The sequence below is a fragment of the Nicotiana tabacum genome, chromosome 15, assembly GCF_000715075.1.
Source record: "Nicotiana tabacum cultivar K326 chromosome 15, ASM71507v2, whole genome shotgun sequence".
In the NCBI taxonomy this organism is placed as follows: Eukaryota; Viridiplantae; Streptophyta; class Magnoliopsida; order Solanales; family Solanaceae; genus Nicotiana; species Nicotiana tabacum.
In genome coordinates, this window is record NC_134094.1 from 111,108,997 (window position 1) to 111,181,085 (window position 72,089).

Consider the following 72,089-nt stretch of genomic DNA (forward strand, 5'->3'; position numbering starts at 1 on the left):
TTTAGTTTATAGTATTTGTTGTAAATGTATCATAAAGACGCCTTGGCATTTGTTTTATAAGTGTTACAGAATAATTAGTGAGATGTAAATAGATTACTTTCCATTATTAGGTGACTCAATTATAGGAGTTGATCCTTAGGATATTTTTCTTTATTTTGTTTGATTTAGTTTTCTTTGATAGAGTCATGTGTAAGTGTATAAATCTCTTGTATTCATGAATGAATAGAAATACAACTAAGTTATTCTCTCTTATTACAATAAGAAAATGTACCATACAGTAGTACTCCAAAGACTTCTAAGGATATAGTCATAAACCTGTTTCTTTATCCTAGCATTTGAGTTATGTCTCGATTTTGGACAGAGATGGAGAGGGTAACAGTATGTAACCATAAACGTTCACTTGCTATTGGATGGCCTAAATTTTCATCTAAACATGGTCTGAATCTGGACGATTTCTTGGTTTTCTACTATGTTGAGGGTCAGCACTTCATTGTTCAAATATTTGGAAATATGTGCATCATGTAGCTGGGGATATACTTTTTCTATTGGATTTAGATTAATTGTTGTTTAGATATCAGAATGTGGGGTTTGATTGGAACAATTTAGTTGAGTTTTGTTATGGAAATTAATTGTTGTTTAGATATCAGAATGTGGGGTTTGATTGGAACAATTTAGTTGAGTTTTGTTATGGAAATTAGTACCAAAGTTAGGGTATCACTGGTTGGTTAGAGGATAGGAAAGAGGAGAGAGAAAAGGAAAAAATTGTAACTGAATCCCTCAATTTAAAATACTAATAATGGATTGTATATAAATTGTATGGCAGGTAATATACAAAACTAGAACAATTTTGATAAATAAATTTTAAATATTGTATAGGTACGAAAATCCCTATACCTTTTACTAATAATTGACAAGCCCAATGTATGAACTGTAGTAGCTAATGCGGAGTTTATTTTGTGACATTATAATAATATTACCTTTTATTAATAATTTAACAAACAATGTTGATCGATATCCAACTAAAGGCCCGTTATTAAGTAAGGTGGAAGCCAATGCAAAACTAATAAGCTTTTTAAACGGAATTTTGATACTGTTTGACCAAAAAATATAATTTCCGGCTAAATTATTAAATTTATATAATGAGGAGTTAGATCTAGTTAAGAATAATAACTCTAGATGTTAAGTACAAAGATGTATATTAGATGTGACAGATTTCGTATGTCGTTGGCGACAATAAATATTAAATTCTCTTAAAGCAAGAACATTAAGGGAGATATTGCCAACAATAAATATCAATAAATGGTATTTAAGTAAATAAGAGAACGATTCACCCAATAATAGATGAGTTGGACGAATATTTTGCCTGACAATGATAAATGACATATAGATCCAAGATTCACATGAACGGTCCTCGGATCTGATGGAAAGTGGGGAACAATATGAACAAGAATCTTTGTAAAAAGGTAATCTTTGTGTTTTTGTCAGAGGGAAAGTCCTCTTCTCGAAAGTGTTCTTATCAGAATCAATATTACATGCCTCTATCGTTGTCCCCTCTTTCTATATATATGAGGCCTTTTTCCTAGGAAATCCTAATAGTACAAATGCAGGGAATATTCACTAAAATATTTTCTTTTAATACCCTATCTTGACAAATTAGCCGTTACAAGTCTTATCATCAGTAGTTGATCTCGACCTCGACCCTTGTTGATATATTGATTACGATAACTTTTGATATCTTGACCACGGCTCATGTTGGCACCTCGGTCATTGACCTCACAACGTCTTGGGCGAGCTCGACCGATAACTTTCTTTAATGCCATATTACGCTAAATATTTCGAGGACGGATTTTGGCCTATACAGTTACTCCCTCCGCTTATTAAGGCCGAGCTCAGACGGCCTTAATGAGCATACTCTCTATGTCGCAGTTGACGAAATGAGGCGAGCAAGATGGGTAGCGGCGCTTTAGGCGAGGTAGCGACATGACTTTTCGGGAGGTGCAAACTTTGGGGATGCGTTATTTTAAAATGACATCATGACATCATACGTCACTGTGTCGCGCCTTCCCGATGCCCTGCATCATTTTCCGTACCTCTGCAGTTTCGATAACTGTGCTGGGTAATAATGGCTTGATTTCTAGGTCTTGGTGCCTGAAATCTTATAAATATGGACCCGAGGTCCCTCGTGTTTGTTTTACATACTTACATTATCGAATCCTTGTGTCCCTTTCTTTATTCTCCATATCAAACCCTTGTCTCATTTTTGCTTCGTCACTACGTATCCGTTCCCTCAATTCCAGTGATTTCAGTTGTTCTCGACTCTTCTGTGCGCAAGATATCCTCTCAAGAATATGGTTAACGCACCCTCTGGTTCTAGTATGGCGCTTAACCCTACCCCTTTGGTGGTGCGCATGCCTCCTCATGGCGACGGTGTTTCCGTTGCCCCTGAAGATGAGGGGTTCCCTACAGTGGAGGAAATAATTTCTCGCAGTGAAAAGATTAGATCTGACTTTTCGAAGTTGCCCGAAGACGAACCCTGAGGTCTTGGAGTCGACGATAAACGAGGTTGACCTCGCTGCGTTTAGGAAAAAGTTCAAAATTTTGGCTTACATTAATCCGGTTCTGGCGGGGCACGATGTTGTATAGATACATCGCCCAGGATATTATGCGTTCTATGTGTATCCGTTCTACATGGGCTATTCTTTTCCTCTTCTCCCGTTGGCGGAGGAATTTTGCCGCTACTACGGCATCTGCCCGGCCCAGCTCTCCCCCTATATCTACAAGCTTATCCGTATGCTGATGAAATATGCGGAGTTGGCTGGCCGTGGGGTCTCACTTCGCCACCTAATGCATCTCTTCGCCCCTAGTTTCTATAGCGGGACGATGATACACCTTTGCCACAGAGGAAGTAAAAGTTTGGTGGTGAAGATGGACGATAAGGCGAATCGTCAGTTCTGGCTCAACTATTTTTTCGTCAAGACCGAGGACGTGGTGTCCAATGCAAGCGGGTTCCCCGAGGCTTGGAATTACGCTCGTAAGTATCTTTTTATTGAGCATTCATTTTGCATGTTTTAGTTGCAGTCTAACATTTTGTCCCTTCTTCGTGCAGTTGAGACTTCGCCCCCTCCCTTGATCGGGGACATTCATGTCTGGGGCAGCCAGGTCTTGCCTAACACAGTGGGTATTTATGAATGGCCGGCCTTTTATCAAAAAATCTGGGCTTGCGCCTTCTGCGACCGGTGAGTTCGTCTATACGCACTTATTTTTGCATGCATAATTATCTCGTCTATACTGTTTCGACCTCGTGGTTGTTTGCTCGTTGCGGTTTTATGCGGGAAGTGATGGTCTTCTGATTTTTCTTATTCATCCCGAGGACCTTCGAGAAGGCAGAAGGCTCTTGCTCTGGCATTCCGTAAGAGGAAGGTCTCTTTTGTTCCTTCTGTTGTGGTGAGGTCTGCTCGGTCATCGACTACTACTACAGCAGGGCTTTCGACTTCCCCTTTGCGTCATTTAGTAGACAAGGATGACGAGGAAGGATCATCTCCCAATGGCGATAACTTGCTTCTCCGCAAGAGGCGATCTGTAGATATCGGAGAAATAGTTTCCCGTGCGGGGAGTTCGGTGTTGGAGGATTTTGTCATCCGAGAGACGGCGACCATAGGACTTGGAGATAGCGCCGAGTTACCGCCCACGATTCTGCTGTCGTCAGGGGCCGAGGAATGTACATCTCTCCCTGAGGTCGTGATGGATTTGAAGGACCGTCGGCGAGAGTCCCTGATGTCTTACGGGAGGACGAGCCATCGACCTCGCTACCAGCCGAGGATCCTTCTTCCCAGTTTGACATAAAGGGAAAAAGTGTAGCCGGAGAAGGTTACGAGACGGGCTCCGATATGGACGCCAAGGAAGTTAGTGTGATGGGGGAAGGAGTTACCCGACTCGAGGTGAGATTGGAGGGGACCACGTGGACTATCTTGATCCCCTTGGACCGGGATCTGCTGGTTGATACAGAGTATGTGGTCCCTTCCCTTGGTCCCCTATGTTCCGATGTGGAGGGTAAGACCCTTGAGAAGTTAAAAGACGCCACTCTGTCGAGGAGTATAGTCGGCCTCGCTCTTAGGGTAAGCCTTTGATCTTTCTTCGTTTTTTATGTTTTCTTCCTTTTTTTGTGTCGAGTTCAGTTTTGTTCTTACTCGTTCTGTATTTCTTTCAGACAATGATCTTGGAGATCGAAAGTGCCCACCGATAGGAGAGGCATAAGGCCATTTTCCAGAATATGGAGCGGAAATATCTCGAATACCGTGATAAGCACTGCGAGATCTGTAGGCGGTTCGGTGGAAACGATACTTTCTAGGCTCTCCGAAGTGAACTGAAGGAGAATGACGACGAATTGATGAGGGTCATTGGCAAATATAGCGAACTCGAGGGGGCGTTAAGGGACAAAGAAGAGGAACTCGAGGTGAGCAAGGGGTGGAGGCTCAATGCGCGATCTTCAAGCCCCAGGTGGTTTCACTACATGTCGAGCTCGAGGAGTGTCAACTCAAAGTGGATGCTTTGAGTGGCGAGGTTGTTGATAAGGTGGCGGGCTTAGATAGGGCGGAGTTAGCCAAGTTGTCGGATGCGAGGAAGGTGGAGGCTTTCACAATCATGATCAGCGTTCTTCGTTCTGAGCGGGAGAGTGCTTTGGAGACGGCCAGGCTCAGGGAGGAGCGGCTTGATGAGCGGATGGGGGAGCTGGAGAAAGATGCTTCAAGCCTTAGTGATCGAGTCGCAGTTCTAGAGGCCGAGAAGGCGAAGTTATTGGCTCAGCCATCCTCGTCTCACACTTCTGCCTTTCATGACGTTCCGCGGGATTTGTACGAGGAATGTATTCACGCTGAGGCCCAGTTGGATATATTCAGGGACCTGATGGGGACGGGGGTTGTTTCAGAAGTCGACTTTGAGGACGCTCGTGCTAAGGCACATAAAGCTCGGTTTGCTTATGGCTATGATCCCGCTACACCGGAAGCCGGCGACGATGAGGAGGCTGCGGGCGTGGATCAGATCGAACAGGATGCCTGGTATGAGGATGAATATCCCGCTGGCGATGGTGATGGCGATGGCGAGGAGGTAGGTGGAGACGGTCTGGGCGATCAAGCTGGTGGCGCTGCTGGGTCAGGCGGTAATTAGTTGTTATTCTTTAATTAATTATGGTGTGCGCCGAATAGGCATTGATTCGAACAAGGTCGAATGTAACCTTTAATTAATTGGGGTTGTGGGCCGAATAGGCGTTGATTCGAACAAGGTCGAATGTAACCTTTAATTAATTGAGGTTGTGGGCCGAATCGGTGTTAATTCGAACGAGGTCGAATGTAATCTTTAATTGATTGGGGGCGGGGGCCAAATAGGCGTTGATTCAAACGAGGTCGAATGTAACCTTTAATTAATTCAGTCTGTGGGCCGAATCGGTGTTAATTTGAACGAGGTCAAATATAACCTTTAATTAATTGAGGCCGTGGGCCGAATCAGAGTTAATTCGAACGAGGTACAATGTAGCCTTTAATTGATTGGGGTCGTGGGACGAATAGGCATTGATTCAAACGAGGTCGAATGTAACCTTTACTTGGGGAGAGTGGGAATAAACTTCATGTACTTGTGTTTTATTCATATTCTTGAAGAGATTTACATATTGTTCGGGCGTTGGCTGGTAGTTCAGTCCCAGTCTATCTAGTCCCTTTATTGGTCGAACTGAAAAAATAGTGAGAGATCGAGCAATGAACCAATTGTCCAGTGCCCTCGTCTGTACGTATCTTAATCCTGAAGTATCCCCGTCCTCGCCTCGTTAAAAACCTCCTCGAGAAAACCCAATTGGGACAAAACTCGAGTGAGGGAAAAAGAGTGCGACTTTGGGGACCTCGTCCTTTAAAAGTTGAAATACTTGAGGTGTGTAATGTTCCAATTGTTTGGTAGTCACTTTCCTTCCATTGTTTCTATTGTGAATGACCCTTTGTTTGCCGTTGCCGTGATTTTGTAGGGGACGTCCCCGTTTGTTCCTAGTTTGTCTTCCCGTGGATCTTTGCTTGCTTGTGTTTTAGCTTTCAGCACGTAGTCCCCGACCTTAAATGGCCTGATCTTTGCTCTTTTGTTATAGTAGCGTTATGCTTGCTGCTTTTGGACGGCCATTCTTACGTAGGCCATATCTCTTCGTTCCCCGACTTCGTCGAGTTCCTGTCTTCTACTATCATCGTTCTGTGGTCCGCTTTCGTGAAAGTATCTTAGGCTAGGCTCTCTGACCTTGACCGGTATTACTGCATCAGTCCCATAGACTAACGAGTATGTCACGATCCGAAATTCCCACCTTCGGGACCGTGATGGCGCCTAACATTTCACTTGCTAGGCAAGCCAACGTTAGAATAATATTAGCCATTTTTAAACAATTTTAAATTAATTAATAACAAGGAAACAAATGCGTAAGTAAAGTCTGAAATATAGTGAATAATCCATAATAATAGAGATGTCTAAATACCATCAGAACTGGTGTCACAAGTGCACGAGCTACTAGAATAATACAAATAAAAGTCTGAATGAAAATGAAGTTGTATGAAAGAAATACACAACTACGATAGAGTGGAAGGGGACTTCATAACTGCGAATGCCATGCAGTTATACCTCAAGTCTCCTGCGAATAGCTGAATCCGAGCAAATCCATTGTACGCCACTCAGACCAACTTCGGTATTTGCACAAAAAGTGCAGAGTGTAGTATGAGTACAACCGACCCCATGTACCCAGTAAGTGCCGAGCCTAACCTCGTCGAAGTAGTGACGAGGCTAAGGCAAGTCATTTACATTAACCTGTACGCAATAATAATACTCGATGAAGTAGTGACAAGTCTAAGGCAGGTCACTTACATTAACCTGTGTGCAACAATAATAGAAATAAAACAGGTATCTTATTTCAACAGTTGAAGCCAACTCGGCAGTCATAATCAATTATTATCTCAATCAGTTTTCGTTGCGGCGTGCAACCCGATCCCACAATGTATTCATATTTAATTCTGTTGCATCGTGCAACCCAATCCCAATATATATTTTCAATCAATTCTGTTGTGGCATGCAACCCGCTCCCCTAATATATTCATTTCAATCAATTCTGTTGCGGCGTGCAACCCGATCCTCCAATATATTCACTTTCGTTTCTATTGCGGCGTGCAACCCGCTCCTCAAATAATATAATTTACCAATTCTTATAAAAGAAATTATTCCAATAAATACAACAATTAATATAAAATTATAAGACAACAAGCATACAATAATTATGATTTATTTAGAAATAAGTAATGACAAGTAGCAATTAATTGCGGAAATTAAGGAGGAAATAGGCAATTTAATAATTAGTATGCTAAATGTCAAGTAGCAATTACGTCACATAAATCAAATAAGTATGTAGCAATTATAGCATGGATTCAAGTCATAATATTGAGCAAGGAATATGAGAGAAACAATTAATATAATAATTAATTCATGATTTAAAAAAAATTATAATTTTCAAATAATTATGCAAACAATTAATTTGACGACGTATAGACACTCGTCACCTCACCTATACGTCGTTCGCATGAATTTCACATAACAAATAATTTAAGGGTTCTATTCACTCAAGTCAAGGTTAACCACGACACTTACCTCGCTTTATAACCAAATCTAATCACAAATAATTCAATATACTCAACACGAATCGTAGAATTAATTCCATATGAATTTACTAATTTTTCGAATTAAAACTCGAAATTTATTTTAAAATCGACAGTGGGACCCACGACTCGAATCTCAATTTTTTTATGAAATCCGAACACCCGTTCTGATACGAGTTCAACCATACAAAAATTATCGAATTCCGACATCGGATTGAACTTCAAATCTTCATTTTACTTTTTTGGAAAAATTTATAAAAAACTGATTTTTTTTCTTCCATAAATTCACGGATTCATGATGTAAATGAATATGGAATCATGAAATATAATCAATATAGGATAAGGAACACTTACCCAATGTTTACCCGTAAAAATCGCGCAAAAATAGCCTTATCCGAGCTCAAAATCGTGAATAATGAAAAATGGGACGAAATCTCATTTCCAGAACTTAAGTTCTGTTGTCCAGGGATTTCTTCTTCGCAAACGCGACAGGTGACTCGCGTTCGCGAAGCACATTTTGTGTTGTTCTAGATTTCTTCTTCGCGAACGCAATCCCGGTCTCACAAACGCGAAGACCAATTTCTCCCCATGCCGGCTTTTTTCCATTCGTGAATGCGAGGCCACGATCGCGAACGCGAAGCTTTGCCCCTCGACCCTTCGCGAACGCATGCCTCCGGTCGCGAACGCGAAGCACAAAACGGGCCAGTCCAATTTTTCTCTACGCGAACGTGAGACACCCCTCGCGAAAGCGATGAAGGAAACCAGATACAGGTATCAGAAAATTCCAGCAGCTGTTTAAGTCCAAATTTCGATTTGTTAACCATCCAAAACTCACCCGAGGCCCCCGAGACCTCAACCAAATACACCAACAAGTCCTAAAATATCATTCGAACTTAGTCGAAACCTCAAATCATATCAAATAACGCTAAAACCACAAATCATACCCCAATTCAAGCTTAAGGAACCTAAGAATTTTCAACTTCTACATTCGATGCCGAAACCTATCAAATCAAGTCCGATTGACCTCAAATTTTGCACACAAGTCATAAATAACATAACGGACCTATAAAAAATTTCATAATTGGGTTCCGACCCCGATATCAATAAAAGTAAATTTGTGGTCAAACTTTAAAATCTTTAAGCCTTTAAGTTTCTAGTTTTCGTCACTAGCGATAATTCAAGCTAGGGACCTCCAAATTAAATTCTGGGCATATGCCCAAGTTCTAAATCACGATACAAACCTACCAGAACTGTCAAAATAGTGATCCGAGTTCGTTTGCTCAAAATTTGGACCAAAGTCAACTCAGTTGAGTTTTAAAGCTCTTTTTAACATTTTAATCTATTTTTTCACATAAAATCTTTTCGAAAAATTATACGAATTACGCACGCAAGTCGAGGAATAATAAATAGTACTTTTCGAGATCTTAGAATATATAAATAAATGTTTAAATTAAATATGACATTTTAGATCATCACAGGGTATGGCGTTTCCCCTGTGTTCGTTTTTGGCGTTGTTCGGTAGGCCCAGAGTACTTCTGGTAATATCTCCGGTCATAGTCCCTTGGCGTCTTCGAGCTTCTTTTTTATGATGTTCAGTATTGACTTGTTGGAGGATTCCGCTTGCCCGTTACCCGTGGGGTGGTAAGGCTTTGACAATATTCTTTTGATGTGCCATTTTTCAAAAAAGTTGGCGACTTTCTTTCGTGCTAATTGGGGTCCATTGTCGCTGTTGATTTCTTTGGAGGTCGAAACGGCATACGGTGTTCTTCCATATGAAGGTAATTACTTCATGGTCGCGTATTTGGGCGAATGTTCCTTCTTCCACCCATGTAGAGAAATAATCAGTTAAAACCAAGAGAAATCGTACATTACCTCATCCGTTCAGGAGGGGCCCCACGCTATCCATTCCCCATTTGATGAAAGGGCAAGGGGAAGTTACTAAGTGTAGATGTTTTCCTGCTTGGTGGATCATTAGGGCGTACTTCTGGCATTGCTCACATTTTTTCACAAAGTCTGCGACCTCCTTTTTCATGGTGGGCCAGTAGTATCCTGCTCGTATGAGGCACTTGACCAAAGCTCGATTGCCGGAGTGAGCTCCACAGTGGCCTTCGTATACTTCTTCAAGGACGTGCCGCGTCTGATTTGGGCCCAAGCATTTCGCTAGGGGGCCGCCATATGTCCTTTTGTACATGTCGTTGTGGACGATGTTGTACCTGGCCGCTTGCATTCGCAGCTTCTTGGCCTTTTTTTAATCATTAAGGAGTATGTCGTCCTGCAAATATGTAATAATACGGTTGCGCCAGTCCCAAGTTAGGTTTATGGTTCTTACCTCGATTTGGTTTATCGATGAGTTGAGGAGGTGGACCATATTTTGGTCTCTGGTTGTGATGTTTTTGGTGGCTGGTGCTTATTTTGCGAGGCCGTCCGCCTCGATATTCAGCGCTTGGAGGATCTGGTCGAGCTGACATTCATCAAACTAGGGTAGTAGTTTGTAAATTTCAGTCTGGTATTTTTGTAACCTTTTCTCATTAATTTGGAAAGTCCCTGTGACTTGGTTAACCATGAGCTGAGAATCGCAATACAGCCTTAGCCGCTTCGCCCCGTATTTGAGTACTAGTCTTAGTCCTGCAATTACGGCCTCATACTTGGCTTCGTTGTTAGTCATGTCCGAGCACCTAATCGACTAGCGAATCACTTTGCCTGTTGGGACTTAGAGTACGAGTCCCAGCCCAGACCCCGACGTGTTAGATGCACCGTCGGTGTATAGGACCCATAGGTCGTGTATTTGGGAAGAAGCGTGGGCATCTTCCTTTTTGACTTCGGGCAGTATATGCTCACTGAAGTCAGCGACGAAGTCGGTGAGGACCTGAGACTTTATCGTCGTTCGCGGCCGATATGTAATATCGTACTCGCTTAGTTCGATGGCCCATTTGGCCAATCTGCCTGAAAGTTCGGGTTTGTGTAAGATGCTTCTTAAGGGGAAAGTAGTGACGACCGAGATGGGGTGGCATTGGAAATACGGTCTAAGCTTCCGTGAAGCTACGACCAAGGTCAGAGCCAGTTTTTCAAGGTGGGGTTACCTCGTCTCGGCGTCGACTAGTTTCTTGCTGATGTAATAGATGGGAGATTGCATACCTTTATTTTCTTGTACTAAGACTGCGCTCACAGCTACTTCGGACACGGCGAGATAGATGAGAAGAGGTTGTCCTGGTTCCGGTTTTGAGAGCAACGATGGCGAGGACAAGTACACCTTTAACTTCTTCAGTGATTGGACACACTCATGGGTCTATTGGAGGCCGTTCTCCTTTTTGAGTACGCCGAAGAACTTGTGGCACCTATCGGAGGATCGCGAGATGAACCTTGACAGAGTGGTGATACGACTAGTTAGCCTCTAGACTTGCTTTTTGGTGGTCAAGTGCTCTGGTATACCCTCGATGGCCTTGATTTGGTCGGGATTGACCTTGATACCCCGCTACGACACTAGGAAACCCAAGAATTTTCCTAAGGCCACGCCGAATGCGCACTTTTCGGGGTTAAAAATGAGCGACCAAATAGGACGGCCATGCAATTTTTACAATCATAGCTACCCAAGACCCAAGGGGCAGACAAGGGAATATAGTCCAGCCCAGTCCAAATACTATAATTAGCCCAAAGGAAATAAAAGAAAAAGAAAAAAGAAAAGAAAAAAAAAGGCAATGAAGATACAACCATAGCGCAGAGCAGAAGCACATGGATCGTAATCCGTGTCATCTGTCTAAAGCCAAATCATCACCGTCATTTTTCACGCAATCTAACGGTTCGCATTCACGTGCGCGACAATTTTCCCCTAAAATATTCAAATTTTCATCCTCCTCTCATATCTCTAAAACTTCTCCCTCCCAAATTTCCACTATATATACACACCTTCCTTCTTCACCTGAAATCACCATTAACACAACTCATTCTCTCTCTCTAGAAATTGTATTCTTTCTTTCTCTAGAAGATCAGAAGCAATGGCCAGAACAAAGCAAACAGCCCGAAAATCAACAGGAGGAAAGGCACCAAGGAAGCAATTAGCTACAAAAGCTGCAAGGAAATCAGCACCAGCAACCGGAGGAGTGAAGAAGCCTCACCGTTTCCGCCCTGGTACAGTGGCTCTTCGTGAGATCCGAAAGTACCAGAAGAGCACTGAGCTTTTAATCCGAAAGTTACCTTTTCAAAGACTGGTCAGAGAAATTGCACAGGATTTCAAGACAGATCTTAGGTTCCAAAGCAGTGCTGTAGCTGCACTACAAGAAGCTGCTGAGGCTTACTTGGTGGGTCTCTTTGAGGATACGAACTTGTGCGCTATTCACGCTAAAAGAGTGACTATTATGCCTAAGGATATTCAGTTGGCTAGGCGTATTAGGGGTGAAAGGGCTTAATGTTTTGTTGTTATGTTTTCTGTGTTTAGGGTTATGGTGAAGTATGTATGGGGTTTCGTTGTGCTTTGCTTGAAATGTAGTGAATATTTCTAAATGAATATCAATCTTCTTATCTGCAAATGATATGACTGTTCAGTGCTTTCTCTGATTTTGGATTTATTTTGGATTTTGATTTAAAGGGAAATAAATTTCCCTAAAATATTCAAATTTGTGACGAGATGGCATTTGGAGATTAGAAGACTGAAAGCCCATACCACTACATTACGCTTTGTTCTATTCTGGTGCTTCTCAAAATACACTACATCAAAAGAGAATATACATGAAGTACCAATATGAACAGGTACAATAACTCCAATTTGTATTTCGGCTATTAAATACTTTTAAGAAAGGAACATCAACAATAAATGCATCAACTTTATAGACAAAAATCACATTTTCCCGTTTTATATAACTATAAAGAAGTGAAATAAAACTAATAAATAAGGAGCAAAGGAGGTTCTCTTCAAAATCATAGCCCATCAATGCCAAAGACAAACCCTGCATACTTCAAAAATAGTAGTAACAAGAAAATGTTAGTCTAAACCATGCGATCCTTATCATAACTAGTCCAAACCAACTTGCATGTTACAGTAAATCCTGTTGACATTGAATTAATTTCCTCAGGAAGAGGGAATATTCCAAGAACATAGCTTTTTGGACCCTTTCTTAACAAGAGTACCCTTGGTTAAGTATCATGACAATTTGAACGAGTTGTTCATGTGCTAAAGAACAAGAAAGGAGCACCTTTGTCCATCTAAAAAGGTAAACCGATGTGCCTGGATAACAAGGTTAAAGTTTGACAACCATTGTTTCAAGTTGCTACCCTCTTGCTCTGTGTCAGCTCTTGGAAAAAAACTTGGTTCCGCTGGGCCAATCCCCACCCTTGCCTCCATGGAGCCAAAGACGATGAGAAAGGGAAATCAGGGTCATAATCCTCCACATTGATAGAGGTCTTTGGGAAAAATCTCTACCTGCACTCCTAAGGTACATATATAGTTCTGCAGGTTCATGCATAGACACATTGAAGAATGAAGACAGAGAACCAAAGAACTCAAAGTCGCTATTGTTACCTCATTGCTTTACCTTGCATCCAGAGGCCAATATCCACTGATTGGTGCAGAATCTGTGGGAGGGATAGAGAAGCAAGGGCAAAGGGATTGATGTTCTTGCTATGACTAAGCAGGAGAAGCAATAACTGATCTCCTCATGCCTACTATCCTCCCTTTGTCTCCACTTGTGTTATCTACTTTCCAGTTGATGAGCTAGGATGTCACGGAAAGATGAATCTTTCAACTAGAATTAAGGATTAGTTATTCGATGCAGTGTTTTGCACATAAGATTATGCCTTTTGAGCAAACATCAAGAATGAACATAAGCTTAGATGAGGCCAATTGCTGTAACAAATGGAAAATGGTATATCCCCTATAATCTCCAATGTCAGTAAAATAAGACCTCTAAAACAAATCAACAGACTATACTTTATAAGAGATAGGTGAATTCTCTCTTTTGGAACGGAAATAGCGGATGACCACCTAGTTTTTGGAGCTGCGGAATGGGGATGCCCTCACTTTCTATTTTAAAATAGGGGCCAAAATAAAACTAGTTTAGTGGAATCGTACAAGAAAATTCAGAGATGTACCTTGTTTTCAAACTTGATAATTTAAAATCAAGAATTGCATTGAGCTACAACAATCAGTGTTAATCTCATAAATAATGAATCTAGTGTACACAAAAGTTATGGACATAATATATCAATGTGTCTCAACATTATTGCTTTCAAACTATAAGAATGACTTATCTTTTAATACAACATCGTTGTACCCGAATATTCTCACAAAACAAGAGATCAACTGCTCCTGGATCACTTCTTCAGAAGGAAGCTCTACATCTGCCTCTTTCTTCAAAGATGTAACACCTTTATCCGCAATCCCACAAGGCACAATATGCTTAAAATAGCTTAAATCGGGATCCATATTGAATGCTAATCCATGAGACGTAATCCCAGATGATATTCGAACTCCAATTGCACCAATCTTTCTGTCCTCAACCCAAACCCCTGTTTCGCATCTTTGTCCAACCTGTGCTTTCACACCATATATAGATGCTAATTCAATCATGGTTAGCTCAAGCTTCTCCACATACTTTCGAGCCCCCAAACCAATATCGCGCAACGAAACAATAGGATACAAGATCGCCTGGTGAGGACCATGAAAAGTAATGTCACCTCCTCTTTGTGTATAGTGAAGTTCTGCCCCCATGGCTTTGAGCTCCGAATCAGGTATGAGTAGATTGTGAACTGTTTGCCTTTTGCCAAGAGTATAAGTAGGTGAATGTTGAAGAGATAATAGGGTATCAGTAATTTTAAGGGCTTTTCTATCAGATGCTAGCTTCTCTTGCAGCTTCAGTGCCTCCAAGTAATTGACGGTGCCCATTTTCCAAACCTCAAGGCTTCGCCTCATTCTTCTGTAAATCATGGAACAATCAGTCATTCATGTGAATTCAGAAAACACCAATGCCACAAACAAAACTAGGAATCCCCCGTTTGTTGCAGAGTCCACGTATGAATCTAAGTCAGCATGAAAGTGGAGACCCTTAGCAGTAATAAAACTGGTACAAACTGACAAGCATGAGAAGCAGAATAAGTGAGTTGTGCTCTTATTGTGGTGGCAAGAGTAGCCTCTGAGGACACAATTCCAACTTGATTTGTTTTCACATAGTAAAGACAAAGATGACACATTACAAGAAAAACGACGAAGTATGCACCAAAGAGTATAACATAAGGAGATGAAACTAAGAGTATAACATAAGAGGATTATGGAAAATTCAATATGTGAACTGGAGATGTCCTCCTCAATCTCGGTTGCTTTGAGACCTGGAAAGTTTAGCTTTTATAAGTCACATAATCTCTCAACATCAAAATGAAAGGTTTGATAAATTAATTGAGCACACACCGTCAAATGAACAATCCTGGATTGATAGCAAAAGAACAGAATAAATTAGCAGTCAGCTATATATGGTCAACCAATCCTAACTTTTCACAAAATCCCAGTTGCCATTTTCTAGTTACCAATTAGATGTAAAACCAATATACTGCTAATACTACCCTTGAAAACATATGAGTCAATTTGTAGAATATCCCATTACTTAATTTTGTAGAATTACATCGAAATATCCACCAAGAATGGATCTTTTTTTCTCTTCCAATTTACAGCCTTCCGATGGAGTTATATTTTTTGAGGATTTCTTGGTCAATAAGGTAAAATTTTCAATACATTTCTAATTGTGAACGAGAGAGAAGTACTTCAATACATTCTTCAATCTAGAAATCAGAGAAACACTAGGAAAGAAAAGAAAGCTACAAAACATATCTCTACACTATAATCAGCAATGGTGAGAACCTGTAATCAGAGAGTGACACACCAAAAGCCTATTGTCCGGTCAATTCTCTGTTCAAATTTCTGTCCGGCGTCGGTGAGAGCAGCTACTCCAACCCATCCACACCTCTCCCTCTATCTATTTCGTTGCCTATGGGATTTGGAAAATTTTATGTTATGTCTCGCACAAAGGGATAAAACTTGTGCGAAACTAATTAACAACATGACAAATGTATGGTGGTCCTTGTCAGCAAAAATAATTCTCACTCTTATATTTGCTTCTTTTAATTCTTTCCTCTCTGTTTCTCTCTCAATGTTACTCTTACATTTCCAAATCTACAGAGGCAATGGTTACCCACAATAATTGTTTTAAATTTTGAGGAATATTTGAAAAAAACTTAAAAATTACTATAGAATATTGGTGAGATTTATAATTAATAGGATATGTTACTGGTGAAAAATTATTCAAAGTTGATGTCTAAACTAAATAATTATAAAATTATGCACTTCATTTGTTCTAATTTATATGGCATAGTTTGAATAAATATGAAGTTTATAAATGAAAGAAATTTTTTTAAAACACGTAATTTAAGATATTTCATAACATGTGTGGCTATCAAAATTTTAAAATTTATAATATTAAACACGTCATAACTTTTATATTATTATAAAAAAATTCATTAAGGATAAAATTAAAAGTTTAAATTGTCCAAACTTAAAAAAATTATATATCACTATTTGAAAAACAAAAGGTTGCCGAAGGCATTTTCACGCCTAAGCTTGGATAAGAATGCTGAGTAAAAAGCTTGAAGAGAAATTCAACAACAAGGAGGTACGAAAAGTCCAACTACCCCAAAGCTATTGTAACAAGATAAAATGCTCTTTAGCTCTGTAGCGAATAATTAAACTAATTATTACTCCTATTAATAACATCGGAATTTACCCTTAAATTTTTCAAAACAACTTTTTAAAAATTAAAATGTTATTGTAAATTATAAGGAGTCATTTGGTTCAATAATAAGGTTAACCCATGGGATTATAATCTCACTTTCTATATGGGATAATTAATCCTAAGTTTTTTATGTAGGTTTTATCCTGGTTTAAGTTAATACTTACAATCAAACGTGAAATAAAATTAATATCAAATTTTATACTGGGATAAACCCTTAAGGTTCATTTGGTATGATGGATAAACAAATATAATTTTGGAATAAAAATTATATTACCTTATCTCTTTTTTGGTTACTAATCTTGGGATAAGTTATCACAAGATTAAAAATAGTACCGAGATAACTTGTACCTGTCAGAGGATAGAATAATAATTTCAGAATAAATTAGTAAAATTGATAATTCAAGAATTAATACAATATCAAACAATCAATAAAAAATAATATAAGTATAATTAGTTCCAGCACAACTTGTTTTCAAACCAAATGACACCTTAATTCTTGTAACTAAACGGGGCCGGAACCAAAGTGTGGTTCTTTTGGACTCAAACAACACAAATAGGTTTTAAAAAAACTGGGCACCATTTTATATATAGCGCGGTTATTTACCGCGCTATACCTTAAAGCTTTGTTCGTTAAGGTATAGCGCAGTGAATAACCGCACTATATATAAAATGTGTCCCCACCAATAATTCATCTGCACTTAACTGACCCACCAATAATTCATATGGGTATAGCGCCTATTATGCATACGCTATACATCAAATAATTGTACCTAGGACTGTTTTTTTTTCTTATTTAAGGAGTTTCAGAATTTGGTAAAAATCCATTCACGATCCTTCAAGTCTTCCGAAATATTTGTTCGTTAAGTTATTTTGCATTTTGTCATAATGTCCGAAGAGCGAAAAATTAGGGTTTCATTATATTGGGGAGGAGGGGAGGGGGGAGGTTGTGGCGGAGAATAACTCAGTATGCTATAGTTATTCTCCATAGTGTCATATTAAGTTGCCACTTACAATGGGGTACGATCGATTTGTCTCGTTGTTATGTAAAAAAATGAGTGTGAGCAAATGTTCGGTGAATATTAAAGTAACTGGAAGATATCCGTATTTTGTTACTCCGCAAGGGGTTGCTTGTTATGCTGAGTTTAACATCGAAGACGATGAAACTCTGACAGATTTTTGAGGACTCCGGATGAACACCGGGAACTTCTTGTGATAAAAATATTGGGAATGTACGTCAAGGCTGAAGACGTTCGCAATAATGTGGTTCCGCAAAGTAGGGATATCTCTCAAACATCGGGTGGTTATTTTGGAGCAGTTTTAGTCGAACAGGTTCCGGGTGAAAGAGTTTAACATGATCTAAACTTATCTCCACACGCAAATGAGGAGCGAGCACATAATTTCTCCCCAAGTTTACATAATCCACAAGCCGAGTGGTAAACTTTAATTTTTCTTTATGTTACGATGTTTATTTTTATGTATTGAATTTATATTAACACTCACATATTCCACATGGAGTACCGACTAGATATGAATTTTACAAGTTATGAACCAACAGACAATTGAAATATGCCTAGTTTTGGTATGTTGGATCATGGTGGTCCATCCGGGAGTCATCACCAACAGAATAATGTGCATCATTGGATATCAACGCATTATGATTTGTAAGTGAAGTGATAAAGTTTATATGTAAAGTTTGGATGAATTTGAGAAACTCATTATTTTATTGGTTGTGCAATGAAAACGAGCAACTTGAAGGCCATGTCTTTACTCAATTGCCCGAAGATGATATATTTAATCGGGATCTGGCAGATGCGCAGAGTCAGGAAGATGATAGTGATTATGACAACAATGCTGACGAGTCTGGAGATAACACACCCTTCCCAGATGAGGGTGACAGTGATGAGGACGAGAATAATGAACCTAATTTGACGAGGGGGCATGCTCCACCTCCCATTAGACCAAGAGTGTACGAGTCCCATGTGACGTTTCATTCAAGGGATGCTCCCTACCTTGATCAGTTGCCAAGAATGCCGGATGTCGATGCCCTCACAAGGGATCTTGACAAAATTCGGACAGTAATGTGGGATAAATCTAGAGCAACGCTGCTGTCAAATGGCATGCTTTTTGCTAATAAAGCGTGCCTAAGCAAGGCGGTGCGAATGTACATCATAAAAGAGTGTCGTGAGATCGTGGTTCATGAGTCATCTCCGCAAGTATACAAGGTTATTTGTCGTAGATGGTTTTAAGGTTGTAATTGGATGTTGCGTGCGAGAAAGTTGAAAATAAATATGTGGATTGTGGGGAAATACATTGGCACCTATAATTGTGAAATGGGCACATACTGTGAGAATCATTTTAACATGAATGTTGACTTAATTTCTCTTGTCTTGATTCCACACATTGAAGCGTCCATAAGGTACAAGATCAAAGAGTGTATAACATCTGTCCACCAGGTATATAGATGTACCATTACCAAAAGAAATACATTTCTCGAGCGTAAACGTGCGTTTGAAATTGTTTATAATAACTGGGATAAGTCATTTGCCGCTCTATCCAGGTACATGGCTGCATTACAACACTTTAACCCCGGGACTGTTGTTGAATGGAAGCTTGAACGGAGTCCGGGAATACCAGAATACATATTCAGATATGTGTTTTGGGCATTTAAACCAACCATTGATGGTTTTGTACATTGTCGGCTGGTAATATCCATAAACGACACTCATAATGGAAAGTATGATATTAAGTTGTTGATCGTCGTTGCAGTAGATGCTAATGAAAGTATATTTCCCCTAGCATTTGCTACTTGTTCCAATGAAAGCCAAGAGACATGGGCATTATTTTTGAACCACTTGAAGAAGACGTTTTCAAATAACATTCAGGTATTTGTCTAATATTTGATCGGCATGACAGTATTTTAAGTTTTGTACAGAATTTGCGTGCATGGCAGGAACCGTATGCCTACCACCGTTAATGTGTTAGGCACTTGAAGGCTAACTTCTAGAGGGCTTATCCTAACACGGACTTGTATGATTTAATGTGGATGGTTGCAACAGATTACCAAGAGTGTAAATTTAGGAGGCGAATGGAATTGATTAGGCAAGAAGACCTAGAAGCCTATCGTTGGTTGATGCGACATGAGCTTGACAAGTGGACTTTGCATGCGGATGGTGGTAGAAGATGGGGAATTCTGACTACAAATATGTCATAGTCTTTCGATGGGTTATTGAAGTCTGCACAATGGCATTCATTTTTGCAGTATTGCAGCGAGCGAAATATTTTTGAAGTTCGCATTGGTCTGCATCACAATCGTGGGAATAATACACACACCGTCAATGAAGCCAGAAGATTATGATCATGTGAAAAATGATAAATCTATCACTTGCCATGCTCACATGCCATGAAGTGTTTTCAACATACATGTTTCGTGTCAACGAGGTACGATGATAAAGAATATAGTGTTGCTGCATACTTAAACACCTATAATGGACAGTTACAGCCAGTGAGTGCTGAGCATTATTGGCTGCCATAAATATTTAAAATGGTGTGTAACAAGGATTATGTGTGTCAACGGCAAGTGCAAAAAAGAACGCGTATACGGAACCAAATGGACGTTGGTGATAACGTTTATGCACGTAAATGTGGCATATGTTCCCCGACAGGACACAACCGCCGTAAATGTCCTTCAACTAGTTTGGGAAGCGGTGGTAATTCAGCTCCAGGTGGCAATTCATCCAATGTGCCCAATTATCAAGGATAAATGTAGTGTTTTATTGGAATAATTTTGTTGTACTAAATTTATGTAAATGTTCAGGTTGCAAAATGTATGAAATAAAATTATGTTTCCAGTGGGGTTAAATCTAATTGATATTTAGAATTAAAGATTCAATACAACAATTTAACATACACCCCAAGGAATAAAAAATAATTGTCATTCTCCATATCGTTGCTGTCTGGCACTATTTCATTGTCACCGATTTCATATTCTTCGTCAACATCTTATACGCACCCTTAGGGACCAAGGGCATCGTAATCTAGGCCCCATTTGACACACATTTCTCGTATTTCATCGCTATCATCAATAAGACCACTTGCTTAATTTCTACAATAATATGGGACTCCTACGTCCAACGTCTGTGGTAGAAACTTAGGTAGTCCCTCCCACTCGACAACTGTTGGGGAAACAGGATAATTATTGTCTCTATGCAATTTTTTATTTTCTAATAAATTCAGTACTGATCCTCCGTTCCTTCCAGGTAGTTAAGATCATCCATTGCATGATGAAAAAAAATGCCTTTTCCATCTCTAGAATCTCCTTCATCAAATGCCGAATCACTTCTGGTTCATCTTTGTGTGTGTTTGTTTGGAAGGTTGCAGACAGTGCTTGTAGTACAACAAGCCCATGCCAGTGATATAGTACTTCATAATCACATCGTTTTGAGTCAAGGGGAAGCCATTGTAGTTTTTCGCACCAAATTCGCATACCTTCAGGCTTTGTAGAATGCGCTTCACCCTTAATAATGTGCCCTGCAATTTTGAGATCAGTGTGTATATTGATAGGCTTATTTTCCAAGGGACGCAGAACACCATACCACTTGTCATCAACCAAATCAGTATAGCAACCTAGCATATTGTTTTCAAGGTAGAGAGATGATGTCGAACCTCGAACTCGCGTCCGTAGTCTCGCTTATCAACCCACCTCAAAGAAAAAGGGAGAAACGGTAGAGGTGGTGCATCCGGAGCCATCGGTGGTAGAGGTGGATGGAACTATAGGAACCGCTCCCAGGCCCAAACCTAATATAGACTATAGATGTAAAATTAAGGTATTTTCTTACTATGTATGTTATAATCATGAAAATAATTGACTACGTTTTCACCTGCAGCAGCGGTAAAAATCCGACAACGTCTCTCTGGGTGCCCATGCACGCCGACACATCTGCCTATACAGGTAACCTAGAACAACTGCACCCCAGCTGTAACCAGGTAATTCATCTAGCTGCTCCAGATGATGTAAAAATATCAAGCTGACTAGGTTCCCCGAAGTGTTCGGGAACAATACACCACCAAACATCAGCATCAACAACAATCTCGTGTGCCAGTCGATATCCTCCGCTAGTGAAGCATCAATAATCTCCGCATCCATCGCCTCCAGATGCTTTCGGACGGGCGTCATCTGCAATTGACTTGCCCCACTCAATGCAGTCTCCTCCGCTGGCTGGAAACAGGTGAGTCGCTGCAACATATACAGGTAATGCACTTCCCTATAGTCTCTAAGAGCATGCGGGTAAGCTACATGCAATCCATCAATCGGAAACCCGAAGAGAACCTCCACGTCCTCAAGCGTGATGGTAGCCTCGCCGATGGGTAAATGAAACGTGTGCGTCTCCGGTCGCCACCGCTCTATCATAGCCTTGATCAACACCAGTCGAACTGCAACCGGCCCATCTCTATGATCATGTAGAAACCCTTATCCTGAAGGTGTGTCACTATACATGGATGGAGTGGGTGGTCCCTAATGAACTCCCACATATCGTCTATACGTCTGGGGCGGAATGTCTGGGACAAACACTGCCCATCCCAGATGTATGAAGACCTATGGTTGCCCTGTAGCAATAGTAGCTCTCAAGATACAGGTCCGGGATGCACATGGGAAACCTCTATGATGATGTCTGTAAATTGAACAATATTAATTAAAGTATTTTTCTTTTTGATTGCTTAACGTCTTTAAATATATTACAATATATTTATATTAATATTTAATCGATATTTTTACTATATTATTACTTAAGTTGATACATTTTCTATATTATTATTTTATATGTTAATTTATTATTTTATATGTTAGGTTATTATTTTATATATTAGTTTATTATTTTATATGTTAGTTAATTATTCTATATGTAAGTTTATTATTTTATACGTTAGTTTATAATTTTATATGTTTGTTTATTATTTTAGTTAGTTTATTATTTTATATGAATGTGGGATACTTTGTGCACTGAACTGCTTTTTTTTTTTTAATGTTTAAAAAGAAAAACAATTGGATGCAATTTTGATTTTCTAAGTTACATGTTGTAAGCTAGTATGTTGATATATATGATGTAGTAAGCGATTAAATCCTTGATTATTATACTATGATCAAGCTAAAACAACTTTCTTTTTGAGAGTTGAGATAAAATCTTTGATTATTATACTATGTTTATATATATATATACACACACACACACACACACACACATATATATATATATATATATATATATATATATATATATATATATATATATATATATATATTATTTTAAATATTTATTTCATTATTTTATATGTTTGTTTATTATTTTGTATGTTAGTTTATTATTTTATATGTTATTTTATTACTTTCTATGTTTGTTTATTATTTTATATGTTAGTTTATTATTTTATAACTATACACGATATAATTAACAAGTATTCATATAAAAATACTTACTTTGACAAATATTCTTGTTTTTATGTTATTTTCTTACATTTGTTGACTAACATTCGAGAGAGTTTGTGTTTTAACTATCATCTTTTTTCTAAATTTTTTTGGGGTTAACAAATAATTAAATGATTAATTTCAATAACTATAAAGATACTATGCTAAAGGGCACTATATTTTACTATGCTAAAGGGCACTACATTATAATTACGGATACAACATAATACTAAAGGGAACTAAACAATAATAAAGTCACATAAATAACATTAATTATTCATAAAATAATAATTTATCAATTTTACTAATCTTTTAGCACATAAATAATCTAATCCGGATAAAAAATAATAAATTAATTTAATCATAAAACAATCACTAAAATACATATACCACAGTAAAAAAATAACTAATAAATATTTTTTATAACAACTAATAACATTAATTATTCATAAAGTAACAATTTATCTATTTTACTATTTTTTACCACAACAATAATCTAATCCGGATAAAAAAAAAATTTAATTAAATTACAAAACAATCACGAAAAAACATAGATCACAATAAAAAACAACCAATACACGTTTTTTATACACGAGTTTGAACAAAAAGTAAGTCGGAATACCTCGATTTATAATTTTTTGAAAGGTGAAGATTTGGCTAGCGTTTGGCCATAGATTCTCAAATTTGTTTTGACAAATATGATTTGGGTGAAGTTTGGTTTGAAGATAAAAATGTGTTTGGACATAAGTTTTCAAAACATATTTCACTTTTGTTTTTTGAAAAAACATGAAACATGACTTATACTCACAAGTTCTAAAAACTATCACAAATACCCATCCATACCTTTATCAATAACATTCATTATATTATCGCAAATCATAGTCCTGAACATAAATAAATTTAGTACAAAATTATCATTTTTATAATAAACTACATAATACACTATCAGATGACTGAGAAGACGAAGCAACAGTGGGGCAAAATAATAAACGGTGAGCTCATTTATAAAATACAAAGTTTGGGGCAATTTTAAAAAAATATAATAGTGATATTTTGTGCCAAAATCAGTTCTTGAGCTGGTTTTGGGAATTTGTCAAAATGTAGATAAAATCTATGGCCAAACATGTATTTGCCAAAAAACTCCGAATATATTTTGGCAAAATCTATGGCCAAACGGGTCCTTGATGATTTGGGGACCGAAACGAGCAATCCACTACGCGATAATGCCTTAGATCCGGTGTAAGCTTGCTATAATACCGAGAAGATACACTTTTTGTGGGACGGGTGGGATCCACTTAGTTTTTTTCTTTAAATATGGAGGGGGACCGCTGGAATGGGGAAAGGGGGAGGGCACTGGTTTTCTGGTCGGGGAAGATGGAGGCCCTCGTTTTTATGTATGTATAGCGCATGTATTCACTGCGCTATACTATAGCGCTCTGTATACATGCGCTATACATCCCGCCCTTTTTGAGTTCAAATATAGCGCGGTTATTCACCGCGCTATATATAAAATGGTGCCTAGTTTTTTTTAAACTTATTTGTGTCGCTTGAGTCCAAATGAATCATACTTTGATTCCGGACTCGTAACTAAACGACCCCTAAGAAGAAGCAGCAGCAATAGTTATCACGCCCAACTATGCCTCCTAAGAGGTCTAGCGGTCGTTGCAAATATAATCTGGTTTACAAGTCCGGAGTCGAATCCCACAGGGAAATAACGCACTAATTACAACCAATAGTTTTTTGCACGAATTCAAGTAATCAACCTTCAGAAATATTATATAACGATTTGAGAGTTTACTAACTAAGATCAAAGTAATGAAAATTGCAGTAATTTATAACTAACAAAGCAAATATTGTAGACAAGATTTGGAAAAGTCTAAGGTTATGATTTTCCCTATTGTCGGAACCTTTCCCACTATGTTTTCTACGAATTTGCCTAAATATTCTCTACCAATCGTGAGTACTTTGATTGTCGTAGCTCTCTCTCGAGCAACTACCACAATTTACTAAACGTATTCTCTCGAACTACGCTAGCTGACACTAATTTACCGCTCACTACGATCGCACCAAGGCTTTATTATCTCTAATCCCGCCTTTAAACCCTCTTTATCGATCTCTCAACTACGTTAGGAGTGGTGTTGTTCAACAATTGCCTAAATGTGTACTCTCTCTCGAGCAATATACACACTAAATAGGCCCAGTTAATTGAGAGCTCTTCAATTAACAACAATGAAAATATAGTTGAACAAGTAGAGAAAAATTAAAGGCAAATCTATATTAAACGCAGTAGAAAATCATCCTCCAATAGGTTCCATCAAACCTTAGATAACAAATTAGCTATTCATAATAGTATGCATAACTACAATACTAGAATTTATAACCGGTAATGAAAATAGAGTAAGAAAGAAGGAGAAACTTGAAGTCGAATCCTTTTTCCTTGCTCCTACGGTGTTCTTGCCTCCCCAAAGTGTTCTCTACCTCAAGAGTGGCGGCTCCCTTTGCCTCTCTAATCGCCCCCATAAAAAAATAGGTTTAGAACCCCTTTTATACATGTTGGGGGCGTGTAGGGTGAAACCCGTCCTTAGCCGTTTCGCTTGGCGCCTGGCGTCAACCAGGACACCGAAATTTTCCACATTGTGCCTTTGGCGTTTTGGTTGGTGCCTGGCACCAACCTGGACACCAAACTCATGCTTCCTCTGAATTCTTCTGTTTTTACTTCACTTTACATGCAAGCTTGCCAAATCACTTCAAATTGACTCCTATGCATATAAATATTATTATTACATTCAAATCACAAATATTTACGCTAAAATTAATAAGATTAAGATATGATGCAAGGCAAATATGAATTTTCAGCCTGACATCAAGTAGCAAAACAAGAATCAGAATGGAACAGAATAAGCGTAAGTACAAAAATTACATTATCTTCTGCTAACCACTGGTACCATGGCTCACGCTTCTCTCTCCACGTGTCATCCGAAACTTCCATTGACATCAGATAGGCCCAATCCCCTTCATTTTCCCAGATTACCCTTTTTTATCTATTGTATTTCTCGTGTCAGCATCGAACTGCGTGCCACCCCATTGACATACTAGTTGCATATAATAGTAAAAATTAGTCTATTGCTGTGTTGTTGGAAAGTTGGCGAAAAGAAAGGAAGAGTTAGGTAGCCATGGATCACGCAGCGGATGCACACAGGACTGATTTGATGACCATAACAAGGTTCGTGTTGAATGAGCAGAGCAAATACCCTGAATCACGCGGTGACTTCACTATCTTGCTCAGTCACATTGTTCTTGGCTGCAAATTCGTCTGTACTGCTGTTAATAAGGTTAGATTTTTATTTATTTATAAATATTGTGGTACAGATGACTGATATGGCTAACTATAACTAATTTGGGATCAAGGTGTAATTCATTGATTCATATAGCCAATCCCAATTGAAGCATAGTTGACTGATATTGTTGTTGCTAACTTTGTACATGTCTTTACTTGGATTGACTTTTTTTTCTTTGATTGACTTAGTGGGCGTTTGGACATAAGAAATGTGAAATTCCGGAAAAAAGTGAAAATGATATTTGAAAATTGGACTTGTGTTTGTACATGAATACAATTTGGAGTTGTTTTTTAATTTCTCTAAGTGATTTGAAGTGAAAATTTTGAAAAATAGTTTTTTGTAGTTTTTCAAATTTCCGAGAAATTCCGAAATTCAACTTCAAAGTGAAATTTGAAATTTTCATGGCCAAACACTGATTCCGAAGAAAGTGAAAAAAATTTATGGCCAAACGGGCCCTAAGATTCTTGCTTAATCAAATTGTTTTTAGCTAGAAATTTGAGTCATGGTCAATTTCCTCATCCAATCATCTATGCACACGCGCTCGCCCGCGCGCACACACTGCTCTTTTGTAAAGGCAATATGGTTTTTGAGTTTTATTATACGTATGATGGGTTGCCATCTTGCTTTAAAAGAGGATTTCTTTGCTTATGCTATGCATTGAAAATATGTGTTCTTGCTATCAAGAGATCTTTTTATTTTTAAATTTTTTATGGTAATCCAGGTATGGCCGTGATATTCACTTTCAGGTTATCTCGTCATTGTCTTTGAGTTTGGGGGTCAATATAAAATGGAAAAACTCTTAATTTGTGTGAACATAAATCTTAGAATTTTTTAAGTGCATGACCAAGAGGTTGAGCTTTTCTTTGATAAAGTTGTTTTGCTTATAGCACTTAGTTGAATGGGGGAATGTCATTCTTCATTCTCTCTCCAACTGACAGCAGTTGGATAAGCCCAATAGCTGCTCTCTAACCTATCCTTCGTTACTATGTTAATGGTTGAGGCGGAGGAAACTTTACTGCAGTGACTCTTTCAGCATGCACTTCAAACTAGTTTTACATTGTTTTGTTCTATCTTTACTTCCATTATTGATGTGTTTACACTATGTATACATCTTTTCAGGCAGGTTTGGCCAAACTCTTAGGGCTTGCTGGTGAGACTAATGTGCAGGCAAGTTGTTAGGAATGCGGCACTCATAGTGTTGAAGCGTTTAAGTCTTTGTTTCTTAACAGAATGTTACAATTTCTAATTGAAGGGTGAAGACCAAAAGAAACTGGATGTACTCTCAAATGAAGTTTTCATCAAGGCTCTTGTCAGCAGTGGCCGAACAGTAAGACCCAAGACCCTCATGTTTTAGTGTACTGTGATAAAAATACGTAGTGGTGCTGATCTGAAAGATCTCAAACTTATACAGTGCATTCTTGTGTCTGAAGAAGACGAAGAAGCTACTTTTGTGGAGCCAGCTAAGCGTGGAAAGTACGTATTATAGCTTTTCAAAAGTTTATACTAAAGCCTTTTTATTTAGGTTATCATTAATATGATTGCATTTCATACAAATTACAATGTTAAAACAGGTACTGCGTAGTTTTTGATCCTCTGGATGGATCTTCCAACATTGATTGTGGTGTTTCAATCGGAACGGTATTATTCCACTTTTAACTATTAAATTTTCTTTCATAGGCTTTCAACTTGTATAATATTTACTTCTTACGTGATGGCGCAATGACAAAATGCATATGTTTTATCTAGATCTTTGGGATTTACATGATGAAAGATGCTCATGAACCAACACTAGATGATGTCTTGCAACCTGGAAAGAATATGTTAGCTGCTGGATACTGCATGTATGGAAGTTCTTGTACGGTACGGGAATTGCCTTTTATTGTAGTAGATTTGAGAGTTGTTGGATTCCATAAACAATAGATCCAGAAGTATACGGATTATTATATGAGCCTTATTGGGAACTGTTCTAAAGTGTGAATTGCAATTACTGGTGACAATAACTTTTTCGGGCTCGGTTATTTGCAGCTTGTCTTGAGCACTGGAAAAGGTGTTAATGGTTTTACACTTGACCCCTCTCTTGGCGAGTTCATCTTAACTCATCCAGATATCAAGGTAAAGTTGTCCTTCAGCTATTTACTTCTATTCAAGACGCAGACATGTCTCCTTACCTACTGGCTTGGTGGCCACCCGTTTCTGGATCGTGTCATGAGTACTCAAGATTGTCTTATAACTTACAGTTGGATATAGTCCAGGGGGGTAAAGTTTGGTTGGAAACAATATTTTTAAACTTTAGATAATTTTAAAAGATTCTTTCATGATACCTTCAGTTTCAATAAATGTGTGTGAAATATTCTATCAATTTCTTTCAGAATTTTGCTTATGTTATTACTTAATTAGAATCATTTCTTGTTATCTTTCACAGATTTCTGATAATGTCTGTAGTCTTAATTTTAAAGCTGTAAAAACTGCTTGTTTAAACTATAGCTATCATATGAGGAGCTGACTTACAATAGTTGTATAATCATTTATATCATATTTAATGATGCTATTTTAAATCTTCTCTTAAACTTGTTTCTATTTGAGATCATTGAAAATTAGTAATCCTAAAATTTTCATGATAATTCTTAGGTATAGTATGACAATTATGTAATTACATCATAATAAAGCTATATATTAAAATTGAAAAAATAAGGTAAAATAGGCCAAGGGTGTTATTGGAAGGAAAGTTAGATTAAGCACTGTATATTCAAATCTTACTGTAATTGACCAAACAGACGTAAAAATTTGCAAATAATCTTATTATTGACTGTATTACAGTTCCCTTAATACAGTCCGTGATAACTTGATGGTGAAACAAATATAATGGTTTAATATGTAACTTGGTAACAATCCTACACAGCATGCCATCGTTTTAGCATAAAACTTATCAAAACAAAAAATCATTTTAGCTTAAATAAGATCCTGTGTCCTTTTCTGACTCTGAAGTTACCTCTGCTTAAAGTTAAAATTCTCTTTCCTCAACTGCTATTTGATACCTTTAGTTCTTTAGTCTCATTTTCTCCACATCATTCATTCTACCGCTTGTCTGGATTTTGTATTGTTTTCAGAACATTGGAATTTGCTTCTACTTTCTTTTATGTTATTTGGATTGATGTTGCATCTTTTTCATTTAGCAAGATCTTTATTTTGCTTCCTACATGCAGATTCCTAAGAAAGGGAAGATTTATTCAGTGAATGAAGGAAATGCTAAGAACTGGGATGGTCCAACATCCAAGTATGTGTAATGAATTTAATTATCTACATTTTCCAGTTTCTGTGATGTCTTACTTTTCTTCGAATTTCAGATATGTGGAGAACTGCAAGTTCCCCAAGGATGGTTCTTCACCCAAATCTTTAAGATATATTGGAAGGTACTGGAGCTATGTAGTGTGAGACTTTAAGTGCTTAAATTGTTTAGCTTCTTATGTGTATTTTTGTGGGTTTTAACCACTGTGATTTCATTTCTTTCCATAAAAAAGTTGCAACTTCAACTTCATTGTTCAGGCATTGAATTAACTTTCTAAGATGTACTTAGAAATAGAGATGAAAAACTTCTGGTGTATTGTCATATCACAGATATCAGAGTGTGTATGATCTTCACCAAACATCTTGTTTTAAAAGCACTTGAATTTTGTATGAACCAACTTATTTGTCCTGGCATCTTAATCAGGTGTCAACCATGAATGATTGTCATTTCTCTCGTCATACTAGGCAATAGAATTGTGTTCTTCTGATTAATTAGAGAAGTAATGTGAAGCTGAAACTCTTAACATATATAGAAATCGCTGAAGCTGAGCTCCTCAGAACAAAAGCGATTATGATCTATCTATTTTTCTCATAGACATGGCAAAAGTGGAAACCAAGCTTCCTATACTTTTAGCTTGAAGTCTGATAGCCTGAGTGGTGTCATCTATTGCTAAGATGAGTAGCATCTTAAGAATCATTATGACCATCTTACAGCTTTATAAGTCAACTACAGTTCAAACTTCAAAAGTTAAAGGTTCATACGAAATGTGCAGACAGGGCTGAATATCTATCAAATACTTAATTATAATCAAGCTCTTGACTGGTTTGGTTTGATTGGATGGGTTGGTTTAATCAAATGGCTCCTTATATTTTGAGTGAGACATGAATAGGTCTTGTGAATTCTGAAAATCGTCAATGGGTCTGATGTTGGAATTTTTTTTATTTTCAATTGTTAAGAATTAAGATGGATTGCTCCATTGGGATTTGCATATTATTTTGCAGTTGTTCTTAATGGGCAGATGCAACAACTTTTGTTTCCATTAGACAAATCTGAGTAAATGAACTAATCATGTTCTGAGTGTGATCATAGATGTATGTTAAATATAACCTGATATAAGTAGTTATTATCACCTCATTTTAAATGACATCTGACTGTTGTCTCGCAGCATGGTAGCTGATGTTCATCGAACATTACTCTATGGTGGTATCTTTTTGTACCCAGCTGATAAGAAAAGCCCCAACGGGAAACTGCGGTAAGTTATGCACATCTTTTGAGTTACAAATGGAACTTCTCAACTATTATTATCTGAAAGACTGCAACTGAAACTGTATGAAACAGGGTTCTTTATGAAGTGTTTCCCATGTCATTTCTGATGGAACAAGCAGGAGGCCAAGCATTTACGGGAAAGCAGCGGGTATGATTTCTGCATATTTAGTTACACTATAATAGAAGACAGACTGCAAGTTTGCTTTGGTTCCATTTTTAGTCCTTGTCAAAGAATTCTCCTAGGAAAAAGTGAAAAGTGTCGCGGAGCTGGTATTCTTAGTCCAGTACTATTATACCTTTCTTCTTTTGGACTTGAGTTTAGTGCTCGAGATGTCAAATGTTGTTTACTTTTGTGAGTCAAGATTAAAGATCCCTGAAAAAGCATCGTCGAGGGCTTAGATGGTAATTGTTTTATTTGGTCATCTTAAACAGATAAATGTAGAAAAAAGAACTTTAATGCAGTCAAAGTATGTCATTTTTAGACTACTAATATTACTTTTATGCAGGCACTCGACTTAGTTCCTAAGAAAATACATGAAAGAGCGCCGATTTTCCTTGGTAGTTATGATGATGTGGAGGAGATCAAAAGGCTTTATGCTGCTGAAGAGAAAAACTAATGCATGCACATTTACCTTATCTCACTTTACAACTCTTGCTGGTGCTGATTACTAATTTGTCAAAGTAGAGCAAATTGCTCGTTATAGTTCAAAATCATTAAAGGATGATTGCAATTCTATGTTGCACAATAGAGTATAAGCTACTCTGCTAATAATACGTGCATATAAATGAGCTTGTGCAAGCTGCTACGTGTTTTTAATCTATTTGCCTATTGTCCCTTCATCAATTCGGGTCACGGGCTCAGTTTAGGTGGCTAAGTGAAAAATTCAAACAAGTTCAGGGCGCTGTACTGTTGAAAATAAACAAAGTTTTACTAATAGAACATTATTCTGTGGTGCAAGAAATTGTGTTCAAGGATTTTTCAAGATACAAAGGTGGTAGAACTTTGTCCAGGGATGATAGATTTTGAGGCCTCTATTACACCTCTTCATGTTAGGCTAATAAATTAGTATATTATTTGTCCAGATTATTACTCAACTGAATCCTAGTAACGAATGGGAATGTGATTCAGACCCTTGTTTTTCATTTGCAGTATTCTCCTTTCCGTTTACAGCTTGTTTGGATGGTTGTTACATGTTGTATTGTATCGTATTGTTACTTTAAATACAATGTTTGTTTTGATTGTTACTTAAATTTTATTGTATCGTATCGTTAAGTCCGTTGTTACGTAACGAAGAAAAGTGTCACTTTATGGAACGACTGATTTGGTGTGGTCGCATCGTTTCCTTATTTTTCTCTCATCTTGCCCTTCCTTATTATATTAAATAATCCTATTTTATCTTTTACCCTACTTTTTTATATAATAATTTTATCTCGTACCTTACTTTTTCTTATTAATATTGCAAGTTTATTTTTCATATTGTTGGTGCATAGCATCATGAAACGATGACAAACAATACAATCTATCCAAATATTATATACATCAAAACGATACAGTACAATACATGACTACGATACATTATGAAACGGTACATAACAACCATCCAAATAAGATGTTATTCATTCTAGCATTTTATATCTACAATAATACAAGGTATAATGATTTTAAATTTAGGTAAAACCCAAACTTTATTATTATGAATTTAAAGAAGGGAGAATATCAGGCCATGTTTGGCCCAAATAATTATGTACTTGTTTTCTGAAAATTATGTTGTTTAGTTGTGACTAAAACAAAGAAAAATCACATTACCACTCAGAGATGCTATAGAATGGATGAGATTAGGGATGCTTATCCGACGGATTAGGCGGTTATTTATGCTTAACGGTTCGACTTATCGGTTATCGGTCTGTAGTAATCCGCTAGCCATCCAATAACACATCGGACGGATTGGTATCGGATTAATGATAAGCGGACGATTGTCAGGCGGTTTATCCGCTAAATCAAATAGACAATAATAGAGAAGTAGAGAACTAGAGAAATTTGTCATTTTTCCACAAAAATCATGTGCTAGATTATAAAGAAGGGCGACAGCTTCTTTTTACCCCACTCTTTGATTTCTTTTTGGCAATTACAACTAGCTCAACCATAAGAAACTAAGCATATTTCAACCAATCTGGTAAGTGCTAGTAACTAAAGTCTAATATGTCAGAAAGCTAGTTTGAATCAGTATCAACATTTGAACTCAACCTGTCTACAAATATCATCTATCATTGTTGCGTCTTCTCCCTTTATCAAAAAAACAAATAGAGGAGGAAGTCCTTGATATATTTCTGCTATCTCTCTTTACACTTAAACCAACTCTGAGGGAATATCAGATTTAGCTTGCAATGCGAAACTCATGTAATCAACTTGTTAACACGATTCTGCTTGATTGATTTGGGAAGCTCATGGCCCTCTTCTGGAATTATCTTCTTGCCTTCTTGATTAATAAGTTTAACCTCCTGAATGATCTTGCCTAATGCACAGTTCTAGAAGGGGCTGACTTGAATTTGAAGTGAAATCAGAATCTACTCTATTTCTAGGCCAAAAATACAGCACAATTGCTATTGAGATTTGATAAATTAGGGATTTAGATTTTAGGCCTTAGGGTTTAAAAAATTACTGCATAAGGGTAAAACTATAAATATAAAACTCTTAACGGGTTAACGGGTTATATGAGTAATCCGTCCCCAAACTGTTAAGCCGTTAATTATAAAATTTCAATCCGTTCGCCAACCGTTACTTACCCCAATAACCCGATTCGCCAATAAGCCTTTTTTCCGGTCTCTGCACATAGCTTTCAGTTCCAGGAATAGCATTTATCCTTTTAATGTAATTTCTTGGTGCAAAACACCAATTATAATCAAGCATAAAATAAAAGGGAAATTATTATGTTTTAGTGTAAAGGTAAATTTTTACCCTTGAATACTGGGTTACTAACAATCAGTTAATTCAAATATAGAAAAGGTCTTCCCTTTCCTCTATTAACGGTTCACCCTTTCCCCCAAAAGAACAAGATTGACGAAAAAAGTTCCGCTTTTCATACTTCTCGACATGGCACATCTAACAAGTTTTCCTGTTAACAGCAAAAGAACAATCAATTACCATCTCCGAATTCAACAACCTCCATTTTCTCATATTCTTTATTTCTCAACGTACACAGAAATTCGTACAAACTGAGAACAAAAAAATGTCAAGCGACAGTGACGAAGATGAGCTGTTACAAATGGCATTACAGGAGCAAGCACAGGGCAAAAAACCGCCAGAGCAAATGCCAAAGCCGAGTCCTAGTAGCGGCAGAGGAGGTGCGACGCCGAACAGAAAAAGCACCAATGCCGTGCAGCAGAAGCAGAGAAAAGGAGTGGAGGAAGATGAAGATGATTCAGACTTAGAGATACTCAGCATTTCATCTGGTGATGAGGTTCCTTCCTCTAAGGATCGTAAGGGCGTGTCGAAGAGAAGAGGTGCTGCAAGTGGAGGAGGAAGATCAGTTGGAAAGGATGATGATGAACCGTGGGAAGGCGGTGAACCTGATTGCTGGAAACGCGTGGATGAAGACGAGGTATCCTTACTTGCCTTATATATTTACTAGTCGTGTATCTAGAATTTAGAGTCAGTGGGCTTCGAGTAGGTGTGGCAATATTTTAAAAATACATTTTACTAAGCACTGATGGTGTCACTTGTTAGGTAATTAAAGTTAAATATCTTGTTAAACATTAATTGATTTGATTAGTGGCGGATTCAGAGGTGAAGATGTGGGTTCATGGGACCTAGTAGCTTTTGTCCATACCTTGTATAAAAGATTCAGCAAATACCTATAAATATATAACAGTGAACACAATTGTTATTGTACATTAACTTGAGGTCGCTGTAAACCCATAAACTTTAAATCCTGGACTTGCCTAACTAACCTGCTATTACAGGTTAAATTCATCGACAGTATAAAAAATATCTTTACGTTGTCAATGTGTTGTGGGTATAATATTTGGTAGTAGCTTTGTAAGCTGATGCTGTGATTATGATTTCATGATGTTTTGTCAAAAAGCTGTGGATAGCTTAAACTTTTGTTTGATTTCTTTCCCCTTACGTGGGCAATTCTTGTGGTTTTAATACTGTTAGCTGATTTTACGATTGGTAATCTCATTATTATTCTTTCTGCATATAGTCATGTTTGTTATGGAGGAAAAAGTTTTAAATTGGAACACCATTTTATGGATTATTTAGAGTGTTTGGTTCAGTGTAAAGTAGCAATTTACCATGATAATTATTCAAGGAGGAGGATTGGGTATGACGATACTGTTTTGGTAATATTTTTGCATATTAAAGATTAACAACACTTTCTCAGTGTTTGTTGAAGCACGTGGTATGGAGTAAGAGTTGGAATATTCATAAAGGAAACGAGTTCAGCTGACAATATTTTCCTGAAAATATCTTTCTTAGCAAAAGTGACTTTGCTTTATTGGTGTGTACCTGTTAGAACTATAGTTGCTTATTTACTATAAGAGATTATTCTTTGCTTCGCATACATTTGGGGTTGTTCATCTGAGGAAGTCAGTTTTATTTTGTGAGCTCTTTGTCATGACTCGTCACATCATCATGCCACGTAGGTGCCATTTGACATATATTAATACCATGTGGAAGCTTACATAGGAGGAATGCTAGAATCTATGAGAAATTCTAGAGAAGTATGGACATTTCCTTAGGAAGACCCTAGATCCCTATGGAATTGCTAGGAAAGTCCTTGGAATCTACTAGGTTTGTAGAGAGTTCTAGAGAAAGCCCTTATCTTGTAAATATTAAGGACTTGTGTAACAATTAATATTTACATACTAGCCCTTAGGAGACTAGTATATAAAGGGGACCATTCATTTGTAATTCACCAAGCAAAAATAATCAAGTTCTCTACAATAAAAAGCTTTATTTGGTAAATTTCTCTTGTTTTTTTTTTTATCTAACATTCCCTTAGCGATCTTGAGTGTTGTATTTTAGGCTGACTTGGCACAACAAGATCATGATCGAGTTGTGTAAGATCATAAGCAAGTTGTCAAGTACTGCACGTGCGCTTAGTTCAAGACTAAGGACGTGACAACGTGGTATCAGAGCAAAGGTTGCAACTAAGGGAATGGCGAACGACGGAGAAATTAATGCTGCCAACACCCAAGCCAACGTCATCCAAGATGCTGCTGGCAAGAAGAGTTGTAACAAAAAGAGGAATGCCACCAACAAGAGCCAGGAGGTGCCGCTCGAGATTGTGCCAAACGAGGGGCTTACATTCCAAGAATCATCTGCCACTAAGGCAAGCGAGGATGAAGTGGAGGTCCTGCCGGAGGACGTATTGCTCGGTAAAAGTGGGTGATGAAGGTGAATGCGGGGATGGACGCCATCAAGATTGAGAGTATCCGAAATGACTTGGAGGGACGTACACAGACTGAGATGGAGCTAAGCCAAACCATCTCTGCCTTGGAATGCAGACTCATGGAGGTCTTGAGTACTATCGATGCTATGAAGGCAAAGATAGAATTACTCGAGGAAAGTGTCAATGCTGGCGTAACCGAGGCAGACAGTAATGTTATTGTGATGAGGGAGACTAAGATCGAGGCTCCCAAACCGCCGGTGTTCAAAGGTGTTCGTAATGCACAAGAAGTGGAGAATTTCCTTTGGCACTTGGAGAACTACTTCAGGCACGACAAAGTGAAAGATGACGAGGCCAAGATCAACACTGCTGTGTTGTACCTCTCAGAGATTGCCGCGTTGCGGCGGCGTCGAAAATGTGTTGACATGGAGAAGGGGCTATGCAAGATTGAGACGTGGGAGCAGTTTAAGAAGGAGTTGAAGAAGCAATTCTACCAGGTGAAGTATGAGGCTAGGCGGAAGCTAAGGGAGCTCCGACAGACGGCCACAATTCGGGAGTATGTGCGCGAGTTCACTACCTTAAAGCTGCAAATCCCGTCATTATCCGAGGAAGATTCACTCTTCTACTTCATGGATGAGTTGCAAAATTGGGCAAAGCAGGAGTTAAGAAGACATCAAGTAGTCAACGTGGATGAGGCCATAGCGGTAGCCGAGTCGCTCATTGACTTCAAAGATGGAACCTGCCAAGTTTAAAGAAGGCAACGCTGAGAGGGGTGGGGGAGATCATGACAAGGACAACGGGAAAGGCATAGCCGAGGTATACAAGGGCAATGGTAAGGGGCCATCCCATAACGGACTGGGGTCCAAGCAAAACAGTAAGGGGACAGAAAACAGTAGCGAGTACGTGCCTAAGGGAGGGTGCTACTTCTTTAAAGGATCACATCGGGCAAGTGAATGCCCAGATTTGGGGAGGCTTGCATCAATGATCGGGAACTTTGCTCAAGCACACAAGGGTGACACATGAGGGGCCGCCTGTATTGGGGGGATGCGCTTGGAATCTAAGCCGAAAGTAGGGGATTCCAAAGCCTATCTTGGAATCATGCAAATGGAGCATGGTGGCAGCAAGAAAAGTTGGGCGGACATAGTTGAAGAGGATGGCGAGTTACAAAGTGATGGCACACTATAAGACTTGGACGATGCACCAAGAAGAGGGGTCAAGTTTTCTAGCAAGGCTGTGACCACGGAGGGCAGCCAAATAGGGAGTGGAAGCATGGACCCGATGCTTCATAAGCTGCTAGACTTGGTTGAGTCATGGGGAGATTCAGGCCAAGAGCAAGGATAAGCATCTGATGGGCGGAGGATCGAGGTCATCGTTACTAGCTGTCCAAAGTACAAACGGGGCAAGAAGAAAGGTGACCAATACCTTGTGACATGGGAAGGCGAACCGCTCCATATAGCATCATGGCTAATGGACAAAGATCTCCGGCGACACCAAGGCGAGGTGCGCGCGTACGTCTCGATGCTTTGTGCCGAGGGCGGCACAAAATTGGGTGGGGGAGAGTGTTATGACCCGCCACATCATCATGCCATTTGGCATATAGTAATACCATGTGGAAGCTTACATAGGAGGAATGCTAGCATTTATGAGAAGATTCTACAGAAGTATGGACATTTCCTTAGGAAGACCGTAGATCCCTATGGATTTGCTAGTAAAGTCCTTGAAATCTTCTAGGTTTGTAGAGAGTTCTAGAGAAAGCCCTCATCTTGTAAATATTAAGGACTTGTGTAACAATTAATATTTACATACTAGCCCCTAGGAGACTAGAATATAAAGGGGGCCATTCATTTGTAATTCACCAAGCAAAAATAATCAAGTTCTCTACAATAAAAAGCTTCCTTTGACAAATTTCTCTTGTTTTTTTTTTATCTAACATTTCCTTAGCGATCTTGAGTGTAGTATTTTAGGCTGACTTGGCACAGCAAGATCATGACCGAGTTGTGTAAGATCATAAGCAAGTTGTCAAGTGCTGCACGAGCGCTTAGTTCAAGACTAAGGACGTGACATCTTGTATATAAATTTCAAGTTACATTCATGTGGAAGTAGATAAATGGCTTCTTTATCTTTGTAAATCAGAATGTGTGCATGACTTTTTTGCTTGGCCAGTACTGCTTAAAGCAGTCTTGAATGAATGCTGTACTTAAAGATCAAAACTTTTTTCAGCTAAGGCGTCATGTTAGGGAGATGAGGGAGACTAGAGCAGTTCCAGCCACTCAAATTAAGGCTGAGCAGGAGAAGATGGCATTGGCGAAGAAGGCACTTAACACTTTGCAGTCTTTCCCCCGTGGCATGGAATGCATAGATCCTCTAAGATTGGGGTACCTATTATCGTCTTACTTTTTTATGTATCTCAAACTGTTCACTGGTAATGTCTTGTGCTAACTGGGATGCTGCTTTGTACTGACAGGATAGTTGACAATAGAACGTTACGGATGATCAGTGAGCACTCATCAAGCTCCCCATCTGTAGGTGATAGGGATCATGTAGACGCCAAAACTCGCGGTATTTAATTTTTTCACCAAATTAGTTTATCATATTATAACTTTTTTTTATTCTCCTTATTCATTATAATTCCCCCAGGAAATATTCTTTTCATCAGCCTCTTTCAATAATATTTCGAATTGAATGTGCCATGCGATGATAATATGGAGATGAATCTGTATGACAACTTTCATTCATCTACACTTTGTTGGATGCTTCTGGATTCATGTGTGGGGCACTCACTCTTAGTACTGTTGAGTGGACTTTTTTTATTGCAGTATCTTTTAGGCCTGTACTGCTGCTCCCTCTTTAGTTCTTGTAGCTAGACAAATAGCAGGATCTCTAACTCACATGGTAGGGCATGTGATGTTTGGGCACCTAAGCAGACTTAAGACAAAAACATTTTATTCCTTATGTGGTGGATCCCTTGGGAATGATGTTCTACTATCCTACTGGGAAAGATCATATTGTGGTTGAGGAAAAAGCATGGGGATGCTGCTATGTGATCTCTAAATCTGTTTTCATTGTTTTGCAGTGCACTTTGTATGTGCACTAATGTGGCATTGGATTACTAGACAAGCCTGCAGGAGGATTCCCGGATTATATTATTTTGTCAAGTTTTGCTGGTGGCAATCGCTTGGTGATGCGTGCATCTCCTGAGAATATCATTGGTGATGGACAGAAACGCAGCACGTTCACTAAAACTGTGCTTTGATGTTGACAGGACATATTTTAAAACAAAGCTGCCGAAACTATTCATAAATACTATACTCATATATGTTAAGTGATTTTTGTAATTTCTGTAAATCATGCATTTTATTTCTAAGAAGCATGCGAATGTCATTTCTCTCTTTTTGCTTAAAGCCCGAGGAATTTACACGATCATTTTGATTAACAGTTTGATTAACTATTTGTTTTCTATTTTCATTTACTACTACAAGTTCCTTCTATAGTTTCTCTATCTCAGGCAAGTTATCAACTGAAATTTTTCACAAGACAGTGCGCCAATTTTGCAGAGAGGTTGAATTATTTTTCTGAGAAGTTTGACCCAAAGTTGTTTCTATCCCGAATCCACCAAGACACTAGTGCAGCAGACTTGGAGGCGGGTGCTCTTTCTTTGAAGACTGATCTTAAAGGACGTATGCAACAGAAAAAACAATTGGTCAAAGAAAATTTCGATTGCTTTGTGTCTTGCAAAACAACGATTGATGGTGAGCTTCACATCTTGTTTGATAGGAAGTTTTCGCCTTACTTTGATTTACCATAGGAAGATCTAATCTGGGCTGATGTTTTTGCTATAGATATTGAATCGAAGTTGAGACGCATTGAGGAAGACCCTGAAGGTTCTGGAACTTCTCACTTATTTAATTGTATGCAAGGAGTCAATTCAATTGCTAACCGTGCTTTTGAGTCACTATTTGAAAGACAGGTAAATAGGATGTGATACTGTATTTTTCAGTTCAATCCATTTAATGAAGTTGATTATTGTAGGTGTGGGTGTTTTGCCTCTTCTTTTTTTGTTAGTATATAACAAGTAGAAGCATTTCCGTGTAGGCTCAAGCTGAGAAGATAAGAGCTGTTCAAGGAATGCTTCAGAGGTTCCGAACATTATTTAACTTACCCAGTACCATTCGCGAGAGCATTAGTAAGGGTGAATACGACCTGGCAGTCAGGGAGTACAGGAAAGCAAAGTCAATTGTTCTGCCTTCTCATGTAAGTGAAGGCTAAAATATTCTGTGACTTTTACACTTGCCCGTATTGGATTGTGCTTTCTGTTTGAAACTGTTGAAACCAATCTAAATCCTGCAAAACAAGTACACCAACACAAGATAATGCAGAAGTTTATTGCATCTATACATGTTCATGTCTCTGTGTGTGTGAGGCCCTATGTTTCCCAGTCTTAGTGATCAATTAATCCAAGATACCTTGTGGTCATGAATAATATAGGATACTCCAGGCTAGTACATGGCTGTTGGCAATGCCCAACTCTAGTAATTATGGGAAGAAGAATCTTAATTATAAAAAATAATTATAGAGTTTCGATATACATTTCACCGAGGCCCTTCCTACGACGTACATTTAAGCAAATGCTTGCTCTTAACAATGTTTTATACTGAGAAGTAATGCTTATTCTTTGTTTAACGCATTTGTGTTCACCTCAATGTAAAGGAATAGGAACATCCTAGTGCCTTGTTTAATGATTCCATATTTACTAAAAGAAATATTTTAAGACCTTCCTTGTTTCTGGCTAGTGCAGGTTGTTTATGCTCGTTGAAATGTAGATTCTTTGGGTAGGCATCTTTCATCACATGGGGAAAAAACACTTGATAGAGTTTCATGCTGTTGATGTCTTTAGTTTGATTTATTATTAAACATTCCTCTTGACTTTTATATGATGCTTGACACCTTGAGGTTATCTTCTGATTATTATTTATGCTTCTCTGTTTTTTTTTTACTTCTTTGCATATAGATTCTTTTTTTTTTTTGTTATTTTTGTCATCATTATCCAAAGCTTTTGCTTTTGTTTTAGTCACTATTTATTTCATTTGTTTTCTTCAGGTGGGAATTTTGAAGCGTGTCCTTGAGGAGGTTGAAAAAGTTATGCAAGAGTTTAAAGGCATGCTTTACAAGTCTCTGGAAGATCCTCATATTGACCAGACAAATGTAAGTCATCCTTCAGTTAGTTTACCAACTTGAGCTCATCTTTTTGAATGGTAGAAGATATGGCAAGTGTAGGATGGCATCACGGTGGACTGTTGGTTCTCTAAAAGTCTTCATAAGGAGCTGCGTCAATAATGCAGTATAATCTGAAATAGTCAAAAGACTGAAGATCTCAACTCTGTCGTGTCTCTGGATTTAAAGCAATAAATATAGCCCTCGTTTTTCAATACGTTTTTACAAATGCTCGGTAGTCCTTACAACTGGTTTTGCTTCCCTCCCATAACACTTCCAAATCTGCTTTGATAACCAGTGAGCAGTTTTGACCATTCTTTTTGACAACTATTTTTCTTATTCATTTGAGAGTGACATTTATCTGGAGGGGTACAAATTGCCTTGCTGAACTTGTAATTCGAAACATAACTTGAGAAGCTACTATTTGATTGTTGGGATCAGGTTGTAGATCCACCACAGAATGATGGCCTTGTGTTACCGTCGACTTAGAACAAGAGTGGTCTGTGATAGGAGTACCTTACATTTGCTAGAGGAAGAATATGTCTGTCAAACCAGTTCCATATGTAAAAGAGGAAGAATATATCTGTAAAACGAGTTCCATATGTTCCTATCCATATATTAGCTTCTTCCACCCCACCTAATTCGTTGTGCTTGATTGGGATGCTACTATATCAAGTGGATTATACTTGATCAAAGAGCTCGAACTTGTACATCTCTTGTTCACTTGGCTTGTAGCAGCTATTGTCTTTCTGCTACTCCCCGTGTAGATAATTCTTTTCTTTTTCTTCTGCTTCTAATTTACCTATTGGTCAGAATGCCTCAAATATATTCTTGCTAGGTTATCTAATTTCAGATTGTTTTAGGGAATTTGTTTCTTTTCTGCAGGGAATCAATTGGTATTTGCCTTTCTAAAAACTTGTTGTTAACTTATAATGGGCTTCTTTCCAAATACTTGATATTACCATTGTCCTTGAAAATGATAGATTTTCTTATATAATTGCTTGATTTTGCAGTTTTCATCTCCATTTGGGCTTGACTTACATACCTTGGCATTGGGTGCAACCTTTTAAATGCTGACAATTTTACTTACCTATTAGTTTTTAGAAAGTTCTGAGGTTTGTCAAACTTTACATTTTTTCTCATGTGGTATCCCATAATGCTTCTTGTAGCTTGAAAATATAGTGAGACTCTTGTTGGAGTTGGAACCTGAATCAGATCCTGTATGGCACTACTTGAATATACAGGTGAAGCATCTAAATCCGATATTATCCTTTTTGATTACATATAATGGTGTTATGCTTAGGGTGGACCAGTTGGAACATCAGTACTTGTAGATTTGTGCTCTTTGATCTCTCTCCACTGAAATTCTATGTTTTTCATGTTTGAGAAATTTGGCTTTTCAAGTTCATTGCTTAATTCTTATAGAAAAAGGAAAATGCAGGGTAGATCATGAAAACCCTCCTCTTCCTAATTAAGAATGATTGGCATTTTTCTTTCCTCCTTTAACACAATGTAATAGTATCTTCCCTTATGGACGTGGTAAATATTGTCTAGCTTTATGAATAGCACTTCATTCTGACTTATCCTCTGGGGTTAAAGTGTGGACATAATTCTACTATTTCACAGAACCACAGAATTCGAGGCTTGCTTGCGAAATGCTCTTTAGATCATGAAGCAAGGATGGAGAATTTACAGAATGAGATGAGAGCAAGAGCTTTATCTGATGCAAAATGGAGGCAAATTCAGCAAGATCTGAACCATTCTGTAAGTATGATTGCCTGTTATCAGAAAGCCATGGATAATTAAATTCAACTTCAGATTAATGTTTCTCATTACATGTTACAAATGATGATCAGTCAGACATTGACTACTCTGTATCTCCTGGTGATTTGCAACCATTAGAGATGATCGGTGAACAAGGGGATGCTCTTAGAGGAAGATATATACGTAGGTTGACTGCTGTTATTATTCATCATGTGCCTGCCTTCTGGAAAGTTTCCGTTTCGGTTTTCAGTGGGAAGTTTGCAAAGGTAACCAGACTCTCCTACCCATTGTACTCTATTCCTCAGGTTGGACCAAATATTCTAAGGATAAGATTAAGATATCCTCTGTCATCTACCAAGTCAGTGAGGACCACATAGCTTTCGTGGAGTAAATTTGATGCATTGATGCACTTTTGGAATAAAGTTGCTGAATTAGTACTTGCCATATGTAGTCGATCTCACTTTTCTTTCTTCCCTTGAATTTGTTCTCACAAAATCCATTACTAGCGTCAATTTTGGATCACATTACTCTGACTAGCTTGTTTACACATTACTCTGACTAGTTTGCTAAATTGGACATATTTCTCATTCTTTCATCTTGTCCAATTTTAATTAGATTGGTTGATTTGCAAGTTTCTAGGAGAACTCTAATTCTCGAGAGTATGCAAAATCTTTGAAGATTGAAAATTCTAAATGGTTTTATAATGTAAATTTTCTAAGCTCAGATTTGTCTCTTTAAGATAGACACTGTGGTTATTTCTTTTACTTGGAGGTTTGGACCTCAAATGCTGGGTTACTTTGCACTATGAAGCAAGCATCCATGATACAATAGCTGAAATCTGATGCTCCATTGCCAGACTGAATTTTGGTTGTGTCCAGCTGTGACAGCCATCTAACTATTCCTTTTGATTATAATTTCTTTGCCATTGTTTTTGTAGCGTTTGGTAATTTCAAGTGGTATATTTCTGGGAATAGGTCAAGATGATTACCATTTGTTTCTCGTACTAGAGAAATTTGTTGCTTCTCCAATTTTTGGGGGATGTGCATCAGAGTTGCAGTTTTTCTTATTAGTAAGATGTATTATTTGCTTCCATTTGCTAGTTCTCTGAGTTCTTTTTCTTGTAAATAGACTTCCCAAGTGTCTTCTGATTCAAATGTCAATGTCTCTGCAAAGAGAACTGAAGAAAAAGTAGGAGACGGAAAGTACTCAAGTCATTCTCTTGATGAAGTTGCTGGAATGCTGCAGAGTACTTTATCAGCTTATGAATCCGAGGTAAATGCTTCCTCTTGATGGCAGGAGAGTAAGTTGCCGAGGGTTATGCTTACTTTTAGACACATGTGCACCTAGTTTTTTCCCTTTTCTGGCTGTTGATAGAGGAAGCTGTTTTTGACACTACCACTTTGGTTTATTATTTTTCAATTGTGAGGCCAGCTAATGTTGGTCTTTATCTTCAACAAATTTAACCACTGCCTAATTCAGAGCAGATTCCTGGTATCATAATCCAGATTAAAAGGGACTAGCTTAGACCTCATCGAAAGATGACAAACAGGTAGTTAGAAATGACTTTCCCGCAAAATATGAAATCTCAAGAAAAAAGATCCTCTGGTTTATGGCATACGTTTATAGACAACTTAAGCTCTTTTACCTTTTTAAACGGAATGTAGCAAATGTCTTATGTGAATCTCTATATCCATCCCTCGCTATTTTGGCCCCTTTGATTTTTATACTGGTAAATATGTCATTTAAGGCAAACTAAGAGTTCTTTACCTAAATCTCACACTTATCGATGTACTGATATATAATCTCTTACCATTTCTTCGGACAAATATCAGACCTAATGCAAATGTGACAGCAACAATAACTAAGAATTAGTCCCAACTAGGTGCTAAACCTATATAGATTCGTCGCTTCTATTGTGTTATATGTTCTTAGCGAAGTCTTCACTTGTATGTCTGTTGAGACAGCTTTCATCCATATGATTTTAGGTCTATCCCGTCCCTTTTAGCATATTCAATCAACATATCGCCACACTTACAAACCAGTGCATTCAGAGGCTTACATAGAACATAGCAAAACCATTTCAAGTGAGCTTCTCTTATTGTATCCTCTATGTATGCTACTTGCCTCTCTCTACTTACAACAACAACAACAACAACCCAGTAAAATCTCACAGGATAATAACATACCCAGTATAATCCCACTAGTGGGGTCTGGGGAGGGTAGTGTGCATGTAGACCCTTACCCCTATCCTGTGGAGGCAGAGAAGTTGTTTCCGAAGATCCTCGGCTCAAGAACAAATGAAAAGGAGTAGTAGCAAAAAATAGTAACAACAACAATATAATAAGATAACTGAAGGGAAAGAAATAACATGTAGTAATATAACTCTACGAACAAAAATACAAGACTAATACTAATGCAACTGGTATGGTAAAGAAATACACTCAACTGCCCATTAACTTTCTACCCTAATCCTCGACCTCCACACCCTCCTATTAAAGGTCATGTCCTTAGTAAGCTAAAGTTGCGACATATCCTGCCTAATCAAATCACCTCAATACTTCTTACGCCTACCTGTGCCTCTCCTCATGCCCACCAAAGCCAATCTCTCACACCTCCTCATGGGGGAATCTGCACCTCTCCTCTTCACATGCCCGTACCATCTTAACCTCACTTCTCGCATCTTGTCCTCCACGGGGGCCACTCTCGCCTTGTCCCGAATAACTTCATTCCTAATCTTATATCTCCTAGTATGCCCCCACATCCATCTCACTATCCTCATTTCTGCTTCTTTCATCTTCTAGACATGAGAGTTCTTAACTACCCAACACTCTGCCCCATATAACATAGTCGGTCTAACCACCACTTGTTGAACTTACCTTTAAGTCTAGGCGACACATTCTTATCACACAAAACACTGGATGCGAACCTCCATTTCATCCACCTCGCTCCAATACGATGTGTGACATCCTCATCAATCTTCCATTACCTTGAATTACTGATTCGAGGTATTTGAAAACTTCCTTTCTTGGGGAGGACTTGAGTGTCAAGCGTCTCTACTACGTCTGAATCATGATTTTCGTCACTGAACTTACACTCCAAGTATTCTGTTTTAGTCCTGCTCGATTTGAAACCTTTTGACTCCAGGGTCTGTCTTCACACCTCCGGCCTCTACTTGATATGGTCATTGCTAATCTTCTCCAATCTTGTATGATTTTATTTTTGTCTAAAAACTGCATTTTCACAACACTCATCTAGTGGACAGTTTGGTCTTAGAGGCCAGACATTCACTTCAATGTATATTGCTGGTCTTTTGCTTTACTCTTTTTAGGCATATCTTCCTACAGCATAGGATTCGGCACTCCATTTCAACTATTCTATCTTAGTTCTATATGTTACATCCTCATCTATCATTTCCATTCTCCTAGAAAATTGATTCTAGATATCTGAATTGTGTGTGTTTAGGCTCCAATAATTCCATCCAATCTAACTTCACCTTCATTCTTATGCAGGTTGAACTTGCAATGAATATATTATGTCTTTGCTTCTACTATTCTAAACCCTTCTAGACTTCTTTCTTTTGACTTCCCTACTAGTTTCGTCAATTAAAATAATATCATTGACAAATAGTATGCGCCATAGAACGTAATCCCAATTACTATTAATTAGCTCATCTAGGATAAACAAGCAAATTCTTAAGGCAATTCCTTGGTTTACTCCCAGTCTCTGTATCTCCTCTCTCACTGCTCTTACATTTGTGACCTTTCATTAATATTTATCTTTGATGGAATTTATATTTGATATGGACTCTTTTTCATGATAAGCACCTATTCTTCTCTCATTGTTCTCAAATTTGTGACCTTTCATTCAAACTTATCTTTGATGATATTTTATATATTTGATATGGTTTCCTCTCATGCCGAGCACCTATCAAAGAACTTTCGTGGTGCTCTATTGTATGCTTTCTCTTGATCAATAAATATCATGTGAAGATCCTTCTTCCTCTTGTTATAAGTTTTTCTTAGCAAAAATATAACCTCAGCTGTAGTTTTACTAGGCATAAGCCACACTTGTCTCTATCACCCTTATCTATGCCCTATAGTTCTTTCCCACATTTCAACCTTGTGAGAAGGCACGGGAGAAAATATGTTATTGATATTAGATTAACAATACAATACAAGAGGTCCTTATTTATAGCTATACTATACAAGGACATACTATTCTTCTACCAATGTGGGACAATACTACACTATATACATGCTGTAAACTAACACTCCCCCTCAAGCAGGTGCATACAAATCATATGTACCGAGCTTGTTACATATATAACCAATACGAGGACCAGTGAGAGACTTGGTGAAAATATCTGCAAGTTGATCATTCGACCTCACAAACTTTGTAGCAATCTCTCCTGAAAGTATCTTTTCTCTGACGAAGTGACAATCAATCTCAATGTGTTTAGTTCTCTCATGGAACACCGGATTTGATGCAATATGAAGGGCAGCTTGATTATCGCACACAAGTTCCATCCGACTGATTTCACCAAATTTCAACTCCTTGAGCAATTATTTGGTCCAGACTAGCTCACATGTTGCCATAGCCATTGCTCGATATTCTGCTTCTGCACTAGACCGAGCAACTACATTCTGTTTCTTGCTCTTCCAGGACACCAAATTTCCTCCTACTAAAACACAATATCCAGACGTAGAACGTCTATCAGAAGGTGATCCTGCCCAATCAGCATCTGAGTATCCAATGATCTGCTCATGACCTCGATCCTCAAAGAGTAACCCTTTGCCTGGAGCCGATTTTATATATCGAATAATGCGGACAACTGCATCTCAATGACTATCACAGGGAGAATTCATAAACTGACTTACAACACTCACAGGATAAGAAATGTCGGGTCTAGTCACTGTGAGATAATTTAATTTTCCAACCAGCCGCCTATAGCTTGCAGGATCGCTAAGCGGCTCCCCCTGTCCTGGCATAAGTTTAGAATTCGGATCCATCGGAGTGTCAACAGGTCTGCAACCTATCATCCCCGTCTCCTCAAGAATGTCTAAAGTATATTTTCTTTGAGAAATAACAATACCTGAGCTAGACTGGGCAACCTCAATACCTAGAAAGTACTTCAATCTGCCTAGATCCTTAGTTTGGAAGTGCTGGAAGAGATGCTGCTTCAGATTGGTAATACCATCCTGATCATTGCAGTAATAATAATATCATCAACATAGACTACCAGATAAATACATAGACTTGAAGCAGAGTGTCGATAAAATATAATCAAATAACAAGCTGTGAGAACTGCATCGCCTCAAAAACGCAACGGAACACGAGATTCAATTAGAAGTGTGCGAGCAGTCTCAATAAGGTGTCTATTCTTTCTCTCAGCAACCCCATTTTGCTGAGGGGTATAAGGACAAGATGTCCGATGAATAATTCCTTGAGAAGTCATAAACTGCTGAAATTGAGAAGATAAATATTCTAAGGCATTATCACTGCGAAAAATGCGAATAGAAACACCAAATTGGTTTTTGATTTCAGCACAGAAACTCTGGAATATAGAAAATAACTCAGAACGATCTTTCATTAAGAAAAGCCAAGTACATCTTGAATAATCATCAATGAAACTGACAAAATAACGAAATCCCAAGGATGAACTGACTCTACTAGGACCCCATATATCAGAATGAACTAAGGAGAAGACAGACTCTACATGACTTTCAACACTACGCGAAAAGGAGGCTCGGGTATGTTTCCCAAGTTGACACGATTCACAATCTAATGTAGACAAACTAGATAAACTAGGCACCATCTTCTGAAGTTTGGATAAACTCGGATGTCCTAAACGTCTGTGGATTAGATCTGGAGGATCTGTAACTAGACATGTTGTGGAAGGACTGAGTGAGTTAAGGTAGTGAAGGCCTTCTGATTCACGCCCTGTACCAATTGTCTGTCCCGTACTGCGGTCCTGCATAATAAAAGAATCGTCAATAAAATATATACCACAATGGAGGGCACGAGTCAAACGACTAACAAATGCAAGACTAAAAGGACAGCCAGGGACATAAAGAATGGAATCTAGGGTGATAGAAGACAAGGGATTAGCTTGTCCAACTCCTTTTGCCTTAGTTTGACATCCATTGGCTAAAGTAACAGTGGGAAGAGACTTTGAATATACAATATTTGACAAAAGTGATATATTATCAGAGATGTGATCAGAAGCGCCTGAGTCCATGACCTATGGACCAAGAGTGCTAGACTGGGAAACACAAGCAAAAGAATTACCAGTAACAGAAGTATCAGTCTGAGCAACTGAGGCTACTTGTGGAGATGTCTGCTTACTTGCTCGATACTGAAGGAGCTCATTATATTCTTCTTTAGATAAATAAAATCCTTGGTTACCTGGAGTCTCGGTCTGAGCAATGTAAGCATTTTTGGGTGGACGACCATATAAGGAATAACACATTTCACGAGTGTGTCCAAGTTTGTGACAATAAGAACACTTGTGTCTAGATCTTCCAAAACAACCTCCTCCTCGTCTATGCTCCATAGTTTGAGATGCCCGAGCATCCATTGTCTGGGATGCAAGAACAGAGGAATCAAGTATCTGTGATGAAATCACTGGTGGACTTGGTGCTGCAGCAAGGCGGAGTAATCGAGAGAATAATTCATCAACTGTCGGGACAGACGGACTAGCCAAAATCTGGTCGCGTACTGAATCAAGATCATTAGGAAGTCCAGCGAGAGTAAGAACGAGAAACATCTTCTGTCGCTGCTCTTGTTGTTTTTCCACACTAGCAGAAATTGGCATCAACTTCTCAAATTCCTCCATGACTGCCTGTACTTGACCCAAGTAAGTAGACATATCGAATTCCTGCTTCTTTAAGTTTGTCATCCGTGATATCACATCATAGAAGCGAGATATGTCATTAGCGTATAAGGTGTGTGCCTTTGCCCAAACCAAATAACATGTCTGGAATGGACGAAACAAGGGCATCAACTTGGAATCAATAGATCGCCACAAGATGCTACATAACTGAGCATCGATTTTTGCCCAAAGTGCTATTGCCTTTTCATCTCCATCGCTAGACTGTTTGATTAGATGATCTTGAACACCTTGACCTCTACACCATAACTCGACAGATGAAGCCCAAGCTAAGTAGTTTGAACCTCCCATTAAAGGTTCCGAGGTAATAATAGCGCTAGAGTTTCCAGAACTCATGTTTCTAGACCCAAAAGCATCAAATCCCAAAGACATTGTTGCAAATTATTACCAAATAGGAGAAAGAATCAACTGTAATTCACTGAAACAGTGTACGGAAATACAAAAACAGAATACTGAAATACTGTAGCTGTCAGAATAGTACTGTAGTTGTCGGAATAGTACTGTAGCTGCCGGAAAAAACTCAAAGTTGTCGGAATGAAATGAAAACAGTAGGGGTAGGATCAGAATTACCAGGCGACCCAACTGTTCTGAAGGAAGATTTTCAAAAATGGCCGGAAGTGGTCGTACGCGCCGGCGCGTGAGCTTCTGGTGGCGCGTGGAGTCGCGTGAGGAGGCTGCTGCCGGAGTTTTTCACTGGGGTTTGGTCGCCGGACAGTTACGACTCTTGTGGTAGTGTTGGATTTTGCACAACACTGACAGAAATGAAGCAGATAGAAAACAACCTTAAAAAAGTACTGATTTCTCTTTCCCGTAATCGCTGGAATTTATGCACAGCGATTTCTCTTTCTCGGAATCGCTGGAATTTATGCACAGCGATAAGTGTCTCACAATTGCTCTGATACCATGTGAGAAGGCACGGGAGAAAATATGTTATTGATATTAGATTAACAATACAATACAAGAGGTCCTTATTTATAGCTATACTATACAAGGACATACTATTCTTCTACCAATGTGGGACAATACTACACTATATACATGCTGTAAACTAACAAACCTATGGTTCATAACTTTAACCACAATAGTATGTTGCAATCATTAATTTTTCCTTTGTTCTTATCTATTAAAATCAAGATGCTCTTTCTTCACTCGTTTGACATCTTTTCACTCCATAATATGACTTGGTTAGGCATACTACTGCGCTCTCTCCTGGCCATTTCCATACTTCTATAGGGGTACCATCTAGACCATGGGATCTTTTAACCATCATATTTGTCGTGACATCCCTCTTTTTCTTTAAAGAGGCATAATCATATGAATCTAGCTAAGGCTTCTGTCTGTCAACAACAACAACCCAGTATAATCCCACTAGTGGAGTCTGGGGAGGGTAGTGTGTACGCAGACCTTACCCCCACCCTGGGGTAGAGAGGCTGTTTCCAATAGACCTTCGGCTCCCCCCCTCCAAGAACTCCCACCTTGCTCTTGGGGTGACTCGAACTCACAACCTCTTGGTTGGAAGTGGAGGGTGTTCACCACTAAAGCAACCCACTCTTGTCAAAAATAAAAGATATCTTTATACCTTTTAAATAATGTCAAAACTTGTTAGGACATAGACATTCTTAGTTTAAGTTTTACCTCTCTTCTATCTCTCTGATGCTAGTTTATATATCTTATGTTTTCAATTTTTGGCAAATGCGTAGCAAGTTGAAACTAGTTTTGTTGCACCAACCTTAACTTTTTCTTACACCAAACTTAATCACCTCTTGTAATTTCCATTCCACCTTGTATAGTTCTTTTAGTCCACCAGTTTTTAGTCTGTTTAGCTGTCACTCGCTTTGAAATAGATTTGGTGCTTTTTCTAGGAGATTGGATTTAAGCTTTTGTGATTTAATGTGTATTCATGCTTCTTCCTAATGCATTTCATACAATGTTGAAATTAATCTCACAGGTTCAAAACACATTTCGAGATCTTGAAGAATCAAATATTCTTTGCCCATACATGAATGATGCTATAAAAGAGATATCTAAAGCATGCCAAGCTTTTGAAGCCAAAGAATCAGCGCCTCCAGTTGCTGGTACGTAATTTTCCAGGTTGACGTACGTTGTTGTCTGTGAAATGTTTCTGAGTGATTTCTCCTATGATTAACAGTTACAGCATTGCGCGCCCTTCAGTCTGAGGTCACAAAAGTTTATATATTGAGGCTCTGTTCTTGGATGCGGACTACAACTGAGAAGATATCAACAGATGAATCCTGGGTCCCAGTATCTATTTTAGAAAGGAACAGATCTCCATATACAATTTCTTCCTTGCCTCTGGCTTTCCGTTCAATTATCACATTTGCAATGGATCAGATCAATTTGTAAGTTAAATATGTCACAAAATGCTGTATGTACATTTATGCATAACTATACATATGACTAATCCTCCTGCTACGTACCGCAGTAAGCTGAAGGGTCTTCCCTAGCTGGCTTCTTTTCAATATGCAAAACAGTTGTTCAATTGCCTTTGATGTTTGTCAGGAAGTAATTTAATTTAGCTCCAATTTATTTTATAATTCGTATATGTGCATCCAAAAGTATATGTTTGCGAAGCTATCAAGAGTGATTCAGATATACATGGGCTCGCTCATCAGTATAAACCGAAAAATATATGTTAAAAGTAGATTCTTGTGTTTCCTCAGTGCTGTTGACACACACTCATGTCCATGTTCCAGCTGAAGAGAGGGGAATTTTATTTGATTTGAATTATACCATGGTTTAGTGATGCTTACTATAATGAGTTATGCTTATTGATACCATTAACTATTAAGACGACAACTCCTTAAAGGTTTTATAAGTTACAAACAACTGATTGAGCGCACACATAATTTCTTGTTAGCAAAGATGTAGCGCTTCTTGTCTTCTTAAGTTGTATGGGCATTGTAATATAGGCCTTCAGGAAACAACTTGAAATTGTTACTTGGAGTGAATTTTGAAAATATCGGAACTTTTGGTCGGTTATTACACACATTTTGTGCAATCCTTTTCTGTCCAGAATGATTCAGTCTTTGCGGAATGAGGCTACGAAGTCAGAGGACATGTTCATGCAGCTTCAAGAAATTCAGGAATCTGTTAGACTTGCCTTTTTGAACTGTTTGCTTAATTTTGCTGGTATGTAAAGCAGTTGATACCTCAGCATTTTAGTAGCTGATAGTATTTGGAGTATAATACAAATTTTTGCACTCTGATTAGGCCAGCTGGGGCACATTGGCAATCACCTTATAGACGAATATAACGGAGAAAGTTTACATTTTCAAAACGGACATGCTGAACCAGAAAAATCATCGGATCCTTTTCCTGGAAGCATTATTGATCCACATCGACAGTTGCTGATGGTCGTAAGTAATATTGGGTATCTCAAAGATGAACTTTCTCATGAATTGTACAGCAAGTACAGACGAACTTGGCAGCAGCCTAGGTATAAAAATAGCTCTCTAGTACTCTATTGCCTGTAAATCAAGCTAAAAGAGCCTAGGTACAAAAATAGCTCTCTAGTACTCTATAGCTTGTAAATCAAGCTAAACCAGTACAAGTAACTCTCTAGTAATGAATAGCTTGTCTATTTTTTTTATGATTTGTTTCGAATATAATGTCAGAAGCATTGGGAAAAATCTACTCAATAGAAGTTGACAGGACTAAGGGTACTTTGTTATATCAGTGTGTTGCAGAACTACATCCCAAGTTGTTTGCCTAAAGAGTGGCAATTCAATGGGGAACAGGAGTTTGTACGTTTTTTCAACCACTGCAATTGCATACTTTCTATAAGATAGCCATGGGAACAAATTTTCTCGTTTAAGGGCCTGTCTCTCTTAACTTTTTTAATGGAAAAGTTTTCGCCCAGGAATTTGAAAGCTGTCTTTGAACAAAGGTCTGATGTGTTATTAGGACCTAAAATCTTCTCTTTAGTAGTTCTTTTCGGCAGTCGTCTTGTCTTTAGAGACTTTCACAAGATAATATTTTGTCGAGCTACCTAACATTTAAATTAACATCATACTATCTAGTGTTGTTAAAGGCCCACCTGAAATGCACTTCAGTCGTGAGGGTTAGTGTAATGCAGGCTGGGCACTTCATCTTGCTTAAGAAATGCTTTAGTACAGGCGCCGGACGTACCTCAACATTCGTGGACACTTTCTTAAATAGAAAAACACTAAACAATAAAATGGAAATGATAAAGTAATGTACTGATTGTTAAGGATATATCGTGGGTGATTATTTAGTGGTTAGAATAGGAAATTAGTAAACAAAAACTAGTCTCTAATCTGAATTGGGAAATCTTTATCAGAAATTTAAATGATTTCTGAAATTGATTGACATGGTTTTCTTCATATGTTCCAATTTATTAAGGTTGTTCAACAGAATTGTTTGTATTCCTAGTTATTTTTTCTTGCATTACATATTTATATTTTTTGTTTTGTTGTCCATTATGTTTTTTGCTTACTTTAGCACTCGCTTTGTACTTAAAGCCTTAGAAGACACTTGGCGCTTTTCTACGTTTTTTTCCCTTTGCTGAAGTTGATACTGAAGTGCTATGCTACCTTAGGGGTAAGGATGAAGAGGATGGTGATATGCAAGATCTGATTACGTCTTTCTCTGGACTCGAAGAGAATGTGCTTGAGCAGTATACTTTGGCGAAGGTATGAGTGATTCATATCTTCAGCAGGCCAAAAGCTGTTACATACGCACTAAGATCCATAAGTATGTGTGTAATGTTGGCACTATTTCATCTATAATAGACATCCTTCTGTTTTGTTTCACTTTTTTTCTTAAAAGATGTGCGTGACAGACTACATTAACTCCCAGTATACTTTGTGCTTGATATTGGTGGAGTACATTTTTCTAAAAGGACAGACGGTCGCCTCTTAAATTTTGCTTTATCCCTGAATGGAGGATCACTAATTATACTATTCTTGGAAATATTGTCAGACAAATTTGATTAGAACAGCTGCTGTAAACTATTTGTTGGAGGGTAGTATACAATGGGGTGCTGTACCAGCAGTTAAGGTGATAACTCTTTCTCATTTTAGCCTTCTATAACAGAAAACGTTTTCCACTTGGAATGATAGCACAATTGTCTGTGTTGCAGGGAGTGCGAGATGCTGCTGTGGAATTGCTGCACACTTTAGTTGCTGTACATGCAGAGGTTAATTCTCCAATGCTTTTCTGGAGATATTGTTGCTTGCTCATTTATTTTTGGTGGATGGAGGATATAATTGATTTATCTGGTGCAGAGATAAATGTTTTAAACCTCAAAACTCTATCTTGCACTGTGGCCTTCTTATCAAAACTGCTCTCCAGCATTTCTTAGTCTAACTTCTTTGTTTTTTCTCTTACAGGTCTTTGCCGGTTGTAAGCCTCTGCTGGATAAGACACTTGGTATTCTTGTTGAAGGCCTAATAGACACTTTCCTAAGCATTTTCCATGAAAACCAAGACAAAGATTTTATAGTATTAGACGTGAATGGCTTTTGTCAGCTTACGCTTGAGGTCAGTTAAATTGCTAGTGCGTCCGGGAATCACTTTGCTACTGTTATACAGCTTCCTTTTGGATGTGTAAATACAAATTGGTTCTTTCCTTTTGTTTCTTTGAGTGCTTTTATATTGCTTAAGGTTTTATGCTGTTTGCAACAGGTAGAAGCAGATAATACTTAAAACAAGAACGCAGAGAGTGGGATTTAGATTTGCGTTCTTGCATTCTTTTATATAGATATTTTTATGGACTACCAAAAGTTGATAGAATAAAACAGGAAACTGAAATGGAGAGGTTATGCTCTCCCATGACTCTGATAGTCTGTATTGCTTAATCTTGCAGCTTGATTATTTTGAGACCATATTGAACCCTTATTTTACACATGAAGCAAGGGAGTCCCTGAAAACTTTACAAGGGGCCCTCTTAGAGAAAGCGACTGAGAGTGTCACAGAGACTATTGAGACTCCAAGTCATAGCCGTCGGCCAACACGTGGAAGTGATGATGTGCTTCAGGATGAAAGGCAGCAAGGGGCGTCTGTATCACCTGATGACCTGATTGTACGAAATACTTCCTCCCTATCGACTTTTTTCCAGATTTTGGGACATGTCTTTTCTCTATGCAATCTGCTTAGACATAATTAGACATGCTATCACATGGTTCAGTCCAGCCAGCAAATTTGCTGTTGGCAATGATATTTTCCTTGCACCAAAAGTTAACTAGTATAGACATCATCATTAAAAGTGTTTAGCCACCCTTCCTTACATACCTTTGAATTGTTGGCAATTTCACAGGCTCTTGCGCAGCAGTATAGTTCAGAGCTACTTCAATCTGAACTTGAGAGGACCCGAATCAATACGGCATGCTTTGTGGAGTCAATTCCTCTGGACTCTGTCCCAGAATCAGCAAAAGCAGCTTATGCTTCTTTTAGAGGATCAATGGATTCTCCTGGTAGAGATTTTAGAGGATCTCCAAATATTGGACCCGCAAGCTTCTCCAAGCATAGACGTCGATAAATTATAGGTCTATTTTATTTTCTCAAGGTATTTCCTCCATAATGCTTGTGCCGTTGTAGTATATTAAATTTACATTCTTTTCTTGGATGAGAGACATTTTGCTGATAATTTAACCATAATCACAAGCCTTATTTTAATTTCAATTTTGCTGATAATGAAACCATAATCACAACCCTCATTATAATTCATTCATGATTCATGTTTCCAGGATGAGTTAATTTTAACAGTATCAAGCATCTTCAAGTGTTCCAATTTTCGCCACAGTGGGGAAGCCTCTTATTGAGATATGAAACACAAAGACCACAAGTGATTTTACAAACTAATTTATAGGTGTATCCTGCAAGTTGTTTGTTTTATCCAAATTTTACTTTGGCCATAGTATTGTATGGCTTCCAAATTCCAATTTTGTTGACCTTGTAGAAGTCAGCTCCAGCTCGCTCTGATCTAAGACAATCTTCTTGGAGAAAGGATTGATCTTCATTAAATCAGCAGAATAACGGTAAGAAAGCAAGGAATTTTTCTTTGGAAAATATGCTGTTTGGAAAAGCCCATTCAGTTTCTGCATTTTCTTGCTACAAAATTGTGGTGAAACAAAAAATTGCAGAAATATGACGCTTTTTAGGGTGGTTTTTAACTTGACCCTCGCTTTCCCCATGGGCATAACTTCAAGGTCAAAAGTTAAAAGTATTTCCCATGGGGCAAGCAGGGGTAACACTTGTTAAACATGAAATTCTGGTCATGGGACAAGCGGAGACAAATTCAAGACCGTCAACTTTAAGGGCTATATGTGTACTTCATCCACACTATAGACCATTACTATTCATGATTTGGGATTTTAGAAATACCAACGGCCACTAAGATTTGAATTAGTACACTACAATTTGAATCCTGAATTGAATTGCCAGCTGAAGGACGAATAGTTTGATATTTATGAGCAAACCAAACGAACAAAATAAAAGTCATAAAGTAATATAGCTTGCAGACAAAAAGCTAATCCAATTGTGGGTTTATCCTCTCTTTTATCACATTGAAATGGACATGAGTAAAATCAAATAATAAAATAAGAGGAAGTGGACTTGAGACTGAGAGTTACATTAGCCTTTAGCCGTATGTCCACAAAGCCTTTCCTTTTTCCTTTCTCTTGTTTTTTTCCCAATTGCTGTTTGTCATTTGAAGCCAATATGAACTTTTTGCAACGTCCCTTTTACGCACAGCTGCTGAATGTGGGCTTTTTCATCTGCTTTTCTTCTGGTCCATTTCTTATAGGTCCAGTAATAGTGACATTTAACATGCACCTTCATTTTCAACTTATTACCCACTTGTAAATTTATGCTTTTCACCTTTTCTTTTTTTGTACCGTTTTCCTTCCTTTTTGGACAAAGGGGATTGATTTTCCCTCTTTCATTCTTTATTTCGTTTTTCTATTTATTTTCTGTGCCTAAAAATAATTTTGCATTTCGAAGAAAGATCATCCTTATCAAGTGAAATCCTGAAATTGCATTATCTTTTGCAGGTTATAAGGGAATCCTGAAACAACAGTAAAGTTGTTTCTGTATGATCAATAGGTCACAAGTTAGCCACTAGTGTTACCGTTAGAGTAGGCTCCTACATCACATCCCACGGTTTTTTCTCAGACATGCATAAATCCGAGATGCTTTGTGCATCGAACTATCCCTTTTTTTCCTTGCAGGTTAGTAAATTGGCATAATCTTGAACAAAACTTTAAGAATGTATTCCTCTAATGGCTGGCCTGCAGCTTGCTTTTCAATTTTTATACAGTAATTATTTTTATTAGATATTGGCATGATTTATTTTTCCTTTTACTTGTAACTGCATAGGAAAATTTGCATAAGGCCATAAGCAGTGGCGTACGCAAATTTTTTTTCTAAACGGTGTCACCATTTTAAACCATAAACAAGTAAACAAATATATTTAAAAAAGAACACAATTTGAATCATATTAATAAAACACGACTCAAGTACATTACTACTGCTCTTCTTGATAAGTTTTTATTTTTTGAAATGCATTCAAAATAAGCTTATTAGAGATAATACTAAATACTTTTTTCTACATAAGACACCAAACATTCAATTAAAACTCATCACTCATTTGATTTCGCGAATTATTTCTAAATAAATTTTATCGTCGAGAATAAAGTTGAAGGGAAAAAGAAAAAAAAAATAGCCGAACTACTTATGGAAGCAACATCATCCTTCCATATTCAAATAACGTTATGTCGCTTAAGAGGTCAAATATGACTCTCGACTCGTCGATCAAGGTTTTGTTAATAACTAAAAGGTCAATGGTTCAAACCCAACTGGTGTATCTTTTTTGTAGCACAAAAATTGATGTTGTCTAAGCTTTGAACTCGCAACCTTGCTTACTAAAGTAGGGCACTTGACCACACAACCTACTTAGCTGCTTATTTCAAGTGGTGTCATTTTATTTAATTAATTCAAATTTTTTGTTTCGACATTCAATCATATATAAATATTTAACAAAATTTTCGGACAAAGCGATGTCACGTGACACCGCTTCGCCTAAGCTAGATCCGCTTATGGCCCAAAAGGGGACGTGCTATATCACCAAAATGAGAAAAAGGCAAAAATTTTCTAGGAAGATTTTGGGGGGAAATTTAAAAATAGCTAGATTTACAAGTGGTAATTGAAAAATAGTCACAGTTTCAAAAGTAATCGAAATTTAGCCACTTTTCATGTAAAAATAAATCTGAACGAAAATACTGTTTAAAATCCGGAAAATATTTCAGTATAATATACCGATCCGGCATAATATGCTGGAAGTTCATACACATGTGCTCTAATCTCCAGTATATTATGCTGGAACTTTTCGCGTGTTGGAGTTCTAGCATAATATGCTGGAAGTTCATACACATGTGCACAAATTTCTAGTATATTATGCTGGACCGATCCGTGTTGCAGCAATATAGTAGCTATTTTTTAATAATTTTACAAACACTGATTATTTTTCAATTATTAGTCCAAAAACTGACTAGCCCTTATTATTTTTACAGATTTTGGTCGCTCTTCCACGCCTTTCTAGCAGCCAAAGACATTTTCCATCCCGTTGCCTATTCAGTAAAAAAAATAATGCAAGGAAAAGGAAAAGAAAACGAAAAGGATCAGGAGAAATGTTGAGGGAGAGTTTCTTAAAAATAAAACATGATTCTTGTTTTCTTGATAAAGGAAATATACTACAACCACATTGGGACTATAATTTTTTTTTTCAATAGTGTTATGAAATATAACTCAAATTAATAATATAGAACAAGAAAAAACAAGCTAAGAGATATAGAGAGAACCAGAGAAGAGATTCTTATTTCTTCTTCAATTTTGTGTATTTTTCTATCTATTACAAGGCCTTTATATAGGCATGAAAAGTGAAGAAAATATGTCATTGAATATGTCATTAAGCATTTGAGATGAATATCATGGAGGAAGAGTAGACATCCACCTTAATTTGATATTTCTTATAACACTCCCCCTTGGATGTCCATAGATAATGTGCATCGTTAAAACCTTATTAGATAAAAAAAATCCTAGTGAAGGAAAAAGAGTACACATGTTTAGAAATACACTTTTTGGTTGCCTCATTAAAAACCTTGCAAGAAAAACCCAGTAGGACAAAACCTTGTAAGGAAAAAAGAGTATACCGCGCATTAATTCCCCCCGATGAGAGCATCAATTCACATCCTAGAGCCTTCGCATCCCAATCTTGTACACTAGTTTCTTGAAAGTTGACGTCGGTAGAGATTTGGTAAACAAATCAACCATATTATTACTTGAATGGATCTGTTGCACATTGATATCACCATTCTTTTGAAGATCATGTGTGAAAAATAACTTTGGTGAAATGTGCTTTGTTCTATCTCCTTTTATAAATCCTCCCTTCAATTGAGCTATGGATACTGCATTGTCTTCATACAAAATTGTGGGTAGTTTGTTACACTTCAAACCACATTTGTCTCGAATAAGGTGTATTACAGACCTCAACCATACACATTCTCGACTTGCTTCATGAATAACAATTATCTCAGCATGATTAGATGAAGTAGCCACGATTGATTGCTTAGTCGATCGCCAAGATATTGCAGTACCTCCACATGTAAACACATAGCCTGTTGCCTTGTGTGGGTCAGATAAATACCAGTATCGGTATAACCAATAAGATCGGGACTGCAATCATTGCCATAAAATAAGCCCATATCGGTAGTCCCTTTTAGATACCGCAATATGTGTTTGATTCCATTCCAATGTCTCCCTGTAGGAGCATAGCTATATCTTGCTAAGACATTAACTGAAAACGTTATGCCAGGCCTTGTAGTGTTAGAAAGATACATTAGTGCACCAATTGCACTGAGATATGGTATTTCAGGACCAAGAAGCTCTTCATTCTTTTCTTGAGGTCGGAACGGGTCCTTATTCACATCAAGTGATCGAACAACCATCGGAGTACTTAATGGATGCGCTCCATCCATGTAAAACTGTTTCAATACCTTTTCTATGTAGGCAGATTGATGAACAAATTTGCCAAATGTTCAATTTGCACACCGAGACATAATTTTGTCTTTCCGAGATCTTTCATCTCGAATTCCTTCTTTAAATAATCTATTGCCTTTTGGAGTTCTGTAGGAGTTTCAATAAGGTTTATGTCATCAACATATACGGCAAGTCCAACAAATTCCGATGTTGTTTTCTTTATAAAAACACATGGACAAATGAAATCATTTATATAACTTTCCTTTAATAAATATTCACTAAGGCGGTTATACTATATTCTTCCTGATTGCTTTAGATCATACAAAGATCTTTGCAATTTGATTGAAAACATTACCTGAACTTTGAATTATGTACGTCAGGCATTTTAAATCCCTCGGGAATTTTCATGTATATCTCATTAACAAGTGAGCCGTATATGTAGGATGTAACCACATCCATTAAATGCATGTCAAGATTTTCAAGGACAGCAAGACTAATGAGATAACAGAACGTTATAGCATCCATAACAGGAGAATACGTCTCTTCATAATCGACACCATACCTTTGTGAAAATTCTTGTGCAACAAGGCGTGCCTTATATCTTTGTACCTTATTTTTCTCACTCCTTTTACGTACAAAGACTCATTTATAGCCAGCTGGTTTAACACCATTAGGTGTTTGGACTATAGACCTAAAAACTTCATGTTTCTCAAGTGAATCCAACTCAGATTGGATTGCTTCTTGCCATTTTGGCCAATCACGTCTTTGTCGACATTCTCCAACAGATTGAGGTTCAAGATCCTTATTATCTTTCATAATGTTAGATACAATATTGTATGCAAAGACATAATCCACCACTATATTCAATCGATTCAAATTTGTCTCAATATCGACTGGATTTATTGATAGTTCCTTATTTTCTTGAGTCTGAGGCTCATCGATATCCTCATGAATTTCAGGATTGGTTAACTCATGGGTTTATTTATGTGACTTTTTCGTAGCGTCATCTTGATCATTTATTTTTCTTTTTCTAGGATTTCGATCCTTAGAACCCAATGGTCTGTCATGCTTTAGGCATGCTTTTGACTCATTAGCTATGACACTAAAAGATTTTTCAATAGGGACATCAATACGGATTGGAACATTCTCTGCAGGGATATATGATTTCGTTATCCTTTTCAGATCTGTAAATGCATCTTGCATTTGATTTGCTATTTTCTGCAAATAGATAATCTTTTGCACCTCTTTTTTACAAATAGAGGCACGTGGATCAAGATGAGATAATGATGGATTTTTTTACGAAATTTCTTGTTTGATTTCACCAATTTCTCCCCTTAATTTTGGGAAAAATGCCTCATCGAATCGACAATCTGCACATCGAGCAGTGAACAAATCTCCCGTTAATGTTTCGAGGTAGCGAATAATGGAGGGCGATTCAAACCCAACATATATTTCTAACCTTCTTTGGGGACCCATCTTGGTACGATATGGCGGTGTTACAGGCACATATAAAGCGCATCACAAAATTCTTAGATGAGATATATTAGGTTCATGACCCAAAACTAATTGCAACGGGGAATATTTATGATAATTTATCGGTCTGAGACGAATTAGCATTGCTGTATGCAAAATGGCATGACCCCAAACATAAGTGGGTAATTTCGTTTTCATGAGTAACGGTCTTGCTATCAATTACAGACGTTTAATCAAAGACTCTGCAAGGCCATTTTGAGTGTGAACATGAGCTACGAGATGTTCCACTTTTATCCCAATTGATAAGCAATAATCATTAAATGCTTGGGATGAAAACTCAGCAGCTTTATCAAGTCGAATAGACTTAGATTATCGGAAAACTGTGCCCATAATCGAATTATTTGTGCCATTAGTTTTGCAAACGCCAGGTTGCGAGATGGCAATAGGCACACATGAGACCATCTAGAAGATGCATCTATTAAGACCATAAAATATCTAAACGACTTACTAGGTGGGTGAATAGGTCCACAAATATCCTCTTGTATACGTTCCAAAAATGTAGGGGACTCAATCCCAACCTTTGTTGGTGATGGTCTAATAATCAACTTGCCTTGATAACAAGAAGTGCAAGAAAATTCATTATTTAAAAGAATCTTTAAATTCTTTAATGGATGCCCATTTGAGTTCTCTATAATTCGTCTCATCATAATTGATTCAGGATGTCCCAATCGATCATGCTAAAGTACAAAAGTATTTGAATTAGAAACCTTTTGGTTTACGATAGAATGTGCCTCAATTGCACTAATTCTTGTCCAATACAGGCCACAAGATAAAGATGGGAACTTCTCAATAACCCTTTTTCTGGCGAGAGACATTCTTGGTAACTATGAGATATTTGAGATTATTCTCATCTATTGTCTCAATATGAAATCCATTTCGACGGATATCTTTAAAACTCAACAAGTTTCTCTTGGACTTGGAGGAGAACATTGCATTCTCTATGATAAGTAGTGTTCCCTTAGGCAAAGTTATATTAGCTCTTCGAGAGCCTTCAATTAGATTACTACTACCAGAAATTATAGTAACATCTGTCTTACACATACTTAAATGAGAGAAAATATTTCTTCTCTTTGAATATTGTATGTGTTGTACATGAATCAATTAAGCAAATATTTTTACAATTGAACTTTGATCCAAGTTTGCTTTGAAAGATATCCATATTTGCTTAATCTTCTCAAAGAGTTTCTTGAGACGGTAGAGTCTCGTGCTGATAACGGGTTATGAAATATAACTCAAATTAACAATATAAAACAAGAAAAAACAAGCTAAGAAATATAGAGAGAAAGGGAGAAAAGATTCTTATTTCTTCTTTAATTGTGTGTATTTTCCTATCTATTACAAGGCCTTTATATAGGCATGAAAAGTGAAGAAAATATGTCATTGAATATGTCATTAAACATAGAAAATATGTCATTAAGCATTTGAGATGAATATCATGGAGGAAGAGTAGACATCCACCATAATTTGATATTTCTTATAACAAATAGCATTTTTTTAAATATGGAGAAAGGCGTTATATGATTCTTTTTCCCGTGGAAATATGATGTCTTTTGGATTTCCCCTAAAAGTTATATAGAATATAATCCATCAAGATCATAGTGTTCAAAATTTATATACATTTTCTAATTTTTGATATTTTTGTGGTCCGATAAACATTGTTCAATATATCACTAATGAGGAATTCTAATATCGTACATTGTCCAATGTATTAGGAGATTCTAAGTGTTGACAATATATGAGAAAATATTAAGTAAAACTAAAAATTTTGATCCTTGCACTTGAGCTGAACTGAACTATTTTATGTCCAAAATAGCTAATGCGTTATCTTTCACATGTATTCTGTCATTCTGGTCGATTCTTTTATGTTCTTGGGATCGTCAACTGAATACCCCATTTGCATATTAGTTAATGATTTTATTTAATTTTTAATTGTACACCACTCTGTTATAATTTGCATCCAATTTTTTTTACCTTCTTCCACAAGGTGGAACATACTCCTCAAATTAGGGATGTACATGGACCGAATTGGTTCGATTTTTATCAAAACCAAGCCAAATCAATTTTATCTGTTTGGATTAATTCGATTTTGTCAGATTTTTTGGTTTTTTCGATTTTTTTGTTACTTGACTATTATTTTAATCTTACTTTGTTAAATATTTTTTATAAGTAAATATATGTTTAGTAAAAATATAAAAATATTGACACACATATTATCTATTAAAATATTCTTATGGGAGAATTTTTTTAGTAACATATAATATATATATTTTTAGTCGTCTCACAATAATTTTTCGTTGATGTACACTTTAAAGGTTAACCGAATTTAATAATTAAACATAAAAATCAATATGATACCTAAATAATAATAATCACCTCACATTCGAAAATGATATAAGAATTTAATTGATCTTAACATATGAATATGAAAGAACAAAGAAATTGATGCATTTCAGTAACACTTGATAAGAAAGTAATCATACAACCCATTATTTAAGGTTAATAAACATAGAGCATTTCATACTCTATTAATATTATATCCCGCAAGAGAATCCCAAAATATTTCTAGATATTTTTTAAAGAAAATTATATATAAAAACTATATATTATATGCCGGTTTTGTTCGGTCTTTTTACTCAATACCAATTCAAATCAAATCAAACCAAACCTAGTCGGATTTTTTTATCTGTTTGGTTTGACTTTTCGGTTTGGTACGATTTTTCGGTTCGGTTTGTACACCCCTCCCTACCTGAAATAAGTATAAAATTTGTTAAAAAGAAAAAACACACCTACTGATTAGAAATTAAAGAAATGAAAACTGAAATACATACAAAATATCTTGAATGTTCTAAGAATCGAATTCCATTAATTATGAGCCTTTACTTAAAGGGAAAATAATTAGGGAATATAAATGAAAGACCTTTTTTCTTAAATCTTGATTTAAATGTTTGACAGTATATTCTCTTTAGTCGGAAGCATGTGTAAATGCAACATACTTAGTAACCAAAGGCATGTGGATTACATTATGACTTTTGCAAGTTTAAATAGTTTCATTATTTGATGATTAAATATATTAATCAACATCTTATCATGTGTGTTATTAAAGTTTTGTCTCACAAAACTAAAATTAGATTGCAATTAAATCTCTTCACATGCTTCTCTAGCTTCCTAATCACACTATAATTGTTTAATCATCTATCTGATCACCTCACAACCCCCAGCCTAGTTAGTATTGTAATTAGATATTAGGTTGTATACTTTTCTAGGGGTTTGGTTTCGAAAAGTTTTTCAAAACACAGAAAAAGTCATTTATTTTCAAATTTAAATTTGGTTTTTCTGAAATGAACGTGTTTATCCGGAAAATCGGATATAATTAAATTTATAAGTAGTTCTAAGTATATGTGATATAACTTGACATAAATCGTACATAGAAGTGGAGATGTTTAGATTCTTGGCTATAGAAACGGGATATAAATTATTGAGCAAGAATAGTGAGTATGCTAAGTAAAACAAGCTCAAAGATTTATTTTTCAATAAATAGAAGTAGTCTTTTCTTACAATGTGAGAACCTACTTTGTGCTTACAATGATTCCCCCCTTTATAGTAGAGGGATCTTACTTTATTTATAATAAAAAAATATATAGTGGAGAACCCATGATGAATTGTCTCTTCCTCGATTCCTGTCAAGATTCTCTTCCCTAGTGCGGTTGCAACGGCTCCTGTCTCCAAGCTCGATACTGGCTCGAGCTCGGTATTGGGTCGAGCCCTCGACCTTGGTTCGAGTTCGACATTCGGGGTGAGTGTCAATCGGTTTGTGCATCTCCGAAAACCTTCACGTTACCTTGCGGTTCGAGACCGTATACAGATAGTCCCCTCGTTTCTCAGGAAGAATGTGGTGAGAAGCGATATGATTTTCGACGGCTCGATCGGATTATAAGCTGACGTTTTCACTGGGCTCGATCATAACATACGTGATAGTTGTCCCATCAGTTTAGTCTTTCAAGGTATTTAATGCACGTCAGACGGTGGTCGGCCACCGCTGATAATGAACCGCCATGGTATAAACCTATAAATAACCCTTTCATTTATCATTTACCACTTTTACATCTTCAATCTCCAATTTTTTTTCTCTTTCTGCCTCTATTTCGCTTCTTGTAGAGTCACCTTCATTAACGTTTGGCACCATCAACCTTTCATCTTCCTTTACTTTTCTTTCTCTTACATCAATGCAAGAGAGGCAACGGATACTGCCGACACTCGAGCACATTGGGTTGCTGAACTTGCTAAGTGTCGGTCTCGGAGGGAGACCCTTGAGGATATAAACCTATAAATAACCCTTCCATTTATCATTTACCACTTTTACATCTTCAATCTCCCAAATTTTCTTATTCTTTCTGCCTCTATTTTGCTGTTTGTAAAGCCACCTTCATCAGCGTTTGGCACCATCAACCTTTCATCTTCCTTTGCTTTTCTTTCTCTTACATCAATGCAAGAGAGGCAGCGGATACTGCCGACACTCGAGCACATTGGGTTGCCAAACTTGCTAGGTGTCGGTCTCGGAGGGAGAGCCTCGATGAGATACACGCTCGAGGTTTCGACCTTGCTGGAGAGATAAAAATGGGCTAAAGAACTCGAAGCTGATGCTGAAGCCTTGGCTTTTAATGGCGATGATGATGACGGTAGCAAGATCGGGTCCGAAAATTTGTAGGGGGAGCCCGGTGGAGAAGAGACCTCTCTCGATGATAACCCAGAAGCTTAGCCCTTAGCTTCTTCTATGTTGCATTTATTTATGTAAACCATCTTTGTATATCTATACAAATATCTTTTTCTTTTACTGACTTGCTTCGTGAAGATTTCATTCATTCCTTGTGGATGTTTTCATGAGGATTTAGGTGATTTCATCGAATTCGGCCTTCGTAGCCTTTATGGCCGAGTGAGTGTTTGCTCGAGCTCGAAATAAAATAGCCCTTAGGCTTTGATAATTGAGTGATTGATTGTTTCGAACTCGAACTCAAAGTATATTAGCCCGTAGACTTTCATGATCGAGTGAGTGATTGCTCGAACTCGAAGTAAGATAGCCCTTACGCTTTGATAATTGAGTGAGTGATTGTTTCAAACTCGAACTCAAAGTATATTAGCCCGTAAACTTTTATGATCGAGTGAGCGATTGCTCGAACTCGAAGTAAGATAGCCCTTAGGCTTTAATAATTGAGTGAGTGATTCGAACTTGAAATAATGTAGCCCGTAGGCATAATGGTCGAGTGAGTGCTTGCTCGAACTCGAAATAAAAGTAGCCCGTAGGCTTAGTAGTCAAGTGAGTGATTCAAACTCGAAGTAATATAGCCCGTAGGCATAATGGTCAAGTGAGTGCTTGCTCGAACTCGAAATAAAAGTAGCCCTTAGGCTTAATAGTCGAGTGAATGATTCGAACTCGAAGTAATGTAGCCCGTAGGCGTAATGGTCGAGTGAGTGCTTGCTCGAACTCAAAATAAAAGTAGCCCGTAGGCTTAGTAGTCAAGTGAATGATTCGAACTCGAAGTAATGTAGCTCGTAGGCATAATGGTCGAGTAAATGCTTGCTCGAACTCGAAATAAAAGTAGCATGTAGGCTTAGTAGTCGAGTGAATGATTCGAACTCGAAGTAATGTAGCCCGTAGGCGTAATGGTCGAGTGAGTGCTTGCTCGAACTCGAAATAAAAGTAGCCCGTAGGCTTAGTAGTCGAGTGAATGATTCGAACTCGAAGTAATGTAGCCCGTAGGCATAATGGTCGAGTGAGTGCTTGCTCGAACTCGATCCTGTTTGCATAATAAATCTTGGATATAAGATATCGGTAAAGAAGAGAGCTTTCTTTGCAAGTCATGTAGCCCGTAGGCTTAGTGTCGAGTGAGTACTTGCTCGAACTCGAAATAAAAGTAGCCCGTAGGCTTAGTAGTCGAGTGAATGATTCGAACTCGAAGTAATGTAGCCCGTAGGCTTAATGGTCGAGTGAGTGCTTGCTCGAACTCGAAATAAAAGTAGCCCGTAGGCTTAGTAGTTGAGTGAATGATTCGAACTCGAAGTAATGTAGCCCGTAGGCATAATGGTCGAGTGAGTGCTTGCTCGAACTCGAAATAAAAGTAGCCCGTAGGCTTAGTAGTCGAGTGAATGATTCGAACTCGAAGTAATGTAGCCCGTAGGCGTAATGGTCGAGTAGTGCTTGCTCGAACTCGAAATAAAAGTAGCCCGTAGGCTTAGTGATCGAGTGAGTGCTTGCTCGAACTCGATCCTGTTTGCATATTGAATCTTGGATATAAGATATCGGTAAAGAAGGGAGCTTTCTTTGCAAGTCATTATACATGCGTTCATGTTTTGCGTCAGGGCTCGGGCCAACTACATGAGCATGGTTCGTTTTGACCATTTGGCTCTTACAACGTTTCCTGTCGAGACATTGTTTGTCGTGAAATAACGAAGTAACTTCCTTTGCACCGAACTTGATAATCGTCACAGATACGTTCCATGATAGAGCCCCCCGAGTATTCGAGGTTGATTGCAAAGAGGCCTTGGATACTCAGCAGTAGTATCATTTTAGGCGTTACACGTTCCAATTACTTGGTAGTTGATTGCCATTTTATCAGACCGGGCTTGGGGGATTTTCTCTATATGACTGATATCAATCTCTGGTCGACTTTTGCTTGGTAGTTCTTTTAGACCTAGAAGATTATGCTCAATCAGATTATGCTTCAGCCACCGTGAAGCCATCGAGCTTTGCTCGTTCAGACCTTGAGTGAAGCTTGAACATCCCAATCATCTGTGACTGGTGGCAGATCCATTCGTTCCATTTGAAAACGAGATACGAACTCCCTTAGCATCTCCTAATCCTTTTGTATTACCTTGAACATGTCCGACTTTCTGGTCTCGACCTTTATGGCTCTGGCATGTGTTTTTATGAAACAATTTGCAAGAATAGCAAAAGAATCAATAGAGTTAGATGGTAAATTATGATACCATACCATTGCCCCCTTTGATAGGGTTTCATCGAATTTTTTTAATAATACGGATTCGATCTCATCATCTTCCAAATCATAGCCCTTGATGACACACGTGTAAGAAGTGATATGCTCGTTGGGATCGGTCGTTCCGTTATACTTGGGAATTTCAGGCATACGGAATTTCTTGAGGATTGGTTTTGGGGCCGCGCTCGAGGGAAAAGGTTTTTGCATGAATTCTTTGGAATCCAACCCTTTTATCATTGATGGAGCTCCCAGGATCTGATCGACCCTAGATTTATATATTTCTACTTTTTTATCGTTAGCTTCGACTCGCTTTGTGAGTTCTTCGAGCAATTTAGCAATTTCGGGAGTAGTCCCCGATTCTTTGCTCATTTGATTTCACTATGGCTGGCTCCGTTCTGTGGGTGATTTTTCGAAGCGGATCGGGCTTCGGCCTGCTTTGTACCTGAGTTTGGCTCTGCAACTGAGCTATCGCTATTTGCTGGGCTTGTAACATCTCGAAGATCATCCGTAAGCTGACTCCGATCTCCTCCATGTTATGGAGTCTCGAGCTACGGATCGAGTACCACCCTAAATATTTTTTTCCGGTTCGAAACATTGGTTCGCCTCAAGAGCCACTTGTGAATTGACATCTAGCGGTACTTCGACTCGGATTTCAGGTACTTCGACTCGAGCTTCAGTGACATCGTTAAGTGACCTTCCAGTCCTGGGTATCAAGTTGTTGGTTTCATCCTGAAGGCCGGCTTCGTGGTCGATAAGTAAAACCATGAATCGAGGGTTTGCCATTGCTGATTCAGAGTTGTAAACTGGTGCGTATTGCGGATTTGTAGCAAACAACCACTGTTATCCTTAGCCCCATGGTGGGCGCCAAACTGTTTACCCGAAAAATCAGATATAGTTGAATTTATAAATAGTTCTAAGGATATGTAATATAGCTTGACATAAATCGTACGTAGAAGTGGAGATATTTAGATTCTTGGCTATAGAAACGGGATATAAATTATTGAACAAGAAGAGTGAGTATGCTAAGTAAAATAAGCTCAAAGATTTATTTTTCAATACATAGAAGTAGCCTTTTCTTACAATGTGAGAACCCGCTTTGTGCTTATAATGATTCTCTCCTTTATAGTAGAAGGATCTTACTTTATTTATAATAAAAAATATATAGTGGAGAACCCATAATGAATTGTCTCTTCCTCGATTCCTGCCACGATTCTCTCTCCTAGTGCGGTTGCAACGGCTCTTGTCTCCGAACTCGATACTGGCTCAAGCTCGGTATTGGGTCGAGCCCTCGGCCTTGGTTCGAGTTCGACATTCAGGGTGAGTATCAATCAGTCTGTGCATCTCCGGTAACCTTCACGTTACCTTGCGGTTCGATTTGGTCATGGGCTCGATAATGATACCGAGCCGATTCCTCGATCGGTCTTGGAGCTCGAGGCTTGTTTGTTCTATCCTCGGAACTCGTCTCGAGCTCTCACTTCGATCGCTTATAATTCGAACTCGATCAAACGTACGGAGACCGAAATCTATTTCGACCGTATACAGAACGAAATATTTTTCGGAGAAGAACAATCAAAATATAGGTTTTCTCAAAAACTATATAAAAGAGTTTTCAAAAGTTGATACGAAAGTTCTTCAAAAAAAAGAATTTCTCGAAAACTAATCCAAACACACAAATGTTCTCATAATTGTCTTTTAAAATATTTTCATATTCTAGTTTTTCGATTAACAAAACTAAATTAAATCCAATCGTTAATATTCCTTAATATCTCAAGGAAATTGATTTATTATTGTTTAATTATATTAGTTTTCTAATTTGGTACTCTTAGAATTGAGATCTACAGTCTTCTGCCTTACGAAATAATGAAATACTTGGACGAATGTATTTATAAGACGAAATCAAGTTTAAGCCTGTTGTGAACATGCGAGCTAAAATTAACCTCAAAATTAACAGCTAGTTGTAGTTTGAATATTGTCAAAGATTATATAATTAAGAACACCTCTACTCTTAATTAATGTGAGGTGTAATCGGTACTGGTCATCTGGAGCGTGAAAACATTAGGTTGCTCAAAACCAAGAATAAACTTGACACTAATAAAAAATAATTGACGCTAATATTATGCTGAGAAATTAGGCTTTAACTTTAACTCAACCCTAAAAGCTTAGCTCAAGTAATGAAAAGCATCCAAGATAGTATAGGAAGATTGCAATTCATACACTTAATCGAGGCGAGATTCTAACAATAATAGACTATAAAAAATGTAAAATTATCTCACGCATTTAATAGTTTTTACTGGTATACTATAATTTTTTTTGGGTATGATAATATAATTATTTATGAATAAAATGTCCTTGGACTCGTTCGTTAAACTTTTGTAAATCCATTATGTCTTTTATTTTTCATGTGAGGGAAGATAAAAATATATTTGGAAGAACTAACCTAATTTTTCGCTCATCCAACCGCTTAAATTAAAAATAGTTGGCGAATTTATAATATATATTTATATATAATTCATATA

General features: G+C 37.7%; 4 protein-coding genes across 6 annotated transcripts; 3 read left to right on the forward strand and 1 right to left on the reverse strand.

Moving 5' to 3' along the window:
- The first annotated feature begins 11,567 nt into the window (after positions 1-11,567).
- On the forward strand, positions 11,568-12,184 carry LOC107831322 (histone H3.2). Its single transcript, XM_016659084.2, has one exon. The coding sequence runs from the start codon at positions 11,657-11,659 to the stop codon at positions 12,065-12,067; it is 411 nt and encodes a 136-aa protein (XP_016514570.1). The 5' UTR covers positions 11,568-11,656; the 3' UTR covers positions 12,068-12,184.
- A 1,562-nt stretch (positions 12,185-13,746) lies between these two features.
- LOC107831321 (octanoyltransferase LIP2, mitochondrial-like) lies at positions 13,747-15,668 on the reverse strand. The gene is made up of 2 exons (XM_016659082.2): positions 15,505-15,668; positions 13,747-14,569 (listed from the first exon to the last, which is right to left on the reverse strand). Exon 2 carries the CDS (start codon positions 14,563-14,565, stop codon positions 13,888-13,890), a length of 678 nt encoding a protein of 225 aa, XP_016514568.1. The 5' UTR covers positions 14,566-14,569; positions 15,505-15,668; the 3' UTR covers positions 13,747-13,887.
- Positions 15,669-26,065: 10,397 nt separating this feature from the next.
- LOC107831320 (fructose-1,6-bisphosphatase, cytosolic-like) lies at positions 26,066-31,399 on the forward strand. The gene is given in 12 exon segments (NM_001326258.1): positions 26,066-26,224; positions 27,350-27,397; positions 27,483-27,557; positions 27,642-27,703; positions 27,802-27,868; positions 27,977-28,090; positions 28,256-28,342; positions 29,434-29,504; positions 29,575-29,640; positions 30,682-30,768; positions 30,855-30,930; positions 31,289-31,399. Coding segments are annotated over 12 exon segments (1,023 nt in total).
- Positions 31,400-33,746: 2,347 nt separating this feature from the next.
- Positions 33,747-58,352, forward strand: LOC107831318 (exocyst complex component SEC5A-like). 3 transcript variants are annotated; one of them, XR_012699398.1, is made up of 23 exons: positions 33,750-34,381; positions 38,393-38,547; positions 38,637-38,731; positions 39,727-39,921; positions 40,012-40,139; positions 40,265-40,423; positions 41,270-41,374; positions 42,553-42,627; positions 43,010-43,147; positions 43,240-43,413; positions 44,276-44,419; positions 51,985-52,111; positions 52,186-52,396; positions 53,071-53,186; positions 53,268-53,493; positions 54,616-54,709; positions 54,999-55,076; positions 55,159-55,215; positions 55,409-55,558; positions 55,884-56,099; positions 56,334-56,582; positions 56,764-57,054; positions 58,069-58,352. XR_012699398.1 is itself a non-coding variant. In XM_016659079.2 (22 exons), the coding sequence occupies exons 1-21, from the start codon at positions 34,010-34,012 to the stop codon at positions 56,553-56,555; spliced, it is 3,237 nt and encodes a 1,078-aa protein (XP_016514565.2). In that variant the 5' UTR covers positions 33,747-34,009; the 3' UTR covers positions 56,556-56,582; positions 56,764-57,085. The 3 variants fall into 3 exon arrangements, 1 of the variants encoding a protein (XP_016514565.2); XM_016659079.2 differs by lacking the exon at positions 58,069-58,352 and having other exon boundaries at positions 33,747-34,381; positions 56,764-57,085; XR_012699399.1 differs by lacking the exons at positions 56,764-57,054; positions 58,069-58,352 and having other exon boundaries at positions 55,930-56,099; positions 56,334-56,569.
- Positions 58,353-72,089: the final 13,737 nt, after the last annotated feature.

Excerpts from the sequence above, each read along its gene's own strand:
- LOC107831318 (XM_016659079.2), top strand. The coding sequence starts at position 34,010 with ATGTCAAGCGACAGTGACGAAGATGAGCTGTTACAAATGGCATTACAG. Across the intron at positions 40,424-41,269 it reads CAATTGTTCTGCCTTCTCAT|GTGGGAATTTTGAAGCGTGT; the intron begins GTAAGTGAAGGC and ends TGTTTTCTTCAG. Across the intron at positions 43,414-44,275 it reads TCAGTGGGAAGTTTGCAAAG|ACTTCCCAAGTGTCTTCTGA; the intron begins GTAACCAGACTC and ends TCTTGTAAATAG.
- LOC107831322 (XM_016659084.2), top strand. The coding sequence starts at position 11,657 with ATGGCCAGAACAAAGCAAACAGCCCGAAAATCAACAGGAGGAAAGGCA.
- LOC107831321 (XM_016659082.2), bottom strand. The coding sequence starts at position 14,565 with ATGAGGCGAAGCCTTGAGGTTTGGAAAATGGGCACCGTCAATTACTTG.